Below are 72,089 nucleotides of genomic sequence, written 5' to 3' on the forward strand. Positions count from 1 at the left end.
AAGCATTTTGGGTAAATTCATGTTTGGTTTGAACTTGTACAGGAAGGGGTAGATTACTGCATTGAAGAAGTTGCATGCACACATTTTCTTTAAATTTTGTAACTGACATTTTGCTTTGGTTGATGTTATTAAAAATAATTAGAGCATTCACCAGTGAAGTACCAGTAATCATCTCAAATGCCACTTTTCTGTACCATTTGATAGACTTTCGTAAGCAGTTTAAGTAAACTGTCTTTTGATCTGACATGTCCACAAACGCTTTTGCGTTAGTTTACTCGACAACACTAATTAACGCCCTTAAACAGCTTTATGAAGGATCAACGTCGGGAATAAAAATTGGAAATAGACTTTCAAAAAAATTTCCTGTAAACAAGGGACTCCGGCAGGGGTGTTGCATATCCCCCACATTGTTTAAAATCTACGTGGCGAAAGCACTGTATTAGTGGAAGAGAAAATGCAGAGGAATGGGCATTGACCTGGGAGAAACTTGCCTATATACCCTACAGTTTGCAGACGATCAAGTCCTTATAGCCAACGATAAAGAAGACCTGACATATATGGCCAGAAAACTACAGGAAGAATACAAAAAGTGGGGTTTAGAACCCAATACACAAAAAACAAAATATCTCCCAATAGGCGCAGAACTATCCAACATTCAGATGGACACAACCGATGAAATTGCATTCTGCACAGAATATACCTACCTAGGAATTAATTTCGACACCACAGGCACAGACAATAGGGAAATTAGAAAACGAATAACCCAGGCCCGTAGAACAATTGGATGCCTTAACGGAGTTCTTTGGAGTTCAGAAATTGGTAAAAGACGAAAATACAATATATATGAATCTCTCATAAAAATCAGCTTAACCTACGGTACAGAGACATGGAGACTAACAGAAAGCAATAAAAGAAAACTCGAAGCAACAGAAATGGATATATTTAGACGATCACTTTGAATATCTAGGGCAGACAGAATTAGAAACGATGAAATAAGGAATAGGATGGGGGTAGATGGATCACTGGCAACAGACATAGAAAGGAAACAACTTACATGGTATGGCCATGTTCAAAGAATGCCAGAAACAAGACTACCAAAAATCGCCATAAAATGGATACCACCAAATCGTAAGAAACGAGGAAGACCAAAAAGAACATGGAAGGAGCTAATAACAAAGGCAATGAGCTCCCGAGCCTTGACCGAAGAACAATGGAATGATAGAAATTCGTGGAAATTAGGCATCGGACAACGACGCAAGACGTTTTGAAACCGATATATATATATATATATATATATATATATATATATATTATATATATATATATATATATATATTTATATATATATATATATATACATATATATATATATATATACATATATATATATATATATATACATATATATATATATATATATATATATATATATATATATATATATATATATATATATATATTGTTATGATGTGTTTTTTGTTTGAATGATGAGCAATGAGTATTTTTAATAATATGATATATAGGGTTTTTATCGCGGTTCTCAAAGAATTAGCTTGTAAGTACTTTTTTAAATTATCTTTATTATAACTATTATGAAACACACATATATATCTAACCTAGCCAATGTAAATTTAAAATAAACTATCTTTAAATTGATGTTCTTATAAAACTAATTAAATTCTATAGACAATGTTAAATTTAAACAAACTATCTTCAAAATTTAAATTGTTATAACACTAACTAAATTATATTAACAAAATTTTGTATCTTTCTTTCACTGAATGCCTAAATGAACTGTTTTCCACTATATAAATTCTAATCACCACTGAATGTCTTCGTACTTCAGTTATCCTTGTTTTTTGTGAAATTACTTTTTCCAATTATCAGCTTCTACCAATTTAAGATATAGTTTTCTTCACCAGCATTTATACACCACCAGCAAACACCATTTATATTTATTCTTCTTTTCAATATACCAATATCCAATTATTATAAGTTGATTTATACTAATCTCCAACCATAATATAATTTAATTTCTTCCAATATACTTTTTTTAATCTTCAATAATTATTTGTGTATAATTATAAATGTGCATTAAATTATATGCATAATTTTTAATCTTCATTTAACTCACTATCTTAAACAATTGGACTATCTCCAACTAACTTTCATATTTCTTATTAAACTGCTTGACTGACTTACTAAAACTGTGAACAATTGATTTCACTAACTAATTGTGTATATCTTCTACTAACTTTCATAATAAAACTTGACTTCTGACTAAAAACTGCCAAAACTGCCATCTTGAATCCAAATCACGGGTATTTATATCTTTTTGGACATTCGAGAATCATCTAGTAAGAGATCATGTTCCAATTTGTTCCATTAACTACTTGTCTGAATTTTCTGGAACAAACCATTTCGCAAACATGGCCAACTCCGGAGATCCAGAGAATTCCATTCTTTTCTATTAATAATTTTGTTGACATTTAGGCTTTTCAGATCAGAATAAACATTCAAATTAGTAACTAACACTCTAATTTAATAAAATACACATTTCAAACAATATAACCCCACTTATATTCGTAATTATGATTCTTAATTTGACACTTGGAGTATGTATAGTTGGTTGCCTAGGCACATGGCTCACTTAAATCTATTTACAACATTAAAATTACTAAAATACAACTTTTTACAATTATTATATGCTAATTTATTAAAAATGCCCTCACATAAATATATTTTTATTAAATTCTCTAGTATATAACTTATTTAAAACAACCAAATATCTAATATTATGTAGTATATAACTTATAAATTATTTTCTATAAACCCTAATTGTCACAATACCCCAAAAATAATATTTAAAATAAATAATTTACTTATTATTTTTTTAAATATTAATTTTCCCATACCTTATTAAATTTAATAAATCAATTTTTTTTTTTTTTATTTAAAATGTGTTAAATACATCCCTGTTCGCTGTCTATGTCAAAACAGAGGACAACGGAGTACAGTTCGGCTATTCTATGGTCAAACTGTCATGTCAAATGGAGCAATGGATGCGATATCAGAGAATAAAATATAACCTTAACCAAAAATATAATAGATATGGTGTTCTGTTTATTTATAGACTAAATCTAGGAATTATTTCCATTTAAAATAACTTCATCAATATAAATTGGTAAGTTTTTCCACTTTATTACATTAGAAAGACATTTTTATAGCAATTATAGTATCTAACCCCAAATTATGATTTTTAGGGTACCAAACAATTTCCATATGTACAAAATTCAACAAGTATGATGTCAAATTTATTCACAACAAAGAAATCTACCATCTATCTATGAAATGGATCTATCAGTAAGTTATTAGTGTTATTATATTTGTGTTAAAGGTATAGAAATCATTATTCAATCTCTTCATGATATTGAAAAATGTCGTTGATATGAAATATGCCTCTTAGTCTGTTCTCTGCATCTATTAACACATAACTATTTAGTCCATTCTGATTTTCAATTGTATATGGACCTTCAAACATTGGTTGTAATTTCTTACAACGGTTTTCTTTAACATTACTTTTTCTAAGTGAACGAATTAACACTAGGTGTCCTTTTTGAAATGTGATTGGTTTTTTTATATTTCGATTTTGTCTTCTGATATATTTTTCAGCTTTCCTCCTAATTCGGTTATTCACTTTCTGCATTACTTGTTCTAACATATCCTGATTATATTCACTAATCCACTTTCTGTTTCCTATATGGCCAAACATTAAATATTCTGGTACTTCCTCTGTATTCAAATTATCTGTATTATTTAAAAAATACTCTACTTGTGGTTTATGTTGCTGCCAAGTTTCGTGTTGATTTTGGCACAGTATCCTTAAATATTTTATAACTTCTTTAATATACCTTTCTGCAGGATTTGCCTGAGGATGTCTGATACTTGTAAAATGAATGTTGATTCCCTTTTTCTCACAAAATGTCCGAAATTTTTGGTTGTTAAAATATGTAGCATTATCTATTATGCAATTTCTAAATGGTCCTATTTCTTCGAAAAATTGATTAATATATAATTTTAATGTTTTAACATTTGTTCTAGAGCAGTGATATAGTTTAATAAATTTTGTATATAAATCAACTATCACTAGTATATGCTTTTTTTCTGTTGGACTGAGAACTAAATTTGAAATAAAATCCATGGAAACTGTATTTAGTTTTTCATATACAACATTAGATTTATATGTGTTCTGGTTTTTGAAATTCTTTTCTTTGTTTAGTTGACATATTGGGCATTGGGTAGTAATTTCTTTTGCTATACTTATGTCATTCTTTGCAAAATAATTGTCCCTAAATAGCATCCATAGCTTTCTTGAACCAATATGCATATAATTATTATGTAAATTTTTCAATATTTTCTTTGCTAAAGTTCTAGTTATTACATATACTTCTATGCCATTTATTATTTTATAATATACTCCATCTTTCCTAAGGACTTTTTGTTTTTCACTCAAATTGATCTGATCTCTTATAATTTCTTCTTTAGAATATAATCCAGTACTTTCTACTAATTGATTTAATCCAATTTTTATTGTTCGCTGCCCTTTTTGTGATGTATTTTCTAACCTTGATAAAGCATCTGCCACTATATTGGATTTTCCAGAAATGTATTTGATTTCAAAGCAGTATTCACTAAGTATTAGACTCCACCGATGTATTCTACTGTTTCCATATTTGTTATTTAATATAGACGTTAAAGCTTGGTGATCTGTTTCTATTGTAAATTCATTACCCAACAAATAAAATCTTAATTTTGTGACACAGTGTATTATACTTGCTAGTTCTAATTCTGAAACTGAGTAACCCTTTTCATGTGGCTTTGTAATTCTTGAAATGAATTGTATTGGGTATTCGACCCCATCATGTATTTGTAATAATACCCCTGATAATCTCTCTATTGATGCATCTGTTCTTAATATGAATGGCTGTGTGTAGTCAGGATAGTATATTTTCAAATTTGACAGAAAAATGTTTTTAATTTCTTGGAATGCTAGTTCTCTTCTCTGATCCCATCTCCATTTTACACCTTTTCTCAGTAGTTCAAGTAATGGAATTTCTTTTATACTTAGATCTGGTATCATCCTTTTATAATAATTAATTATTCCAATAAATCCTCTTAAAGTTCTTAAATTGTGTGGTGTTTTATATTCCTGAATGACTTGTGTCCGTTCTGGATCCATTTCGATTCCCTTAGTGTTAAGTTTATAACCTAGATATATGACTTCTTTTTGAAAAAATGTACATTTTTCTTGATTTATTTTTAGTCCAACTTTGTCTAATCTATTTATTATAATTTTTAGGTGTTTCTCATGATCTTCAGCCGTTTTAGAAAAAATTAATATATCATCAATGTAGTGAATTACAAAATGTTCATATTGATCCAAAATATCATGAAGACATCTACATAGAGCACTGCAAGATGATTGAAGTCCAAATGGTACTACTTTGAATTGACTCCATCTATCTGAAATCCTGTATACTGTCTACTTTTTCTTTCTAGAGGTATTAACCAGAAACTATGCTGTAAATCGATTTTAGTGAAAAATGACATTCCTGTAACTCTTCCTAATATTCCATCTATACTCATTGGTGCTTCAAATTGCTTTTCAGTAATCTTGTTAATATTCCTTGCATCCAAACATAACCTGATTTCACCTGATCTTTTTCGTACTACTACTATGGGGTTAATAAAACGTGTGTCTGCCTTCTCAATGATCCCATCTTCTAACATATTATTAATTGTTTTGTTTACTTCTTCTCTGTATTTATATGGTATTGGGTATGATTTTGTTTTAAAATCTTTTTCTTCTTTAACTTTTATACTATGGATATAATTTTGTGCAATTCTATTTTCTTTATTGACAAGTCCCTTGTGTTGCTGCAATATGGAAACGACTATTGATTCATATTCTTCAGGGCAATTAACTTTTATCACATCTTCTTCTTTACAAATAAAATTATTCTTCATTATGTACTCATTATTCCTTTCTTCCAATTTTACGCACTCCGCCTCGTAGGCATCCATCTGCTTAAAATTTCCATTCCTTAAATATTCACTACAATAATTATTCTTTACATTCTTTTGGGACATTTCCCTATCATCAAAATACATTTCTTCTTCATAAACATCATTATTTTCTTTTAATAATATCCTATCAACTCTTATTCCTTCTTCCACCTCATCTTTCTGCATAAATTTAATTATTTGCCCTTCCAAAGTTACCATTTTTTCTTCAAAATCTATCTTTACTTTCTTCTTTTCCAATTCATCATTTCCCATTAATATATCAACACATAAATCCTTGACAATAAATCCTTGCATATTAATTTCTTTATTAAGAATATTAATTTTAAAATTGGCTAGTTTATCAATTTCACCCAACTTCTTATTATTTGCACCAATAATTTTAATTTTTGGAATCTTTATTATATCTGATAGTTTTAATGTATTAAAAATAAAATTCTCCGAGACTAAAGTACTTTCTGAACCAGTATCTATCATAATTTTAATCATTTTATTTTTGGCCAAAGCATTTATATAAATTAAATTAATAGAGTCATTAATTTTATCCTCATCTAAAGAAATAAATTCAGAAGGTTTTTCATAATAGCAATGGCCTAACTTGTAATTCAGAAAGTTTACTGCACAAAATTTTGATTATTAGAATTGTCAGATTGTATCTGACCACTTGGATCTGATGTACTATGTCTTTCCCTACTATGACTTCTACTCACATTTTCTTGCCTTGTACGATTTCGTTCCCTGTCTTCGCAGCTCCTATTCCTTCGAACACAATTTATCTGTCTGTTATAATTAGGTCGTTCTGTATTTTTTCTATTATTAAAATCTTGTCTATTATTATTAGTACTGTTATTAAAATGTTGTCTATTATAATTAGTATTATTATTAAAATTTTGTCTATTATAACTAGTATTATTATTAAAGTTCTGTCTATTTGGATTAGTGTTAGTATTATTAAAATTTTGTAAATTATCACCATACCTAGTATTATTGTTATATGATTGTTTATATTGTTGATTATCATTTTTATTATATTGAAAGTTATTGTTGTTTTTTCTGTTGTTATTATTACTTGTCATATTGCCTCTTTGTATTCTTTGAATAAAATTAATAAAACTATCTATTGTCTGAATATTTTGTACAGTTACGGTTTGCACAACATCAGCATCAAAATGTCTAGATACATTTAAGACTGTTTCATCCTCTCTAAGTGGTGGTTCTAAATATTTTGCAACTGTTATCAATTTCAATGCATAATCTACCATATTTGATTTTAAATTTTGATTATACTTTCCAAAATATAGAATTTCTCTAAACTTTGCTTGCTCTAATTCACCCCAATAATAATTTAAAAATTTATTTTCAAATGTTTGAAAGTTATCTAAATCATTTTCAATACTAGCAAACCAAGTTGCTGCATTGTCATTTAATGTCATTCTAATATAATCTTTAATATCATTAATATTATTCACAAATCTTAATTTATGTTTTAAACTATTTATGTATACTCTAGGATGCAAATTTTTTATATTACCAGAGAATTTAATCCCAGTCCCATTTGTTAAATTTAAGTAAGGTCTCCCTATGTCTCTCATTTGTGAAATATCATCTATTCTCTGTTCCACATTTCTTATTTGATTACAATTTATTTGGATATTTTGTTGTATATCGTCTAATTTTTCTTCTGTGTTTCTCCTGTCTTCGTTAATTTTTACTTCTAAGTTACATTTCTGTAACTCTATTTTCTGTTCTATATCTATCTTATTATCTTGAATAATCCTCTTTACTTCTGTTCTCTCATTGTCTATCCGTTTCTTGTAGTCATTCCGTATACTTTTTATTTCATTTGCTACTTTTTTCTCTGCTGCTTCAAGTTTTTTATCCATTTGTTTTTCTATTTGCTTTACAATTTTATTATTATTATCTTCTATTTTCTTTTCTAATTTTCTATAATTCTCTTCCAATTTCTGTTCCATTTTTTTCATGTCCTCTTTGACTTCTTTTGAATTCTCTTCCATTTTTTTCGTATTCTCTTCCATTTTCTGTTCTATTTTTTTTATGTCTTCTTTGACTTCTTTTGAATTCTCTTCCATTTTTTTCGTATTCTCTTCCATTTTTTTCGTATTCTCTTCCATTGTCTTGTTCATCTGCATCATTAATGACATCAAAGCTGCCATATTGACATTTTCCTCTCTTTCTGGATTCATTTCTGCAGTATCTTGTGGAACTTGAACTAAACTCTCCTCTTGTATAGGTTGTGTTTCTACTTCCACATCTTCTTCATTCTTTTTGCTTCTTGTACCTTTCTTTCCTTGAGACATTTTGAGACTTGACTTGTTCAAATATAATTAAAAATAAAATCTATAATTTTTTCTTTCTAATGAAAATTAATTTAATTATATGAGAGCACTTATCTTCCCAAACTAATTCTTTTAAATAGAGAGCCCCACGTTGGGCGCCAATTTGTTATGATGTGTTTTTTGTTTGAATGATGAGCAATGAGTATTTTTAATAATATAATATATAGGGTTTTTATCGCGGTTCTCAAAGAATTAGCTTGTAAGTACTTTTTTAAATTATCTTTATTATAACTATTATGAAACACACATATATATCTAACCTAGCCAATGTAAATTTAAAATAAACTATCTTTAAATTGATCTTCTTATAAAACTAATTAAATTCTATAGACAATGTTAAATTTAAACAAACTATCTTCAAAATTTAAATTGTTATAACACTAACTAAATTATATTAACAAAATTTTGTACCTTTCTTTCACTGAATGCCTAAATGAACTGTTTTCCACTATATAAATTCTAATCACCACTGAATGTCTTCGTACTTCAGTTATCCTTGTTTTTTGTGAAATTACTTTTTCCAATTATCAGCTTCTACCAATTTAAGATATAGTTTTCTTCACCAGCATTTATACACCACCAGCAAACACCATTTATATTTATTCTTCTTTTCAATATACCAATATCCAATTATTATAAGTTGATTTATACTAATCTCCAACCATAATATAATTTAATTTCTTCCAATATACTTTTTTTAATCTTCAATAATTATTTGTGTATAATTATAAATGTGCATTAAATTATATGCATAATTTTTAATCTTCATTTAACTCACTATCTTAAACAATTGGACTATCTCCAACTAACTTTCATATTTCTTATTAAACTGCTTGACTGACTTACTAAAACTGTGAACAATTGATTTCACTAACTAATTGTGTATATCTTCTACTAACTTTCATAATAAAACTTGACTTCTGACTAAAAACTGCCAAAACTGCCATCTTGAATCCAAATCACGGGTATTTATATCTTTTTGGACATTCGAGAATCATCTAGTAAGAGATCATGTTCCAATTTGTTCCATTAACTACTTGTCTGAATTTTCTGGAACAAACCATTTCGCAAACATGGCCATCTCCGGAGATCCAGAGAATTCCATTCTTTTCTATTAATAATTTTGTTGACATTTAGGCTTTTCAGATCAGAATAAACATTCAAATTAGTAACTAACACTCTAATTTAATAAAATACACATTTCAAACAATATAACCCCACTTATATTCGTAATTATGATTCTTAATTTGACACTTGGAGTATGTATAGTTGGTTGCCTAGGCACATGGCTCACTTAAATCTATTTACAACATTAAAATTACTAAAATACAACTTTTTACAATTATTATATGCTAATTTATTAAAAATGCCCTCACATAAATATATTTTTATTAAATTCTCTAGTATATAACTTATTTAAAACAACCAAATATCTAATATTATGTAGTATATAACTTATAAATTATTTTCTATAAACCCTAATTGTCACAATACCCCAAAAATAATATTTAAAATAAATAATTTACTTATTATTTTTTTAAATATTAATTTTCCCATACCTTATTAAATTTAATAAATCAATTTTTTTTTTTTTTATTTAAAATGTGTTAAATACATCCCTGTTCGCTGTCTATGTCAAAACAGAGGACAACGGAGTACAGTTCGGCTATTCTATGGTCAAACTGTCATGTCAAATGGAGCAATGGATGCGATATCAGAGAATAAAATATAACCTTAACCAAAAATATAATAGATATGGTGTTCTGTTTATTTATAGACTAAATCTAGGAATTATTTCCATTCAAAATAACTTCATCAATATAAATTGGTAAGTTTTTCCACTTTATTACATTAGAAAGACATTTTTATAGCAATTATAGTATCTAACCCCAAATTATGATTTTTAGGGTACCAAACAATTTCCATATGTACAAAATTCAACAAGTATGATGTCAAATTTATTCACAACAAAGAAATCTACCATCTATCTATGAAATGGATCTATCAGTAAGTTATTAGTGTTATTATATTTGTGTTAAAGGTATAGAAATCATTATTCAATCTCTTCATGATATTGAAAAATGTCGTTGATATGAAATATGCCTCTTAGTCTGTTCTCTGCATCTATTAACACATAACTATTTAGTCCATTCTGATTTTCAATTGTATATGGACCTTCAAACATTGGTTGTAATTTCTTACAACGGTTTTCTTTAACATTACTTTTTCTAAGTGAACGAATTAACACTAGGTGTCCTTTTTGAAATGTGATTGGTTTTTTTATATTTCGATTTTGTCTTCTGATATATTTTTCAGCTTTCCTCCTAATTCGGTTATTCACTTTCTGCATTACTTGTTCTAACATATCCTGATTATATTCACTAATCCACTTTCTGTTTCCTATATGGCCAAACATTAAATATTCTGGTACTTCCTCTGTATTCAAATTATCTGTATTATTTAAAAAATACTCTACTTGTGGTTTATGTTGCTGCCAAGTTTCGTGTTGATTTTGGCACAGTATCCTTAAATATTTTATAACTTCTTTAATATACCTTTCTGCAGGATTTGCCTGAGGATGTCTGATACTTGTAAAATGAATGTTGATTCCCTTTTTCTCACAAAATGTCCGAAATTTTTGGTTGTTAAAATATGTAGCATTATCTATTATGCAATTTCTAAATGGTCCTATTTCTTCGAAAAATTGATTAATATATAATTTTAATGTTTTAACATTTGTTCTAGAGCAGGGATATAGTTTAATAAATTTTGTATATAAATCAACTATCACTAGTATATGCTTTTTTTCTGTTGGACTGAGAACTAAATTTGAAATAAAATCCATGGAAACTGTATTTAGTTTTTCATATACAACATTAGATTTATATGTGTTCTGGTTTTTGAAATTCTTTTCTTTGTTTAGTTGACATATTGGGCATTGGGTAGTAATTTCTTTTGCTATACTTATGTCATTCTTTGCAAAATAATTGTCCCTAAATAGCATCCATAGCTTTCTTGAACCAATATGCATATAATTATTATGTAAATTTTTCAATATTTTCTTTGCTAAAGTTCTAGTTATTACATATACTTCTATGCCATTTATTATTTTATAATATACTCCATCTTTCCTAAGGACTTTTTGTTTTTCACTCAAATTGATCTGATCTCTTATAATTTCTTCTTTAGAATATAATCCAGTACTTTCTACTAATTGATTTAATCCAATTTTTATTGTTCGCTGCCCTTTTTGTGATGTATTTTCTAACCTTGATAAAGCATCTGCCACTATATTGGATTTTCCAGAAATGTATTTGATTTCAAAGCAGTATTCACTAAGTATTAGACTCCACCGATGTATTCTACTGTTTCCATATTTGTTATTTAATATAGACGTTAAAGCTTGGTGATCTGTTTCTATTGTAAATTCATTACCCAACAAATAAAATCTTAATTTTGTGACACAGTGTATTATACTTGCTAGTTCTAATTCTGAAACTGAGTAACCCTTTTCATGTGGCTTTGTAATTCTTGAAATGAATTGTATTGGGTATTCGACCCCATCATGTATTTGTAATAATACCCCTGATAATCTCTCTATTGATGCATCTGTTCTTAATATGAATGGCTGTGTGTAGTCAGGATAGTATATTTTCAAATTTGACAGAAAAATGTTTTTAATTTCTTGGAATGCTAGTTCTCTTCTCTGATCCCATCTCCATTTTACACCTTTTCTCAGTAGTTCAAGTAATGGAATTTCTTTTATACTTAGATCTGGTATCATCCTTTTATAATAATTAATTATTCCAATAAATCCTCTTAAAGTTCTTAAATTGTGTGGTGTTTTATATTCCTGAATGACTTGTGTCCGTTCTGGATCCATTTCGATTCCCTTAGTGTTAAGTTTATAACCTAGATATATGACTTCTTTTTGAAAAAATGTACATTTTTCTTGATTTATTTTTAGTCCAACTTTGTCTAATCTATTTATTATAATTTTTAGGTGTTTCTCATGATCTTCAGCCGTTTTAGAAAAAATTAATATATCATCAATGTAGTGAATTACAAAATGTTCATATTGATCCAAAATATCATGAAGACATCTACATAGAGCACTGCAAGATGATTGAAGTCCAAATGGTACTACTTTGAATTGACTCCATCTATCTGAAATCCTGTATACTGTCTACTTTTTCTTTCTAGAGGTATTAACCAGAAACTATGCTGTAAATCGATTTTAGTGAAAAATGACATTCCTGTAATTCTTCCTAATATTCCATCTATACTCATTGGTGCTTCAAATTGCTTTTCAGTAATCTTGTTAATATTCCTTGCATCCAAACATAACCTGATTTCACCTGATCTTTTTCGTACTACTACTATGGGGTTAATAAAACGTGTGTCTGCCTTCTCAATGATCCCATCTTCTAACATATTATTAATTGTTTTGTTTACTTCTTCTCTGTATTTATATGGTATTGGGTATGATTTTGTTTTAAAATCTTTTTCTTCTTTAACTTTTATACTATGGATATAATTTTGTGCAATTCTATTTTCTTTATTGACAAGTCCCTTGTGTTGCTGCAATATGGAAACGACTATTGATTCATATTCTTCAGGGCAATTAACTTTTATCACATCTTCTTCTTTACAAATAAAATTATTCTTCATTATGTACTCATTATTCCTTTCTTCCAATTTTACGCACTCCGCCTCGTAGGCATCCATCTGCTTAAAATTTCCATTCCTTAAATATTCACTACAATAATTATTCTTTACATTCTTTTGGGACATTTCCCTATCATCAAAATACATTTCTTCTTCATAAACATCATTATTTTCTTTTAATAATATCCTATCAACTCTTATTCCTTCTTCCACCTCATCTTTCTGCATAAATTTAATTATTTGCCCTTCCAAAGTTACCATTTTTTCTTCAAAATCTATCTTTACTTTCTTCTTTTCCAATTCATCATTTCCCATTAATATATCAACACATAAATCCTTGACAATAAATCCTTGCATATTAATTTCTTTATTAAGAATATTAATTTTAAAATTGGCTAGTTTATCAATTTCACCCAACTTCTTATTATTTGCACCAATAATTTTAATTTTTGGAATCTTTATTATATCTGATAGTTTTAATGTATTAAAAATAAAATTCTCCGAGACTAAAGTACTTTCTGAACCAGTATCTATCATAATTTTAATCATTTTATTTTTGGCCAAAGCATTTATATAAATTAAATTAATAGAGTCATTAATTTTATCCTCATCTAAAGAAATAAATTCAGAAGGTTTTTCATAATAGCAATGGCCTAACTTGTAATTCAGAAAGTTTACTGCACAAAATTTTGATTATTAGAATTGTCAGATTGTATCTGACCACTTGGATCTGATGTACTATGTCTTTCCCTACTATGACTTCTACTCACATTTTCTTGCCTTGTACGATTTCGTTCCCTGTCTTCGCAGCTCCTATTCCTTCGAACACAATTTATCTGTCTGTTATAATTAGGTCGTTCTGTATTTTTTCTATTATTAAAATCTTGTCTATTATTATTAGTACTGTTATTAAAATGTTGTCTATTATAATTAGTATTATTATTAAAATTTTGTCTATTATAACTAGTATTATTATTAAAGTTCTGTCTATTTGGATTAGTGTTAGTATTATTAAAATTTTGTAAATTATCACCATACCTAGTATTATTGTTATATGATTGTTTATATTGTTGATTATCATTTTTATTATATTGAAAGTTATTGTTGTTTTTTCTGTTGTTATTATTACTTGTCATATTGCCTCTTTGTATTCTTTGAATAAAATTAATAAAACTATCTATTGTCTGAATATTTTGTACAGTTACGGTTTGCACAACATCAGCATCAAAATGTCTAGATACATTTAAGACTGTTTCATCCTCTCTAAGTGGTGGTTCTAAATATTTTGCAACTGTTATCAATTTCAATGCATAATCTACCATATTTGATTTTAAATTTTGATTATACTTTCCAAAATATAGAATTTCTCCAAACTTTGCTTGCTCTAATTCACCCCAATAATAATTTAAAAATTTATTTTCAAATGTTTGAAAGTTATCTAAATCATTTTCAATACTAGCAAACCAAGTTGCTGCATTGTCATTTAATGTCATTCTAATATAATCTTTAATATCATTAATATTATTCACAAATCTTAATTTATGTTTTAAACTATTTATGTATACTCTAGGATGCAAATTTTTTATATTACCAGAGAATTTAATCCCAGTCTCATTTGTTAAATTTAAGTAAGGTCTCCCTATGTCTCTCATTTGTGAAATATCATCTATTCTCTGTTCCACATTTCTTATTTGATTACAATTTATTTGGATATTTTGTTGTATATCGTCTAATTTTTCTTCTGTGTTTCTCCTGTCTTCGTTAATTTTTACTTCTAAGTTACATTTCTGTAACTCTATTTTCTGTTCTATATCTATCTTATTATCTTGAATAATCCTCTTTACTTCTGTTCTCTCATTGTCTATCCGTTTCTTGTAGTCATTCCGTATACTTTTTATTTCATTTGCTACTTTTTTCTCTGCTGCTTCAAGTTTTTTATCCATTTGTTTTTCTATTTGCTTTACAATTTTATTATTATTATCTTCTATTTTCTTTTCTAATTTTCTATAATTCTCTTCCAATTTCTGTTCCATTTTTTTCATGTCCTCTTTGACTTCTTTTGAATTCTCTTCCATTTTTTTCGTATTCTCTTCCATTTTCTGTTCTATTTTTTTTATGTCTTCTTTGACTTCTTTTGAATTCTCTTCCATTTTTTTCGTATTCTCTTCCATTTTTTTCGTATTCTCTTCCATTGTCTTGTTCATCTGCATCATTAATGACATCAAAGCTGCCATATTGACATTTTCCTCTCTTTCTGGATTCATTTCTGCAGTATCTTGTGGAACTTGAACTAAACTCTCCTCTTGTATAGGTTGTGTTTCTACTTCCACATCTTCTTCATTCTTTTTGCTTCTTGTACCTTTCTTTCCTTGAGACATTTTGAGACTTGACTTGTTCAAATATAATTAAAAATAAAATCTATAATTTTTTCTTTCTAATGAAAATTAATTTAATTATATGAGAGCACTTATCTTCCCAAACTAATTCTTTTAAATAGAGAGCCCCACGTTGGGCGCCAATTTGTTATGATGTGTTTTTTGTTTGAATGATGAGCAATGAGTATTTTTAATAATATAATATATAGGGTTTTTATCGCGGTTCTCAAAGAATTAGCTTGTAAGTACTTTTTTAAATTATCTTTATTATAACTATTATGAAACACACATATATATCTAACCTAGCCAATGTAAATTTAAAATAAACTATCTTTAAATTGATGTTCTTATAAAACTAATTAAATTCTATAGACAATGTTAAATTTAAACAAACTATCTTCAAAATTTAAATTGTTATAACACTAACTAAATTATATTAACAAAATTTTGTACCTTTCTTTCACTGAATGCCTAAATGAACTGTTTTCCACTATATAAATTCTAATCACCACTGAATGTCTTCGTACTTCAGTTATCCTTGTTTTTTGTGAAATTACTTTTTCCAATTATCAGCTTCTACCAATTTAAGATATAGTTTTCTTCACCAGCATTTATACACCACCAGCAAACACCATTTATATTTATTCTTCTTTTCAATATACCAATATCCAATTATTATAAGTTGATTTATACTAATCTCCAACCATAATATAATTTAATTTCTTCCAATATACTTTTTTTAATCTTCAATAATTTTGTGTATAATTATAAATGTGCATTAAATTATATGCATAATTTTTAATCTTCATTTAACTCACTATCTTAAACAATTGGACTATCTCCAACTAACTTTCATATTTCTTATTAAACTGCTTGACTGACTTACTAAAACTGTGAACAATTGATTTCACTAACTAATTGTGTATATCTTCTACTAACTTTCATAATAAAACTTGACTTCTGACTAAAAACTGCCAAAACTGCCATCTTGAATCCAAATCACGGGTATTTATATCTTTTTGGACATTCGAGAATCATCTAGTAAGAGATCATGTTCCAATTTGTTCCATTAACTACTTGTCTGAATTTTCTGGAACAAACCATTTCGCAAACATGGCCATCTCCGGAGATCCAGAGAATTCCATTCTTTTCTATTAATAATTTTGTTGACATTTAGGCTTTTCAGATCAGAATAAACATTCAAATTAGTAACTAACACTCTAATTTAATAAAATACACATTTCAAACAATATAACCCCACTTATATTCGTAATTATGATTCTTAATTTGACACTTGGAGTATGTATAGTTGGTTGCCTAGGCACATGGCTCACTTAAATCTATTTACAACATTAAAATTACTAAAATACAACTTTTTACAATTATTATATGCTAATTTATTAAAAATGCCCTCACATAAATATATTTTTATTAAATTCTCTAGTATATAACTTATTTAAAACAACCAAATATCTAATATTATGTAGTATATAACTTATAAATTATTTTCTATAAACCCTAATTGTCACAATATATATATATATATATATATATATATATATATATATATATATATATATATATATATATATATATATATATATATATATATATATATATATATATATATATATATATATATATATATATATATATATATATATATATATATATATATATATATATATATATATATTGTTATGATGTGTTTTTTGTTTGAATGATGAGCAATGAGTATTTTTAATAATATAATATATAGGGTTTTTATCGCGGTTCTCAAAGAATTAGCTTGTAAGTACTTTTTTAAATTATCTTTATTATAATTATTATGAAACACACATATATATCTAACCTAGCCAATGTAAATTTAACATAAACTATCTTTAAATTGATATTCTTATAAAACTAATTAAATTCTATAGACAATGTAAAATTTAAACAAACTATCTTCAAAATTGAAATTGTTATGACACTAACTAAATTATATTAACAAAATTTTGTACCTTTCTTTCACTGAATGCCTAAATGAACTGTTTTCCACTATATAGATTCTAATCATCACTGAATGTCTTCGTACTTCGGTTATCCTTGTTTTTGTGAAATTACTTTTTCCAATTATCAGCTTCTACCAATTTAAGATATAGTTTTCTTCACCAGCATTTATACACCACCAAGCAAACCAGCAAACACCATTTATATTTATTCTTCTTTTCAATATACCAATATGCAATTATTATAAGTTGATTTATACTAATCTCCAATAATAATATAATTTTAATTCCTTCCAATGTCCATCCAATATTCTTCTAATATACTTTTATAATCTTCAATAATTATTTGTGTATAATTATAAATGTGCATTAAATATATGCATAATTTTTAATCTTCATTTAACTCACTATATTAAACAATTGGACTATTTGTAACTGATTCACTGACTCCAACTAACTTTCATATTTCTTACTAAATTTTTCTGACTGACTTCTTGAAAATTCTGAACAATTTACTTCACTAACTAAATGTGTCTACTAACTTTCATAATAAAACTGGCCTGACTTCTGACTAAAAACTGCCATCTTGAATCCAAATCACGGGTATTTATATCTTTTTGGATATTCTAGAATCATCTGGTAAGAGATCATGTTCCAATTTGTTCTATTACTTCTATATAGATGTTCTCGAAAAAAATATCTGTTCGATCCACCGCCATAATCATTATTTCGAGAATGTTCGACCGTAAACAATGGTCAAATTCTGCATTCTGGAGAATTCGTTCATTTTTTATTGATAATTTTGTTTACATTTAGGCTTTTCAGATCAGAATATATAATTAAATTAGTAACTTAACATTCTAATTTAATAAACTACACATTTTAAACAACTATAACCCCACTTATATTCGTAAAATTCTTAAAATGACACTTGGAATGGAGGGTATAGTGTGTTGCCTAGTCACATGGCTCACTTAAATATATCTACAAAATCATAACTACTTAATTGCAACTTTTTACAATTATTATATGCTAATTTCTTAAAATGCCCTCACATAAATATATTTTTATTAAATTCTCTAGTATTTAACTTCTTAAAATAACCAAATACTTGTTATATCTAAAATTATCTAGTATATAACTTAATTAGTATATAACTAAATTAATTTTTTTAAACAATATCATTTCAATATATATATATATATATTACTCGACAATAGGAACAGGTTTTCTTTTAGGACCTTCCCTATGCGTTACCTATATCATACGTCTCTATGTTTTGTAGACAGAAAACGTACGTCTTTCTTGTCATGCCATTTTATAACTGCAATATCATTTTTGTATTGTGTGATAATTATCTCCCCTTTCTTGAGTTTGGTTTCTACAACATCTTTGGGAACATTTTTTCGGTTTTTTCTTAACGTTCTAATCATATGACGTAATAAGAGTCCTACCCTGATCCAATAAAGATTTAATCATGTGCATAACTACCCTTCCAGCAACCGGTTGTCCACTAATTTTTTCTTTACCGCAATATATTTTAATTGTATGGGTATAGCCTTCTAACAAACAAATTTTAAACAGCTTTATTCCAAACTTATGATGTTTTGCTTTCACGTACTGTCAAAAAGATAACTTGCCTCTAAATAGGATCCTAATTTCATATATGCAAACAGTTAAGCCTGGAATCATACATCGACGAAAATTAGTGTTCATTTCATTGACCAAATATTGAATTTTACGAAGTTTGTAATTTTCAGATCACTCGTCGTTGTTTGCTAGATAAAACATGCGCAAGAGCAATTCAAACCGATTTCGTGGCATGTATTTAGCAATATCACATAGTCTCTTATTTAGCATATCAATAGTCTCTTTCCAATAATTAAAACGTGACTCTTTTAAGGACAATCATATTTATACCATCTTCAGAGACAAACAGTTCAAAGAATAACAGTTTATTATTACCAGCCATTACGTCTTTCAAATGTTTAGGAACGCCAAAGTTCAAAGGATCTAAAATTCGAAAATTTCTGGAAACAGGTCTTTAGTTTGATACTTGTAAAAAACTTTCTTCTGGCTTAACAATATCTGCCAAAAAATCATCATCTTGAGTCAAAGAACTGTCTGATTTTTCCTCCATTACTCGAGATGACTGAAGACGGGATGGTCCTGCAGAAGTATGGGGTTTTACGTCTTCTACAAAAAAATATTAATATATTAGTCCATTTTCAGATAATGCGTACTCCATCTATGCTCATATCAAGGTTTTGTGTCAATTCAAATGATATATTTATAATACGTAAAACAAACGTAAATTCATTTGTGTGAAGCCAATCTAATAGTAAAAAAATCTGATTGTACAAACTAAAATTTTTTTTAAGATTTTAGTGAACAAACCTTTCTCAAAATTTTCTTTTTTTTTGCTACAGGCTTATTGTCGGATTCACTCGTCAAGGCTGCATCTATATGTAGGATTCTAATAGAATCCGAATAATCAAAAAAATCATCACTCATGTTCATTTTTCTAAACTCCTCTTACTCACCGGCAGCCTTTTCTGCTTCTAATTCAAATTCTAAATAATGGAGTTGTTTGTTATTGTGCATCATATTAACTTATTTCAATAGTGAAGTCAACGATACGGTTCCAAGTAAATAACAAACTGAAACCCCTTACACGTGTTACTTTCTTATTGGAAAGATAACTGACTATTTGACTTTTAGTGTCCATCTGTGGTAAACATGGCCTGCAACTAGACATTAGTACCAGTTTCACAATCGCACGCCGCGTACCTTATATGAGGACATAGCAATTTTTACAAAAATAACCAAAAACAAATTTGATTTTATGATTTTTCCTAAAAACAAACACAAATAGAGTAATTAAAAGGAAAAAAAATATTTTGGCCCAGAAGACCCGGTACAAAACTTACTTTGGATAGTGCAATAAGTAAGCCACAGATTGACAAAAAACACTTTACAAACTCTCATTTTAAAGGACTTTCTATGCTTTTTACCAAAATTATATTACATTTCTATATAATTTACCGGTCTTTACCTTTGGTATTTAAAATTAAATACCGATCTTATATTGTTGATATATTGTTTATAAGTAAAAAATGACGTTTAATCTTGTGCATATTTTGTTCACTACATATTGTTTTCGCCAAAATTTTCAAAAGCAGTTGTACAGTAGCTGTATCAAAAAGTGTCACGAAAAAGCTTTTTATTTGATAATTTGTCTGGTTTATTAGTATCGATAAAAGATTTATTATGCATATTCCTTTATTAGCTAAAGCTTTAAATTTGGGCGTTAACTTTACATTAACTTATAGCAATATAAATTTATTTTAAAAAGGTGGACATTTTAGAAAAATTAGTTTACCAGTTGTTGAACTGTAAAAAATTTATTTTAAAAAGGTGGACGTTTTAGAAAAATGAGCTTACCAGTTGTTGAATTATTTTATATAAAGGAAGAACATAATCTCATTCCAGATACATACCTGAAACAAAAAAATTTGAATGTCAACTAAACAATAAACAATAAAGATCTTGTAGAGACAGAACGAAAATAAAGGGATTATGGCAATAATCTCTTTATTTTCCCTAATAACAGGTTCAGATATAAATTAAATATTATTAAAAGTTTTTTATTTTAGTTGATGTTTTGATAGGTATTCCTTGTCTTTATCAAAACTTTATGTAGAATGTATCGATTAGATTTATTATAGTGTTACAGAAAATTAATAAAAACTTACCATAAAACGTAATTTAGTTAATAATAATAAAATCGTTGTTCATAAAATTAAAAAAAAATCTATTGTCAAATTTATCGTCTACTTCACATTCTTGATGTAAATAAATGGTTTATTGGAAAGTAATGCTTTTTTTATATTTGGTGAAGGGTCGGTTACAAAATGTTAAAATAAATTTGATTTAACAAGTTCATGACTTTTTGTCATTTATAGTGTGTGTTATACTAGTGCCATGGGCACAATAATAAACTTAGTTAATTGTAGTTTCCCGTTTATGATTAAAAGTAATCCAATATGCGTCTAGCCGTTAATCAGGGTATGTGTAGAGAATTTGGATAGTTTTAACGAAATACTTGTTATTCAATAGAAACCCAACAATACATCATTATAACTTAAAACAAGATCTTCTTCAATTAGATTGGCAAATTGGCAACTAGTAGGTATCCAAATTTTAAGGACATTATAAGTTTTAAAATCAAATCTTCATAATCTTAACCCCAATCCCAATCACGGTTAATTCCGAAAACACACTTTACTGCATTTTTTTCTCACGGCATAATGGTCATCCATGCTCAAATTGCAACACAAATATACAGTTCTAGTCAAAAGTCCGTTCCCCCCCTTGTATCTTTTTAACGGTTATCGTAATAATAGTCAAATTTGGAGGGAGATAATAAACAGCCGTAGGCTTCTCAACTAGTCATAACAAGTGACGTAATAGTGACAGATGACATTACAGCGCCACTGTGATAGAAAATTTTAAATGGGACCTTATAGCAAGTGATACCTCGTTTAAAAGGTATTGAAAATACCTATTTAGTCATAATAATCTTATTTGAGTTTAAGCTCATTTTGATGAATAAATTAAAAAAACACTAAAATTGTAGCTTCTCATTTAATTAATAAATATTTAACAACCAGTTCTTATAGTTAGTGTTCAAAATGTGCTCCTTCTACTTCCTGACAGTAATGCATCTTATTTCTAAACTCTTGCCGTACTCGTTTAAATGTCTCAGGGAAAATGGCCCTACATTCTTCAACAATTCGTTGTTTCAAAATATCAATATTGTCGGATACTGTAGCCTTAACTTTAGATTTCAAGTATTCCCACAGAAAAAAATCTAATGGTGTGAGGTCCGGTGACCGAGCTGGCCATTCTATCGTACCTCATCGTCCAATCCATCTACCACGATATTCCTCATCTAGGTAACGTCTTAATGCACCATAATACTGTGCAGGAGCACCATCTTGTTGAAACGTTATTTCCAAGTTACCGAATTCATCTGGAATGTCCCCCAGAATTTCAAGTATTAACGGTTCTATTGCATTTTGTAACATCTCCAGATACACTTCACCGGTTAACTTAGTATTGAGAAAAACAGGCACAACTATGTGGTTTCCCAAAATACCTGCCCAAACATTTATTTTTTTTGGAAATTGAGTATGTGTTTCACAAAAGACGGTAGGATTTGTATCATTCCAATACCTTATATTGTGTGTGTTAACATTTTCATTGAGAGAAAAAGTACTTTCGTTACTAAAACAAATTATTTTTATGTAATCGGGCTGTTGTTTAATTTTATTGGACATATTTTCATAGAATTCTAGTCTTCGGTCGGGGTCATCATCTAAAAGTGCAGAATTTTTAATTTGTATGGTTGAAATTTGTTTTCCGCAACTTTTAATCTAATGACTCGGTCTTTTGACTGATTCCATAAATAGATGCAACTTTAGCTGTAGAAGAAGTAGGGTTCACTACCATTTCTGAAATTGTCAATTTTTTTGTCATAACTTATTGTTGGTCGACCAGATCGTTTAACAGCCTAAACACTACCTGTTTGTTTAAACTTCCGAAGAAGCCTCCTCAAATAACCTCTCGATATAGGGCGATCGGGGTACCTCTCATTAACAAAACGTTCCGCTGCATGGAAATTATTTTTACATTCACCAATTATTAACAGAGCTGCTACTTTGTCGCCTACAGTACGTACCATTATGTCTTTGTAAAAATTTACACGTCTTGTTAAACAATAATTAAACTTAATATTAACTAAGAACAACTAACTAAAAACAACTTGACTAAACTTGATTTGATCAAACTAAGCAGAAACAGAAACTCAATATTGAGCTATAAACGCTTTTGCAAATAACAAACAACTAGATAATTGACAAATGTCAACTTTTTTGACAAATAACTAAAGGCGAAAGTTATAATTTTCATTATTTAAATGCCAAACTAGAATTTTAGAATTTATTTAACGTATTCGTCAAAATCATCTTAAATCTAAACAAAATTAGTATGATTGATTAGGTATATTAAAATAATTGTAGTTTCGCATTTAATTAATAAATATTCTAACCTTCGCCTCTGGTTAATTGTTAAAAGAGTTTACGTTGACGTAAAAACAATTAGAGAATTGAAAAACGTCAACTTTTTGATAAATAACCAAAGGCGCAGGTTTTAATATTTATTATTTAAACGCGAAACTACAATTTCACTATTTATTTGTTTATCGAAATGAGCTTAAACTCAATTGTTTAAAGTTATTTGTCACAGTGGCGCTGTAACCTCATCTGTCACTATTATGTCACTTGTTATGACTAGTTAAGAAGCCTACGTCTGTTTATTATCTTCCTCCAAATTCCACTATTATTAGTATAACCGTTCAAAATATACGAGGGGGGAACGGACTTTTGACTAGCGCTGTACATAGCACTAATAATTGTCCGAATTTAACGGCCCATATTTTAAGTAAGTTATCGATTCGACCATATTTTGAGCAATCTTAAATCTTTATTAACACCAGAAAACAACACTAAATCAATAGATAACAACAGACAAACCGACATATATAATCAAATGAGCTATGTCAAAACTAATCCGCAGCAGCAACGTAGAATAGTTCAATAAAATTTCAATTAATAACAGGATCTTGCTCATTAAATCATGAAAATTATCAAAAAAAGTTTGTATTGTCCAAAACGAACTGAGTACCCAATAATGTTAAATAGCCATAAATCTAAAAAATGTATAGGCGACTATCTTTAGAAAATCCATCGGAAAGATCCATTGAATCAAAAACTGAAGCTAAATACTTATGCGTCACTATGAACCAAGACGTAATGTTCACACCATACATAAAAGTGACAGTTAAAAAAATGCGATGGCCAGAGCCGTAATAAGAGCAATAGCATCGTAATACTCAAAATAACATATATATCTTTTGCATGCAAAGCACATGTAACTACAACAAAAAAAGAGACAAGCAACAGACAAAAAATGCTTGAGAGAAGTTGCAAATGTGCCCAGATGTGTAGCCATATCTCCAAAATCCACACTAATGACAATACATAAGAAAGACAGCTTCCAAATATGCGACAACTATAAAACGATCTCCCTTATCCCACATCCCAGCAAAAGCAAAATATTGCTACATATAATCAATGAGAGACTAAAAACTTTGCTACAAACTTCGCAACTGGATTCTGCGAGACAGGAGAAAAATATGTCACGGAAGATAGAAAACATAAAAATGCTAAAAATTTCGTAGTTGGACCATGTTCGTGCAAAATGAAGTGTAATGTCAAAATTTCTAATAAAACAAAGCAAAATATATGTAAAAATTACTAGTCGCTTAACTAGTCAATAAAAAATGCTTTTACGCAAGGACAAATAAAAGTAAAAGAGAAGAAGAGAACTTATACCAAAAATAAAAATTCACGTAGGTCTAAGACTCGTGTATATGCTTTACCGGAATGAAAATGGTTGTGATCAAGTAATATATAAATCTTTTTTAAAGTCACATTTTCCATTACAGATGGACAAATTTCATTTGATTTAGTGCGAAAACAAGAATATGGAATACCTCTTCAAGGTAAAAGGGCAAATATCCACATCCTAATAAAACCAATATTGAAGACCAGCATTATTTATGTCGATCATAAATATCACCTGATACTTCAGAAGTGCGTTAACTGGATGGATGCAAAAGTTGATTTGGAATTATACCAATAAAAACCAGAAGCAGTTAAAGAAAACAAAAAGCAAAATATAATTAAAGCAGAAGAATCTCAGCAAAAATATCAGCTTTTATCTTTGATCTTCAGAAAATGCTTCCTACTTCTGAGTTAAGTACAGGTTTAGTTTATTATAAGAGACTGTGGACTGTGTAACTGTGGACGTTGATTGTATTTTTTATTTACAGTTAACATGATTGATAACATTGACATGATTTATCACAAAACTCTATTTTGTGGCTTTGCGTCTAAGCCGCCCATATGACAAGCGTTATAATTAAAATATAAGTTGTTATTATTGTTAAGGCTACCTAAATAAAAATCACTTCAAAAATAAAACAATCGTCCCGAAAATTGGTTGCTGGAAGTTGCTTTAGGTACAATTTGTGTAAAGTGGAACTTGTGATTTAATAAATCGTAAGCGAAAGTTTAGTGATCGGGACAACTGCAGAAAAAAATACTTATGATCAAAATTTTAAAATGGTTGATCTAAAAATTTTAAAAACATTAGTTAAATTCTTCTGTTTGCGTAAAACTCTTCGAAATTACTAAAACATTTGATAGATTATGATAAAGTTGTCACCAAGATAATAGAGCAAAGGAAAATGAGATAAATTTTTTGTTTTTTCCACAATCATTTTGAAATCCAGTGATTTTCTGTTAGGCTTTATTTTCTAATATCAAAGTCCATTTAATCGCTTTTATTTTCCGTAAGTCACATTCGGTCGGTTATATCCAGATTTTTTTGTTGCTGTAAATTAATGTTTTTGGAAAGGCTCTACCGATAGAAATATCCTCCTAATTTTTCAGACGTCACGTTTAGTATTGTCTGTACTTTCGTTTTGTTATTTATTTTCGTAGCTACGTGGTGAATCTATTTGAGCTACGGTAACTAATTTGTTTTGTTTTAATCTTACTTAGATGCGATTAATAATTCGATTGACTTTCGGAAGATAAGCACGTGCGTGTGACCCCGTTCGGTAGTGAAGCGAATAAACCAGTATAGAAGCGGTAAGCCGTTCATTTAATTGAATAGAATTTATTAGTATTTATAATTATTGTTAGTATAAAATAAAGAATCAGTCACAAAAAGAAACAATAACAACATGCTTTGAGAGCAGGTCTATCTTCGAAGAGTAGATCTGGACAGACCTGCTATCGCAATGTTTGTTTTTGTTTTTATCGCTTGTGCCATAAATAAAAATAAAATAGGCCAGGCCTTAAACAAAATGATTAGATTATTTAAATTTATTTATTTATATTAGTTATTCTAAATATGGCTTACAGCCAGCAACCTGTACTTAACACACAGAAACCATTGGCACAAGCCAGCCAAAATATGCTTATGCAAGCAAATCAGGCACCTTTTGAAGAAAATTACCAAAGGTCGCAAAACCAACAGACTTTATTTAATGCTTGGAAAGCTTCCGAGAGTCACAAAACTAAATTTTGTGATACAGTAAGCATACTTGAAAGAGAACTAGCACAGATAAAATCTCAATATACAGAGTTGGCAACAAACGTCAATTTAACTGAACTTACTTTACTTTTTCGTGTCTGGATCCGACTACAGTTTTTCTGCCCAATATCGGGCTACGTCTACACCCTTTGTATTTGCGAGCCATAAATCATCGGGGGTGCACTGTGATGGGCAAAGTCTGCATACTCTCAGGTGCTCCACGTTCTGTATTTCCCCACATTCACAAAGTGCGTCGTTGTCTGTCTTGATGCCCCATTTAATGAGGTTCTGTTTTACAGGGGCAACACCTGTGCGTATGCGATTCAGTGTCCGCCAGGTTCTCCAGTCCAGGTTCATTCCATTAGGTAGTTCTGAATGTAGGGGGAACAGTTCGGGTGGTTCGATGCTGACATTTCTCATAAACCTTTTCCTTGATTTAAGTCGGCTGATTCCTGGCGGTTCGTCAAACCCGTATAATTGGTGCCTTTCATCGAAAGTTTGCCTGAACTTCTCCACATATTGTGAGGCGCATCTACGGTCGTCTGGTGATGCGAATCCAGCTACCCGGTACAGTAGGGGTAGAGGGTAGGCTTCATACAACCGGTAATTATTCTACATGTTTCATTTAACGCCGTGGTGACTTGTTGGGCGTGTCTAGATCTAGCCCAGACGGGACAAGCATATTCCCCTGTTGAGAAACATAGGGCCTCAGCTGTTGTCTTCAAGACCTGGGGGTTTGCACCCCACTTGCTCCCTACAAGTTTCCGGAGAAGGCTGTTTCTTGTAGAAACCTTTTGTCTTATGCTCTGACAGTGGAATTTATACATTAGTGACCAGTCTAGCAGTACTCCAAGATATTTGGGCCTATTAGTATGTTTCAAGCGTTGTCCCTCCCAAGAAACATTCAGTTTTACATTCAGTTTAACTGAAAAAGAAAATGAAATAGAATATTTAACAGATGAAGATGAGCTCGCTAAGGATACGGAGTAAATTAGGGATAAATCAAGAACCAGCAAAAAACGTAAGATGGATACCTCCCCATCTATCTCACCACAAAAACCCAGCTCCAAAGAAACTTCAGTTAAGAAAGCCAAGGTGCCTCCACCTGTGGTAGTGGAAGGCTTCAAAGAATATGATAGCCTATATAACTTCTCTAAATTCAAGTTAAATAATTTTACTACTAAACTCGTAAATAGTGATGTGATAAAAGTTGATGTACCAGACGGTAAAGAGTACAGAAATTTAATAAAAGTTTAAAAAGAGAAAAATTTCCAATATCACTCATACGAAAACAAACAGGAAAGACCGTTAAAAGTTATAATAAAGAGGTTACATCACTCTTGCTCGTCGCAAAAAATTATTGAAGATCTGCAAAGAAGACGCTATAAAGCTATAGACACAGTTAACAAGCATTAGACATGTTTATGTTAACCTTCAAACCATACGAAGATATTAACAAAATATATGGGATAACGGATATCCTAGGAAGAAGAGTTAAAATTCAGCCTTTTGAAAATTCCAAATTAATACCGCAATGCAAACGATGTCAAGCATATGATCACACATGAAAGTTCTGTGCTAGAGGACCAAGGTGTGTTAAATGCACAAAAAACATCTTACTTAAGATTGCGACAAACCTAAAAATGTTAAACCAAAATGCGAAAACCATTCTGCCAACTACCGAAGATGTATCGTCGCAAAGGAAATGCACAAGGTAAAAAACAGAAATCTGAAAAAAAAATGAATTTGCTACACCCACCAGACAGAAGGACAACTGAAACCAAGTCAAATATTGGTAAAAGAGAATAAGCACAGATAGGTACTAGTAATAAGACATACAGTGCGGTAACAAAAGGTCGGAATAAAAATTATAATGATAAAAATCAAAAAACAACAGATATTGAAAAAGAAACAGAACAGACTCTACAAATGACATTATAGGAATTAAAAAAATTAAATGAAAGGGTCGCTTCCCTTGAATATAAAAGAGCTCAAGGTGCTATTCCGAAGGTAAGAAATGAATAATGACCTTAGAATTGTCGCATGGAACGGCAACGGGTTGTTTAAACATCAGCAAGAACTGCAAGCAATCCTTGACGTAGAAAAAATTGATTTGTGTCTTGTCTCTGAAACGCTATTCATAAATCAGTCCTACATTAGATTTAAAGGGTACAAGGTATACCACACAGTACATCCTGACAATGCGGCCAAAGGAGGCAGCGAAATCATCATCAAAGATAGTATTTACCATCATGAAGAGTTAGAATATAAAACCGAATATACTCAAAACTAAAACTTTTGAAAGAAATGTAAGTTCAATATACTACCCACCTAAATATTCCATTAAAAAAATGCAGAATACTGAATCCCTAAAAAGCTTAGGGCAAAGATTTATTATTGGAGGTGACTTTAATGCAAAAAACACACACTGGGGCTTTAGAAAAACCACTCCTAAGGAAAGGGAGCTTTTGTTAGATAGTAAAGAACATACGTGTGAAGCACTTTCAAGTGATAGACCAACCTACTGGCCTACAGATAGAAACAAGATCCCTGATTTAATAGACTTCTTTATTATTAAGAATATTTCAGCTATTTTCCGTGACATTGACGATTGTTGGAAATTCTAATCATTCGCCTATAGTACTAACCATGAGTGACAAGATTATTAAAAACAAAGTAACCCTACACTGACAAACAAATTGACGGATTGGGCAAGTTTTAAACTGAGCCTTAAAGACAAAATAAATCTAATTGTACCACTACAAACCACAGAGCAATTAGATAAAAAAGCAGAATTGTTGGTGAACAATATCCAGCAAGCACCATGGGTAAAAACTCCTACACTAAAACTTAAGTTAAAAGAAAACAATTTTCCAGAGGAAGTAAGAAACAAGATAATTGAAAAACGAAAGCTGAGAAGAATTTGGCAAAAGACAAGGTCCAAGATAAGACTAAACTAAATCGTGTAAGTCAACAACTTAAAAGAACTATCCTACAATTAAAGAATGACTTAATTAATTCTTACTTACAGGAGTTAACAGATGATGGTAGTACATATTATTCCTTTTAAAAAACTACTAAAAGACTGAAAAGACATATTATTCACTCTCCGCCTATTACACTAGAAAATGAAAATTGTGCCAGAATTAGTGCACAAATAGTAGAGCTATTTGCTGCATATCTTGAAAACAAATTCAAACCAAATCAATTTTAAGAGGATGAAGAAAGATGGGAGCAACCTGTTCAATTAGAGAAATAATTTCGGCTAACTACACCAAAAGAAGTGATGGAAGAAATAAGGGAAAATATTAACCCGAAGAAAGCTCCGGGCTATGATTTAATTACGGGTGAGCTGTTGAAAAATCTTCCCCGAAGAGCTATCGTAAAATTAACTAACCTTATTAATGCTGCATTCAGATTAAAATATGTACTAATGATATGGAAGATGGCGGAAGTCATTATGATTCCTAAACCAGGAAAACCAACACATGAGGTTTCGTCATACAGACCGATATCTCTGCTTCTTTTAATATCGAAGCTGTTTAAGAAACTGCTCCTCAAGAGAATAAAACCAATTATTGAAGCAAAAAATTTGATTTCGACACATCAATTCGGATTTAGAGATAAGCACTCAACAATCGACCAGATGCACAGAATCACGAATATTATCGAAATATCTTTAGAAACAAAGAAAGTATGTTCAATTGTCTTCCTTGATGCTGCACAGTCTTTTGATACCGTCTAGCATGAAGGTTTAATACATAAACTAAAATATTTTTTACCTAAACAGTACTCAAAACTTTTACAATCATACATAAAAGAACGACATTTTAAAATTAAGCAAGAAGACTGTTTTTCAGACTTAAAAGAAATTAGAGCAGGTCTTCCACAAGGCAGTGAGTTGGGTCCGGTCTTATACCTACTATACATATAGTGATATACCTGTACTGGAAGACAACACAGTTGCCACCTTTGCTGATGATACAGCTATCCAAGCAGTAGGAACGACTAGTGAAGAAGCGACCAATAAGGTCCAAATAGCAGTTAACCAAATCCATAATTGGACACAAAAATGGAGAATCAGGCTAAATAAAGCTTAATTTGTGCATGTTAATTTCACAAAAAAAAATACAATATATACCAGTTATAATCAATAATATCCAAGTACCATAGCAGACACTGCTAAGTATTTGGGTATAACATTAGATGCAAGGCTACGCTAGAATGCTCACGTAAAGAAAAAAAGGGAAGAACTAAATATAAGGTACAAAAAAATGTATTGGCCAGTTGGAAAAAACTCTACTGTCGCTGCATAAAAAGTTTTTACTTTACAAACAAATATTGAGACACGTATGGACTTATGTATGCCCACTATGGGGGTGTACTAGACCAAGTAATATAACAATAATACAAAGATTCCAGAATAAAATACTGAGAAATATTGTAGATGCTCCTCGGTATGTGACAAACAGTGACCTCCATAAGAACCTGGGAATGGAAACTATGGCTATATTCATCAAGAAGATGGCAGGAAGTCACGAGTAACGACTCCATAGGCACGATTGATATATTGAGACAATCCAGCTCCTCGATACTACTGGGCAAACTATAAGATTGAAGAGGACAAAGCTTTTTGAACTAGTTTTAGTGATAGGTGATAGTAAAAAGCAGAGCATAGTACTTGTGCGCATGTGCATGTTAGAGTAATGCGCTATCTTGTTAGTTAAGAGACTTTAAGGAACAACTTTAAGAGTTTAAGGAACAATAGTAATTTAGGTTAAATTAAAATTCCTCATTGGTCACTTATAACCAGATTGTAGTAATAATCATCATCGTAGTGATGATTATGGAATAAAAAAACTTAGATGCGATTGAAATTATATAAGTATATTTTATTACAAAATATTTTATTTAATATTTATATTTTTCTATTTGGAGTACAGCATTCCATAGATGTACAATTTTTTTTTGTTACGTACATTAACATTATTATTTATTGCCCTAGTTCGAATTTTCCTGAGTCTGAGCTTCAGTCTACCAGCGGAATCACAGGTAGTGAAAAGCGACCAGTCATACATAAAGATTGGCTAGGAATATAATGAACAAAAAATTTACAATCACGCAGAGACAATACTGTAGTGTGTAGTATGTATGCCTTAAGAAAGATTTGTTTAAGAAACGCTACAAAAATATATGGAAATTCCGTAATCTGGAGAGTACTCTTCTTTTTCTCCTTATAATTGCACTACTTTGTGGGTCTTAGGACGCTTAACTACATTCTTCCCTTCTGCCCTGTCGGATACTTTTCGTCACAACTGCCTGATAGTGCTACCGCTATTAAATAAGCAGAACCTTTTGTCTCTATATTTACAATGTACAGTTGCACACATGCACAACCATTAGATCTGTTTAAGGTTTCACCAGCAGAAGTATTCATTTTGATGTGTGTTGATCGCTGTAGTTCTCGGTTAAGATTATATTTGAGGCAATTAATTTTGGGTCTTGTCTTGTTTTGTCGCTTGGAGAAAAACCATGTAATGACAATAAACTACAGGTAATAAACCTATAGTATGATAAATATATTTCTGATTCTTTGTTATCTATTTTTTTTTAATTTCTGGTGAATTATTTACGTATAAACATTGATCTGGAATCTAGTTTGGAGCTAAAACCTTAAGTTAAGCATATTATATTACGCTTTGATGTTTGTAAAGAGGACGAATGGTGATATTTGTAAGCAGAATATTGCAGTACAAAGAAGTAAGACCTTTAAATACAGCTATTGTTTGTATGAATTTTGATTTATGTGTGGTGAAAGGCAGCAGTTTTATTAAAATTAGGATAAAGTGCAAAATAAGTGACACTAAAACAGTATAGTACCGAACACAAAAGGTGTAGCAGAGACGGCAAAAAGGCGATTCTACCAGTGCGGTATAGAAGACGAACGAAACCATCATTGTAATACACTCTTCCCAAAAACCTATATGGTAGATGACAACAAGAAAATCGCACTCAGTCCAATGTAGCCTTTAAATGAGGACAGGATGCGAAGAATACCCCCCTTGCCTAACATTAAAAATCAAATGCAGATATGTAATAAGGAGGTATACATTGAAATATGCAACGTTCGCAGCAATGTAGGAAAATAAGCAAACAATGAAGATGAATACAGTTAGAAGCTTTTAAATAATGTTAAATGTAGAAGTAATAAACAAAATACATTGAGCAGATGATAACTAAACGAAAATGATAAATAAGAGTAATCTAAAACACTTGGGGCATTGAGAGGCAGCAGATACTGCATACTACAATTCATACTTAATGGAAAGATTGAGGGAAAGAAGGAATTCAGTGGTATAAAGAAATATTTATTGCTTCAAAACCTTCAAGAATCAGCAGATCAATTTATTGTTACGTCGGTATAAAATCTAGACAAAACTCAGTAAATTGGCATAGAGTCTAACAACGCCTAAATCTGGCTACGGTACTCAAACCAGAAGATAAAACTAAATAAAGTGAGGATAGATATACTGGGGCTAAATAAGATAAAATAGCACGGTTCAGAAAATCAAAGCACAACAAAAGCTTTTTACTTTGAATAAATCGACCCATCACCTCAATATGGAAGAGCCATACTCGTTTTGAACAGAATAGCACAGTCGTTTATAGACTTCATCCACCTATATGGTTGAGTAAAACTATTAAAACTACAAACACCCTTTTTAAAATAACTACGGGTTATAATAACAACTCCTTAATTATAAATATTCTTTTTTGATAATAATTTTAAGAGTTGTTACATTTAAAAAGAAATAAGACTTTAAAAATATTCGATTACATTAAAATTGTCTGTAATGTACTATAATGTCTCTACATTTACAATGTATAACGAGTTGCACAACTATTAGATCTATTTAAGGTTTCGCTAGCAGAAGTATTCATTTTGATGTGTCAGGATCGCTGTAGTTCTCGGCCAAGATTTTATTTGAGGCAATTATTTTTGGGTCTTGTCTTGTTTTGTCGCTTGGAGTAAAACCATGTAATGACAACAAACCACAGGTAATGGACCTATAGTATGATAAATATATTTCTGATTCTTTGTTATCTATTTTTTTTTAATTTCTGGTGAATTAATTACGTATAAACATTGATCTGGAATCTAGTTTGGACCTGAAACCGTTAAGTTAAGTATAGTATATTACGCTTTGATGTTTGCTAAGATGGGGAATGGTCATATTTGTAAGCAGAATATTGAAGTACGGAGAAGTAAATCCTTTAAATTCAGCTATTAAGTTTGTTTGTATGAATTTTTTTTCCTTATATGATGCATCAACCACGCAGGGTTATTAGCGTGTCTGGATTGTGATACAGAGTTAGAACTTAACAATAGAATATTAACCATAGCAATACAAAAATAGAAATAAACCTAGATCTATACACAGTAAAATATTAGATTTTTGATATCAGCTTGCAGTCTTTGAGAAAGGCGAAAATATTTTTAGTATTACTGTCTTTTTCAAGAGCACTGTTTAATGTTGATGGTATGTTATACATTTTGCGTTGCACATCGAACTTACGGCACTGCAATAAACAATGTTTACCGTTAAGATACTTTTACACATGTCACACACAGGTTTATCAGTACGTTTTAGTAGGTAGTCGTGTTTTAACCGAGTATGGCCAATCCGGAGGCAAGTGAAGGTTACTTGTTGTCTTCTATTGTTAAAGTTTGGGAATTTTTTATGATTCTTATCAACTTCGCACAGCTTGGTTAGGGAGTTCTTCCATGTATCCTGCCATATTGAATTAATCCTTTCTTTAAAGAATGCTTTCAGATCGGTGTGAAAAACTTTCGTATTCTCTTCTGCGTTTGGGTTAGTAGGTTCATCTTTTGCTATTTTATCTACAACCTCGTTTCCTTCGATTCCAGTATGTGACGGTACCCATATAAAATTAACTTTAATGTTTGTATTTTCTGCATGTTTTAGTTCCTTTTTAATGAGAAGGAGTTTAATGCCATTATTGAGCTGAGAGAATCTGTAATAATGATATTTCTCTTTTTATTTTTGTTAACTATCAGAACTAGTGCTTTTAGTATCGCATATAGTTCAGCTGAGAACGTTGTTGTATATGAAGGTAATTTGTAAGCTTCTGTATAATCTGATGAGTAGATTCCTACCCCAGTTTCGTCTTCGTTTTTGGAGGCATAGGTGTAAACTTTGAACTTAATATTTTTAGAAATTCTTGATTAATTTGACTTGCTGGCGTTTCTGATTCGTTTAGGCGCAATAAGCTGGTGTCAGTAGAGGGAAGTCGAATTGTCCAAGGAGGAGGGGTTTGAATTGAGGAGATATCGTAGGTGTCTAGAAAATTGATACCCATTGTTAACAAGTAGGTATGTAGGCAGTAATAGAAAGGGTGATCAGTTCGATTTGAAGTTTGAAAACAACTTTTGAAGCGGTCAGCGAATACGTTGTGTATAACAGGATTATCTGGATTAGACGATACTGCTGCGGCATAAGAAAGACTTAGATATTGTCTTCTAAATGCGAGTGGAATCTCTCCAGTTTCCCAGTATAGAGTTTGTATTGGACTTGTGTAGTGTGCTCCTAAGGAAATTCGGAAGCCTGTATTTTGAATAACATCTATTGTTTTTAAGTACGATTTTTTGGATGAGTAAAGAGTAAGGAGTTTTGTAAACAATTGAGCCGTAGTCCAATTTGGAGCGTATTAAAGCCTTGTAGATATGTAGTAATGTAGAAGAGTCGGCGCCCCATTTTTTGTTTGCGAGTGATCGTAACAAATGTATTCCAGGCTGACATGTCTTTTTTAAATATTTGTATGAATTTTGATTTATATGGAGATGATTAATTTTGAAACTACATGTTAGTGACATGATTTATATGAGGACTATGAATCAGTATTCCGATATTGAGTTTCAGGTGGAATAGATTAAGCATGTTTCCTCTTTTTTGTGGTTTTCTTCTAGAATAGAAGAGATCTGTTCTAGAAGAGATAATAAAATAACATTCCTGCTGTATGTTCTTGTAAAGTACTTGCTGTCTAGTTAGTTTCCTTATATAATATTAAAATTTAGGTGAAAACAAAAAATTAAAAGATTTACAATTAATTTATAGAACTGTGGACGACCGGTTTACACTTATCTTTAAGAAATACTTTTCGCTTTGTTAATGTCAAGGATATAAAAAAAAATAACTCAGGCATTTTTGAAATTTTGGATTTTTTAAACATAATTTCCATTTTTGATGGTACCAAGAGTATAAATCAGTTTTCATTAGTAATAGTGCTACTGTTTTGAGAAACCCAACCTTCCAGTCTTTGAAGAAAATATTATAACAATAAAGTATTTTTCTGCTGTGTTAAAATTGTTTATACTGTATATTTTTCTTAAAATCTTAACGGTTCTAAATTTTATACTATTTACTGTTTTTTCTCGTCATTACAGTCTTATAAAAAATAAGTTCAAGCAAAAATAAAAGCTCGGCGTTGGTTGGATATCATTCATTTTGCAATATTTATCCTTTATCTCGCCAAGCTTTCCGGGAAACATAATCAAGCTCAGAAAAAAAAATGAAAACGCTAGAGACAAGTGACGACAAAATAAAATGTTTCCCAAGATGAGTTATCTCCTCAAAATGACACAAAAAGGAAATGTAGTTTCATTTCTTTCGCTTGGGACCTTGTAAAGATTTTTTTGTTTGGATTTGACCTCGGCTTCAAAAATAATTGCAAGTTAATGATACCCAAGCTCGGTCAGTATTGTCGGGTTAACTGATAATAAAGTAAATGTGTTCAACAGATGTATTGGATTATTTCGACAACAAAAAATACGTTTTATTAAGATCTTTAACGCCCTTTTCGTATTCCTAATTAAATGTACGGTAAACGGGTATAGAGTTAATATAAATTTAGTATTAAATGGATAACTTAAATGGATGGTCGCAATTATACAAAATACAGGGATAAACGTATATTCTAATATAAATATTTAAAATTTGATGTTTGTAATGTTGCCAGATTTACCATTTTGGTAACACCCTAAATATTGTTCCTTTATTGTAATCTACTTAATGCCAGTTTAACCTTATAAAATACTTTTGATTTTATATAGTCAAGAACATCTTTTAAAGATCAAGCAAAATATGAGAAACGTCTTGTAACGAGTCCGTTACTTAAATAATCGTTTACCTTTTTTTTTGTGACTGGAATCTTTTAATTTAATTCTAAATTAAATTCATATTGAAATATTCTTAAACTAAATATTTAAATAACTCCCAGTAAATCTTATTTTCTAAGGTTGGCATTAAACCGCGCCACCAGTGGTTAGATTCTGAAAGTACATCCATTCGACGACTTGTAGAACCTTAACAGACTCACTTGTCAACTGGATGTGATCGAAGAAAGATCGTTTCGATCAGAATAGTAGCGGCTGGGAAGTGCCATTTTTCCCGAATTGAGTTTAAGTTTATTTTATTGTCAAGAGCTGTTCGTTTTAGAAGAAATCATTTGAGTTATTTTGTTGTTTGTACGAGGATACTTTCAGTTGGGTCACCCTAGCCGGTAAGATGAAATTACAAATAAATTATAAGGAAAAATCCTTCATATCATCCGCCATTGTTAGTAAAATTCAGATCTATTTTAATTTCTTCTTTGATAGGTATTTCATATATTTTATACATGTCATTCTTCTTCTTCTTAATGTGCCATGCATTTCTGCGTAGGCGTTCACCGTACATCGTCTTGTCAGGTGAGATGTTAAATATTCTGGATTAAATAATTCTGTTTTTAGCAGCATTGCGAAGCATTTCATAGCTGTGGGTTCCTGTCCATTGTCAAATATTGCGCAGCCATGACATTTTTTTACGTCCGAGACCTCTCCTACCCTCTATTTTCCCTTCGAGTATCAGTTGCTGAAAAGTGTATCGTTCTCCTCGTATAATGTGCCCCAAGTATGCAGTCTTCTTACTTTTTACATAATTAAAAAGTTCCCTATCCTGTAAGCCCACTCTTCTGAGTACTTCCTCATTTCTGACCCTGTCCGTCCATGATATTTTGAGCATTCGACGCAGGCACCACATTTCGAACACTTCAAGTTTGTTAATGGAACTGGCCTTTAACGTCCATGCTTCCATTCCGTACAGGAGAACAGGCCACACGTAACACTTAAGCATCTTGTATCGGAGGTTGAAGTCCAATTTGCGATCAGTCAGAAACTTACGAAGCCTCAAAAAAGCATTTCTGGCTTGTTCAACTCTGCTCTTTATTTCATTCTCGGGGTCCCAACCCTCATTCAGCAAACATCCCAAGTATTTGAATTGCCTGACTTGTTCGATTTCTTCTCCAGAGACATATATCTTTGCGTTGGGGTAATCATTTCTACTTATAATCATTGATTTTGTCTTCTTGATATTTATTTTCAAACCCCGAGCTTCACTTGCAAGAGTTAGATCATTCAAAAGGCATTGAAGATCTTCGATGTTATCTGCCACTATGGCTGTATCATCGGCATACCTGATGTTATTAATAAATATGCCGTTAACTTTAATACCCTTATTAGAGTCTTCCACTGCTTCTGCGAAGGCTTTTTCTACGTATAAATTGAACAGCATTGGAGACAGTATACAACCTTGCCTTACTCCTTTTTTAATGGAGAAATCTTCTGTTTCGTTGGAATTTTGAAGACGTACTGTTGCTGTCTGATTCCAATACAGATTGGCAATGATTCTTATATCCTTTGCATCCAATCCCAACTCTTGTAGGTATTTTATCATCAATTCATGTTTTACATTATCGAATGCTTTCTCGTAATCGATGAAACAGATAAAAACATCCTTTCTTTGATCTAAAATACATGTCATATTTTACCTTATTTCATTAAGGAAAATGTTTTATACCTAAATAAATTATAAGTATTAGATTCTATATCTATCTCAAATTTTTATTTCCTTTCAAGAGTGAAAGCAAACAATTATTTATTTCAATTTCATACCGTTTAAACCGGCTAATATTTCTTTTTTTTTTTTCCTATTCTATAATATATAAAGATCATGCTTTCCGTTAAAACTATCTATTTAATATATCCATACATTATAAAAATATTGTCACACCATTCGAAGGTCACTATTTACCGAAAACCATTAAGGTTTTTATTTCAATTTAAGGTCACTTGTTGACATTTCTGGTATCGCCTTTCAAGGTTGATAAACCTTGTGTTTTTCCTTACCTTTTGTACGTACAAAGAACATGAAGTAACACAATTGTTCCTCTTTAGCCTACTCCCAGAATCCAGTTGCAAGTCAGGGGAAGAAATCTTTTTAGTTTTTTTTGGGTTGTATTTACTAAGGACAAGGGGAAGAAGTTTTAAGTTCACTGGTTTTTATTGGAAATTTAAGAAGAATTTTAAGTTGACTTATTTGTCTAAGAGTACCTGATACAGGGAATCCAGGTTTGGTGTACCTTTTACCACCTGAGTCTAGTTCTCCACCGGATCATCTTCAAGGGCAACCTACGGAAACCGGCAGGAAGAACTTACTTTTATTTTTGTTTCTCATTCAATTATTTTAAATAACTTTTGCTACGTCATTTTCAAGGTTTTAACTTTTGGTTCCACTTTTAATTTAAATATATATCCTTAATAATAAATACCTTCAATTTTCTTAAAACATTAATCATTGTAACTTAATTTAATTATTTATGGTCTACCAAGGGATGAGGTTTATAACTCTCCCTTGAATTTCTCTTTGTTAGGTTATCGTGTGCACACATATCCAGAGAGTTTTCACTTGAAAACCTAAACAATTCTTGAACGAAAACTAAACTATTAGTGAGTAGTATATAATTATATTTATTATTTATACATTATTATTGGGTATAACTTTTGTCACGATTTGAAATTAAGGGGCACATCAGGAGTAAATTGTTTTATAATTATATTCAGGGATTTTACTGTAAATATAGCTAAGTTAACTGTACATAAGAGGTGGTGGGTAGTATATAAGCATTTAAAATAGTCTGTACCTAAGTTTGGTAATTATTAAAGTTGTGGTTAAAATTTAATATTTCAATTAGTACCTATCTTTCATATTTCAGCAATACAAGATATCTCGGAAGAAAACATTTAACTTCCTGGCGCCCAAGCATTCATTAGAGCAACTTTTATCTTTCATCTGTTTATTTCTTGGTGGTTTTCTTGTCATTAGTTCTTATATCTTACGGTCTCTGTAGGGCATGCAAATTGGCTGAATCCTTCTTTGAGTGTTAAGTGGTCATTCTCCTGCATAGTCGCTAGCCAACACTTAATTCTGCTATATTCTAAAATTCATCTTTACCCTTTATTTATTTCTTTTACATAATTTATTTCTATCTAATCCCTTCCATCTTCCGTTATTCCACATATTAGTTAGTTGGTGTATCAAGGTACATTTTAGAGTTTACCCTTTTGCTACACTGGATAGAGTCACCCAGACTCCTTAGCACATTTTTGTTACAGTCTTATCGTCTAAATAAATTTTTTAATCCAAACTATGTAGAGCTAAATTGATCCGTAGTAGGATCTTAGTTTACTACATTACTAAATTAATGTCTAATCAAGTGTTCAAAATGTCCTCCGTTTTTTATTTGACAGTATCCTAATAGATGGTACTATACGTCTATTAAATTTATCCATGTTTCTCTAAAATTTTAAAGTCAATATTTGGGCAGGAATTTTGAATAATAACCTAATAGGTCCAGTATTTCTTCCAGAAAATTTAAACGTTAAAAATTATTTAGACTTTTTACAAAAAGTGCTACCAGAGTACTTAGACGAGGTCAATCTTGCAGTCAGGAAAAATATCTCAAAAAAAAATAAATAAAAAGAATATCTTTTCGATGTGTATCCTGGACGTTGGACTTTAAAGGGCCCTGATGTGCTGATTTCTTGGCTACCCGGAGGTGCAGTTTTTAACCGAATTGACGTGGACATGGATTTTTGGGATTTTATGAAAGGGAACGTAGATTTTGTACAATTATGAACGAACAACAACAAAGGAATATAATCACGAAAGCTGCAAATCAATTTCGTCAGAAATCAATGATTTTCCAAAACATTCGAGTTTACTTTTTAAAACGGTGTCGAATGTGTATTTAAAAAAATGGAGGTCATGTTGAATATTTGTAAAATCCACCACATATTTGTAAATAGTTATGTAAGCATATACAGACCTGGTAATAATATGAAAATGTATTTATATTTACATTTTGTTAGGTAGATAGAAATTTTAAAACATATTAAAAAAGAAGCCGAATCTCGATAAAAACTGGCTTATCAAAAAAGTACTAACAGGTAAAAAACTTTTAAAAACATTTTGTTTAACCAATGGTGTCACAATAATAATTTAATTGGAACGTTAATAAACATTCGAAGGGGTTTAAGGGAACAAAACCACTGTGCAAATTTCACTGTTTTTTGTGCCATAAGGAAGCCACATGTCTATTTTCAATATAAAATTTTTTAACAGATTTTAATAGGTATATTGAAAAAAATCGATTTTACAAAATGGTTTACCTTAAAATGGATTAAAATAAAAATCGTTTAGTTTGTAGTTCGAAAAAAAAAAACAGAAATATGTTTTGTAAAAGATATAAAATATTAAAAAAACATTATTGTAAAATACTTTGTTGTAAGTAACAGAACAAAAAACTATCGAACCTCAACAAACAGGGGTCCAAAATTGCACAAATATTATCTAATAAAAGACATTGCTATGATTTATATTTAACTTTAGGTAATATTATTTAATAAGCTTGTTAAAATGCAGTTATTGACAAACTATAATCTGATAACAACGAAGCACAATGCGAACACTTCAAAGGTTAGGCTAAAGAAATAAAGATCTGGTCCGACACATGTCTTTCAATTGCAAACACTCCCGAGAATGTGTTAAAAATAACAGCTTTTATTTTATTTGGGTTTGTGTCCTTTTCAGAAGCAATCAAGTAATTTTCCATGTTTTGCTTAAGTTTTGATTAATGTTTGGCTATATTACCTTCCAATTTCATAGGGTTGGGTAGTCTTATATCCATCTTTTATTTTTAATTATAGGTCCCACAAGGTTAATTAAACTCATCTTATAGGGAAACTTTGTATCACAACAAATGCAATTTTCTTTTCCGTTTGACTGCACTATGCTGTATTATTATTAAATGTATTTCATTTTATATTCTTTTCAACTCTAATTTAACAACAGTGACATGATACAATCATGATACGAAGCGTCATCCTTAATATGATATATGAAATAAAACACAAAACTAATATGACATCTAACATAAAACTAACAGAATAATACTTAAAACTAAATATATGACATATTGAAAATAACTGTATGCGAAATAAATAATAATGTTACCGTTTAGTTATTAATAACGAAATTTTTCTGTTATGAAAATTTTTATAAAAATAATATATTTATACAATTATTGTTCTTCTTCAGTGCCCTCTCTTTATTGGACGTTGGCAACTCCACTAAAATTGGAATCGAATTATTGATTGTCACTAATATTTTTTATTCTACGTCTTTCTGAATTTCTCTTTAACATGATTATATCATCAATACAGCAATTACTTTAGTTTTTTAAGATCTATTTTTCTTAGTAAATTTCTGAAATTATATAAAGTTCGTTCGGTAATTTTAAACCACTTCATAATCAGTTCTTTAAATGAAAAGTTTTTGAAACTTAATTTTAAGGTTTTTTGTTAACTAACTTATTAAACTGCATCTATTCGAGGTAAACATTTTTTGAATTCGGAATTCTTCCGTAAAAAACTTTTATATTTTTGTTCGTATAACTTAAACTAATTGTTTTTGTACTTGATACTAGCTTAAAAGTAAAGTTAATTTATGTGTTTAAAGCTACACGATCAAAAATAACATTGACAAAAATAAATAACTATAAAGAAAAAGTTCCAATAATTCAGCTTGAGAATCAAAGCAAACTGTTACCTGTTCTATGAACTATGTTCATTAGCCACAGCTCATATGAATCACATATTACTCGCTTAAAATTTAATGTACTGTAATATACTTAGGTATCTGTGTTTAAAGGGTACGTACTGGTACAACAATAACATTTTAACCCGTTTTCTGCTAGCATAGCAGTATGGTCACACTAAATGACCCATCTTAAATATTCAATATTAAAAACATATAACTATATATGCAACCAGTAATACGACCACACAGACTTATATTATTAGACTCAAAAATTTTTTGCTGTTCCCATATCATTTTGCAAAATTTGTTAAATATTTCTTTTCACGTATCTTCTAAAATGATGGAACAAGCAGCGGTATTTACTTTTCATTAACTGATTTGAATCACAACGTGGTACCCCACTACGAGAGTAATGCATCCTCTGCACTACTCAAATAATTGTTTTGTTTTGTTGTATACACATTTGTTTACATACACTATTTGTTATTTAGCCTTAGTTTTTTGAGGGCCTGAAAATGCTGTAAAAGTTTTTAAACAACGAAAACGGTAGCCCAATCATTTTTCAATTTTAATAAAAACCTATTAAGGATTGTGAGTAGAAAACGTAGAGATTCGCTGTGAAAGAGGTGAATTTCCCCTTTTGCTTCGCAGGCAACAACTTCTTCTTACATGCTTTGCTAGAGTGTCTTCGAATCAAAACACTGCTATATATAAGCTAATTTACAAACCTTATGATTATGAGCCTAACAATAAATACAAGACATTAATAACAGATACTCATATACTATTATCAACTCCTCCTTGGATTAATAACATACCAAAAATTAACCTTTAGCTTAATAATTATCACAAAAATGAAACCAACAGCCAAATTCTGAGGCAATCTTTCCTAGAGCTGGTCAACACAAACTCATATGACGTGATTCTCTAAACAGATGCTTTTAAAACTCAGACAGGTGTCGAATATTCTGTAACATCTTCAAATAGTATTATTTAGAAGTTCTGCCTTCCACAATCCACCTCTATCCATACAGCAGAGTTGTACGCCCTCCTTCTTCTTCTTAGAGTGCCGTCTCCCCACTGAGGTTGGCAATCATAATGGCTATTTTTATTTTTGAATTTGCTGCTCTAAACAAATCAATCGATCTGCATTGATATCAATCACGTAGATTGTTCAACCATGAGTTCTACGTTCGGCCAACAGATCTTCTTTCTTGAATCTTTCCCTGTATGATGAGTCTCAAAATTTCATATTTTGGCCCCCTCATCACGTAATGATTCACAGGTTCTCAAGTGCAAGAATTTTGTTTATAAATAGTTTTAGTGTTTTAATGTTGAGACGAGAAAACTTCCAAACTAATGTAATGTTTAGTTCCTTTTACAATATTTTTAAACATTTTTTAGTTTTATATTTTTTATACTGACTTACCTTCTAACGTCAAATTAAACAATAAAAGCATTTTGTTTATATTTTAAGCAAGTGAAAGTATTATTTTGAATTTTTTTGTATTAATAAAGTTGTACTTCCGTCTACTCTTTTTGTCATTTATGTCAGCACACGGCCTATCAATGTATTTAACATATTTTCTTTCATAATAATAATGTATTATTATGAAATATGACTTCAAAGTTAGACTACCAGGTAATCATACATCGACCGAATTTGATATAGACTAATATCTATCCGAAACATTTAGTAATATAACGGCTTATTTGGACAAGGGTAAGTTAAATTATTTTTTTGTGTAAAATATAATATTATATTTATTACTTTAAAAACATCTAACATTTTTGGTACATGATCTACTCACTGTGTTAGTTTAAACATTTTTAGAATTATATAATACACAGGCGTTATGATATGACTTTTTCTTAAAAATCCTAGTCACACAAAACTTTAAATGCTATTTCCCAACATTTTACTTTTTTATGTTGTGCCTATATTTTACTAAGGGTGCGATATGTTCTCAAAAATTCATTATTTTTAACACATAAATTTCTAAAGTTATATTAAAAGTGACTTAGTTGTATTATTAAGTCAGTTAAACAATTTATGTATTTCTGTGTCTTAGTAAATACTAAATTTCTATAAAACCATAATTTTAACTTTTTTACAATACTTATACGTATTTAATACGTTTTCTACTTTATCTTTGTTATGGGCGCAATAATATATACCCCTGTGGAAATCTTTGAACATCCTTACATCCTTTGTGTGACATGAAAAGAAACAATTCCCTTGGTTAAGAACTCCAGAAGTTTTACTTTAACATACTTTGAGACTGATCTTTCTTGTTTCGACAATGATTAAAAATGAATACTACTCAAGAAAACTTTCCTGCTTTCTGCAGATTTTACACAATTTTCAGGGGCTGACAATGGTAAAAATGACACTAGCTAAAGTATAAAAATAAGTAAATATTCAATAATAATACCCTTTCAAACTTAAAAATTATAGCTTTTGTTTAGTAGTTCAACCAGATGTTTATGTTTTGTGGTATGTAGTTCCTTCCATATGGAGAAGAAGTATAAAAACTAATATAATGTGCGTTGTTTTAGTATAAAATTTTTATGTGCTCGAAAATGACGTAAAGAGTTTAGTCATATCGACAAAATATTATACCCAAAGCTACCTTTGTCACCATAGGGAGGTTGGAGTCTTCACAGGAAATAACTCCATGTCAGCTCCCTAGGAGCTCTACAGAGGGCTTTGGTTAGTCAATCCAAAGTTAAGTCGAAAAAGGTCCTAGCAAAAGAGTCTCAGGACAAGCAGGGAGCAGAGCCCCGTCAAGGAGGCCATCAGGCGTAGGGCACCCTACGTGGGGACCCTTGTAAAGCTAGGATTGACTAACTATGGCTTGGAAAATGCACCCATTTTATACACTTTATTTTGTATCGATATGTGCATTTCCCAGTTCACGGTCAATCATAAATTTCATATGGGGTATGCGTATAGAATAATTTGTCAATTTGGTCTTTTACACCATGTATTTTTTAATATTTGACTCAATCAATGAGTGGTGCGTAAATTTGTCACCTGTGAGTAGAACATACGAAAGACAAATCTTAATAACGTAATTTCTAAAACTTTTACACCTTTTAATATAATTTATTTCGAGGATGCTGTACTAACAGACACACTTTATTTCAGTTCTTTTCCTGCCGATGAAAATAAACATTTTCGAAAGCTTGAAACTTAGTTAAAAGAGTACACTTATTTCACCGCTGCTTATCCCAATAAACCTCAAAGCTTCGTTTTCTAACGTTGTCAGCAAATACTTTTTTTCCTATATATATGTATATATATATATATATATATATATATATATATATATATATATATATATATATATATATACTGGAACAGTCCAAGGGAGAACAGTGTTAATATCTGGTATACAATAGATATCTGTAAATTTGAATTCAAGTTCATTAAGGTATCTATTTACCCTTTCATAAAAATGAAGGTCAAGCCTAGCATGTGTTTTAAAGATAATCCTAAAACGGTCTGAATTTACATAATGATTAACAGGATTCATAGGATTTGCCTGTATCGATGCCGCATATGTTAGTGAAAGTTGTTTTCTTCAGAATTCTAGGGGGACTTTTCCAGCTTCACAGTGTAAACTTTCAGTAGGGGTGGTAGTATAAAAGGCACCTAGTATGGTTCGCAAAACACTATTTTGTATTCCATCGAGTTGTTTTATGATATATGATTATTGCTGAATTATAAATAATACAAGCGTAATCGAGTTTGGACCTGATCAATGACTTGTACATAAGAGTCAGTGTTTTACTAACTGCTCCTCATGTGTTGTGTACAACAGTTTATATAATGTTAAGTGCAGATTGACACGTACTTTTTAGATCATAAATGTGGTGGTTCCAGGATAATTTGTTGTCAAATGTCATGCCTAGACATTTAATTTGTTTAACATATTTTATTTCTTTATTAAATAGTTTTAATTCTGGAGTGATAACTTCTTTTTTTTTGAAAATAATATAGCCATTGATTTTGATGTTGATAATTGATGTGGAATTTGTCGATAATTCGAAATTCCATAGTACTTTCTGTATATGGGTCTGAAGGGTTTTATCATTTATCCCCTTAACAAAAATGAATGTCATCTGCAAAGAGTCTAGTTTTTACTGGTAAGTCACAAGTGGGGATAAAATTATTTATTGTAATAAGAAATAGGGATACGCTTAAATTAGATCCTTGGGGAATTCCATTTTTTTGAATTTTTGTATTAGATAAAGTACTGTTAACTCGTACATTAAAAGTGCGATGAGATTGGAAATTGTTTATGAAATGTGCTATATTATCTTTTATTCTCCATCGACTAAGTGTTTGAATAATAGTCAAACTGTATCGTATGCTCTAGTTATGTCAAAAAATACTGCGATACATTTTTGTCCACATGCCATCATTGCTTCATGAATCTCAAACTCTAAAGTAAAGATTATCCAGTGTTGAATGATTTTTCCGGAATTCGCTTTGTTCCGGGGCAAGTAATTTATTGTTTTCTAAAAACCACGTTAATCTGTTGGATGTAATTTTCTCGAGAACTTTACATATTACACAAGTTACAGAAATAGGTCTATATGAATATGACAAAGATCTTGGTAGATTTTGTCTATAAATAGGGATGACGATAGCTGAACTCCAGATTTTTGGAAACTTGCTATGTCTCCATATATTATTATAGATATTCACCAAGAATTTCTTTGCAGATAAAGGAAGTTTTTGAAGAAAGAAGAAAACTGGGAGAAGAGTTTTTCGTATTATTGAGTGAGTATTCTAATTCATCCATGGTTATGGGATAATTTAAAGGATAAAGGTCAACAGGCGGTATATAAGTACCTTTGAATTCCTCTCTTTCTCTTTTGGTCAAAAACTCTGGAGGAAGAACATTATCGCTTGAGAATCTTTCAAAACTATTAGCTAGAAATTGGCTATGCCTAGAGGGGAAGTGTATCTTTTTTGTTTTTCTTCTAAGAAGTTAATGTGGTTTGGGGTAATTTTTTCGGATATCATTTGTGCCACTTGCCACACTTTATTAATTGGTGTAGATGAATTTAATTCTGAAACAAACTTTTTCCATGATTCACGTTTACTTCTTTTAATGATGAATCTAGCTCGTGCTTTTAGTAGTTTGAATTCTAATTTATTTTCAAGTGTATTATATTTCCTAAATCGATTTAATGCTGTTTTTAAAAGTTTAATAGCTTCTTGGCATTTAGAATTCTATCAAGGGACTGACGAATTTAATTGTTTGGAATTCATTTTACCAACGGCTTTTTCGGCGGCATTTAATAATACATTGGAAAATTCTTAAATTTGACTATCAATATTATTATTTGATTGTAAAATTCTATGTAATGCATTTATTTCATTTGAAACTAGATTATAATAATCATGCCAATTTGCATTTTTGATATTTCATTTTTCAACATTACAAGAGTATTGTATACTGTCAGGATTTGTTATTAGAATCGAAAAGTGGTCACTATCATTTAAATCAGAAAGTACATCCCAAGATAAGGTAGCTAATAAAGCTGGATCACACATTGAAAGGTCTATGGCAGAGGATTTACCAGTAGAAATATCAAAATAAGTATTTCTTCCATCGTTTAGTAGGTTTAACTAAAAATTGTCCTACGTTATTTCGATTCTACGACCTAATGTTGTTCATAATACATATGTTCATTTTTAAAGGCCCTTTGATAGTAATTGCGACCGCTTCAAGTTGTGTATTGATTTGAAGAATTTCTACATCGATGGATGAATAAGTGTAAATGGCTACGCCACCACTAGCTTGGTCTACATTTTCTCTATTTTTGTATGTGCATGTAAATTGTTAAATTATTTTATTTTAGTATTTTTAAAATGAGTTTCTTGTAAACAAAGTATGGATGAAGTTTTTTAATCATTTGTTGTAATACCTCAAGGCGAGTGTTTACCCTCTTAGGTTTCACTGGATAATTGAGAAAGCCATTATAATATATCTTTTACAATTTCATTTTTAGATTCGGTGTTATTTTCTGATTGTATGGATTTAAGTATTTTGTTTCGAAGTCTAGTGCATCTATTTTTTGATTTCCTGTTTGATAAATTTTGATGTAGTTGATTTAAAAGTTTCAATAGATTTTCTAGGTCATTTGTATAAGTTTTTATTAAGCTTACTGGGTCAGTGGTACCATGAGCATTTTCCAGTATATCTACTAATGTTTGATAAGATATTGAATGGTTTACTGAAGTATCTTCATATATTTGTCTAGCTGAATTTTTTACATCGTCAGTTACTTTAATGGTTCCTATGTTTGTGATTGAAGACTTTGGCTTTTTTAATTTTAGGCCTCGAAAGTTTTTATTTACTGGAGTATTATTTGGTGGAGGGGTTATAATTTCAGAGCGATTTCGTTTGTTTAAGGGAGGATCGTGGGACATTTGTTCACAATCAGAACTTTTTGTAACATGAGTAGATGTTAAAATATGGATATCCGGTTTAGTCGATGGTGCAGGAGCCGATGAAGATATGTTTTGCATTAGGGGAATGTATTAATTGTCTATTGGATCAGTTGAAGTAGTTGGAGCAGCATTTTGTGTTTGAGATGTTTGAGAGAGTTAATCCCAAATTAGAAAGTCCATTTTTGATAATTGAATGTGGGATTTAATATCAATAATTTTTCATTTGGTGACATTAATTTACGAGCCTGAATTTTTTGGTGGTTAACAGTTATTATCCCTTTGTTAATTTGTAGAAAATTTTTAACTAAAGTTTCGCTTGTTAGATAAATGCAAATTCGACCCTTTAACATTCTAGAGGAGAATAGAATATTTTTTGGATGCATTAAATTACCAATTGCAAATAGATAGTCCTCCAACTTTGTATTTTCCAGCGCAGGAAAAACTATTAATTGTGTTTTAGATGAAAATTTAGGTATATTTTGATTTGTGATAGTTGCAAAAGATTGTTTCATATTTTTATTTGATGAACGTTGCTCCAATTCTGGGGAGGGGACTCAAGAGGTAGAGAATTATCCATTTTTAATTGTTATCACCGATAACCCGTAAAAACTTAGTCAGGTCCTGTTCCCTCGATATCAGAACTGATAAACGGTAGCAGTAAAAAGTTGTTGCCTTACAACCAAAAATTGATTATTGTTTACGTGGATTTAACTTAAATGTTGATTATTTAGATTAAATAAATATTTGTACCCACAGATTTATACTTGTGGTGAGAAAAATCACTTAGATTTACTTTGTAAGTAAAACTATAATTATTTTGTTGCTTTTTAACACCTAAAAACTGGTTTTATGTGGAGCTTGTTTTAAACCTCGATCTACTTTAGAGGTCGATATCTTATTCGACCATGGATTTTGATATGACACCAGTAGAAATTTATAATGGTGAGAAACCAAGGAAAATTATTCATACACGTGGCAAATGAAGAGGTTCAACAACGAAAAAGAAAAGGTACTAATATAATTTTACTGTCACTAACTTAGGTTCTAAGTTAGCATGTGAAAATATTTTATTAATATACTTTACTTTATGTGATGTGTCACAAATTAGGGTTAATAATATAAGTCAGCGGTTTAAAGTCGTAATGAATTACCGAACGAAAACGTCATTAAATTTATGTGTATTTACTGACTGATCTTAGTATCAAATAATTGTAGTGAACATACTATTCCTATTCTGCCCAAAATGAACTGAAAGTTAAGGAACAATAATTTAAATAGATTTTTGACCGGTTCTTTAATCTGAAATTCGTCAGTTTTACAGTGGACATCTATTCTGTTCATTTACAGTTAGCAGAGCAAATAAAATCATGCACAGATGATCAAACTAAAGCCATGCTGAGAACAGAGAAACGAGTGGATCGATTAAAATATAAAGCATTCTACAAACTTATTAAAGGAGATAAGAACTAATTACCACCCTTTTGATTGCAAAAAATCTAACCTCTGACTAAATTACCTGGCCAAACAATGTACTGTACTATAGTCGTCAGTTTAATCTAAGTAACTTTTTTTGTTAAAAGGCACTCCCAATTTGAGCTTACAATGTATCTTGTCATGATTGGCCTAAAAATGAATTCGACAAATGGTCTAATGAGATTTTCTCTTGCCTCGATGATTGTTTAAACAGCCTTATCCTCCAACTCTATATCAATATTCACTTTCTAAGAGATGAATGTGGTGGTGAGAATAAAAACTTTAATATTTGAATTACTATGTTGGGTTACAAGTTCCATCACTATGCGCCACTCAACCTTGTAGAGATTCAACTCGTATTTCCCATGACTAGGCACTGCTTTCACTACTCGATACAGTTTTCGGAAACTTCGAAAAAGAATTCCAAAGTCATGAGGTTATCGTCAGTCCAGAAAAATACATTAACATGATTAAAAAGATTCTACAGTAAAAGGGTTAGGAAAATATATTATCAATAGAAACTGGAAGGAGGCCGCAAATCAAAACATTACAAAACCTTGTTCATGTTTCATTAATTTAATTGTGTAAACGACTGTTATTCACTAAGAAGAAGGCTCGGAAGCAGAGAGGAGTAAAGTGAACTAGATTGTGAAGGACCAAAAAATGAATGTGGAATGTCTTTTAGAAAAAAATACAGAGAAAGCTAAAGATACCATCTTTTTTTTTTTTGGTAAATTTAAAATACGAGAAGAGGACGAGGGGGAATGTCATGTTGCATAAGAAGTCCCCGCTTTATTTATAAAATACCTTGTGAATGCGATAGTTTTAATTAGGTGAAACATCAAGGTTATGAAATGTTACAATAAGTGCAAATCAATCTTATATTAAAAATAGAGAATTTGATAGATCTCAACATCTCAACTATATTAACACGCATGGAAAAATGAACATAGGGTTTAATGGAATGATTCAAGTATAGTCCTAAAAGAAACACATGGTAAAAAGAGAAAAATCAAACAAGCGGCTCTAATTATGCTAAATGAGATCAACTGTGTCGCAAATTCCTCGGCAGCATGCAGTAGGATCTGGTAAAGCAAGTCTGGCAAGTCAGTAAAATATCGAGGATACATTATTTATGTTTTTTAAATAACAAACATATAAAATCAGAATTTGCTGTTCATTAGAGTAAACTAAATGTAAAACCAAATACTCTAGATATTCTCAAGCTAAAGTTGATTCTATGTAATCGAATGTAGTATCTTACAATAAAGTCGTCCCAGGAACGCAAATCAGCAATATTAGCAATATCATTTAGAAGTCGTCCACTTTAAAATGTGTAATATATGCTTAAAAATGGAATTCATATTCTTCTTAATAATATTGTTTCTTTTACTTTACACAAGATAACAAAATTTAATCATAATTAAACGCTTATTTTCTTTGTGTTTACGCAATAAAGATTAAAAACACTGTAAAATGTTTTTTTACAGTTTTGTAAAACGTCAACTGATCTATTTCGAGCTGCTATGAATAAAATAAGATGGGTTAATGTGATCGCCAACATCTCTAGAAAATAGGCACATTTAGAAGAGTATCATTATTTACAATTAATCTAATAACCTAGTTTCAACAACAAATATTTTACAACTTCCGTTAAATCGACATCAAAACTAAGCATTACAAACTGTATTTAATTTTAAATTATACAGAAAAACAAAAAAGTTATTTTTAATAAAAATAACACTCACCATCCAATTAATTAAACAAGATATACCTAAAAAGCAGTTAATGGAAGTAACTTTTTTAGGCCTATTAGTAGTTCACAAGTTTTAGCGATAGAATCACCTCTATATATAAGACGCCAACAACTATCCCTAAACTATATAGGAAAAATATTAGCACAGAAACAAAATCCAGTATTTTCCCAAATCTGCAGTCCAGGTACTGGTTCTAAGAAACAAACTCAAAAAGGCAATCCCGTTGTAGAACGAATTATACCTTCTAACTGTGATATGAATCAGCTAAGTCGATCTCTACAAGTAAATGTAAATTTTCCTCTATGGACAACGGAATCCAATCAATTAACAATGACCTAACCCTAAAAAAATACCGAAAATCAATTACAAATACGATTATCATCAAACACTTGTATTACGAAGTTATATCTCAATCATAATTATCTCCAAATCTTCAGCCTCTAAAATTCGTAAAGGAAATGTCACTGCATACTACTGTTTATACACTTCTCACATTATATTCTTACCTAGAAACTGTTGCATCTTCACAGGTGAGACTATAACCATTTTGGAAACTCAAGACAACTGGAAAGATGCAGGAGATGCAAATGAAATCTCCCTTTTTGTGAAGACCATCTTAAAATCCATTAAATAGAAGGAACGAAGTAATAATTAACAAAAATTTTTATTTCAAATCCTTCATAAAACTTATATAATAAAATACCCAAAAGGGCTATATCACAAATACATTACAAAACGTTTTCGGAATGTAAATTCTATTATCAGTATAAAGAAGTATACATGCTATGAGCCACTAAAATATATGGGTAAAAACCCTTTAAATCTTATAAATTGATAGATATGTTACATTATATATTATTATAAATTAGGATGTTTAAGTTACCGTTGGAATTGGTAACATGGCAACGTATGGCTCTACATAGGTTACATGGTCCACATACAAAGTGTCTTCGAGGACCTGTTGATAACAAATCACTTGTTAATAACCCATAAATTCTTAATCAAAAAAGAATCATCGCCAAACTGCAGAAACTATTCTTTCCCATCGATGGTGAAGCATATTGTGATTGATTGTGAATACTACGAAGAAAAAAGAGGAAAATATGGAATCTCAGATGACGTCAAAAACACTTTAACTGTAAATAACCAACATGTACTAAATTATTTAAAAGATTTATGTTTATATACATCTATTTAATGTAAATAAATCGAACTTTTATGTAATTTATTTCACTAAAAACCTACGTTGTTAATGTGGATTGAATGTTTCTAAATAAAAAAGTATTGACTTTTCAGAATCGTATCCTAAAGTAATATCAAAGAGACCTCTATAAGTATTTTCCATCCAAGGATTGAAATACTTTTTTAAATCAATATTTTTTTTTACTTTTAATAAACATTTTATTTGCATAACATAAACTAAAGAGTAAAATGCCGAAAGCAAGTACCATATTTTTAATCCCGCCTCTTAATATTTTCAGGATAGAACGTGACTTTACTCGTAACTAAAAAGAAAAGGCAAGCAAGCAGAAAGCTAAAATAAATTCCAGTTAATTTGCAGTAAAGTGCTTCTTTGGGATAAAAGCCGGCTATAACTAAAAGGCTAAACTATTGAATTCTAAAGTTAAGTGCAATAAACGTACAAATTTGCTATTAGATCCAATTTATTTGTAAATATCCTACTATCAAAGTCACAAAATTTAAAATAGAAAAATGACACAATTTTTTCAGCAAAAACAGTAAAACTAAATGCATCTGGAAACTTATATAGAAAAGAATTCTTGATTTGTAAAAAAGCATATCGTAAATTAAACCACATATATATGTGATGGTGAAAAATAGATCATAACTTTATTTAGTTTGTAACCTCGTAAACCTTTTTTTTTAATGGTGCTAGAAAGGTCACCAATGGAGACACTGCGGACGGCAGCCAGATGGTTGGTGGAGAGCGAGTCGTGGGTTCGAAACTAGCTTTTGGAACCAGGAATGGGTCCAACGGACGAAATAAGTAAAGATACGATAAGAGATATTGGAAAAGATACAGAAATAAACAAAAAGATAGATGGGTAAAATTACCAAAGATAAGATAGGGAACAGGGCGCCACTTAATTTTTTGGGGTTAAAGGAGAAAATTAAGAAACCTTAGAAAAGAAAAAAGATAAGGAAAGATATTTAGGTTCAGAGATCAAACCCAAGAAAAGATATCACAGTAAATTATTGAATAAATTTGGTCAACACTCTACATAAACAAAAAATAAATATACAAGGTATTACACTTACTTACCTACAAAACTTAATAAGCCTGATCTTTCTACTGGTCAAAGGTATAGCTATACATATTTAAAGGTAAAAAGCAAATATATCAGGGAACTTTGTTAGGAGTCGCCAAATAAAATACATACATAAAACAATAACAATATATTAAACAACAACACAATTACGACGCTGCTGAATGCAACACAAGTAATAAAAATACACAAACAACTATAAAATGGTGGTATACATATAAAAATAGGCAGAAATATAATTAGAAAATATCTTTACAAAGATATAAGTATAACACAAGCATGCACAAATAAAGTTTGGGCGTATCTCGAGATATTATAGCAAATAAAATTGAATACAAATTATAACAAACACAAAAGATAACAAAAATTAATAAAATTTAAATTTACATAAATACAAAAAAGTTTACTGACGTGAAAACATAAAAATTTAACCAAACCGCACTTGGTTAAGTCGATTATTTGGTTCGTAACAAAAAAAAATATAGAATGTTCTTTAATTTACTGCAAAATTCAGTAGCTACTCTCAATTATATTTGAAGACATGTATGATCGTTCGATACGTCCAGATAATGGGAGATGATATGATGCTATACCATGTTACTTGCCCAGATAGGTGGAGATATTAAAATTATGTCACTTACAGTAATTAATCCTGAAGGCTGCTGCTTTAATTAACTGAAGTTAATACTGTACTGGTATTAAACACTGAATTTATTTACCCTTGAAGGTGCTTTACTACTATACTTAAACTAATATAGTGTAAGATAAAAAACTCTAATAAGCAAGTGTATACACACTTATAAAGAAAATGCACAGAGACGGTAAGGTAGCAGATACGATATTGTGAACTAAGCGTCTTAACTCGACGGATGCCCACCGATAAGTCGTTTTCTCTACGAGTGCCCACCGAGAAGTGACTTGGTTCCTCTAAAATTTTACCAAGCTACCCAAGAAAAGGTGAGGGTATCTTCCCCCTAAAAATGATAGGCCAGCTGTATGTATTTCTGAGAAGGTAAAAAGTTCTAATTAACATTGAACATAACGGTATACTTCTACCTACAAACGTGATGAAACATCAAATCTCCTAGATTAGGTTTTTCCCGAGATTGGGTCTTTACAGAAAAATTACTATATGAGTCTTCGGAATATTTACAAATATATCACAAAAGACCCGGATTAAGACGGAAAGGATTAAAAACCTTTCGGACGCAAGGAAATTCCGGGCATTCAATAAAATTTTGAAGACGGTAAACCGAACATAAGCGTATCATCACGGGGGTAAAAGGAATAAAAATAATTAATATTTTAATTATATAAAAAAATGTTAAAAGTTTAGTACTAATGTGGACACAAAAAAAAATAAAATCTTTTGAAATCACAAAATGAAATAGATTTTTCTAATCTCACACGAACTATTTCACATATATCTATATAAAAGGCTAGGATGACAAGTCACACTGTTTGTCTGGTAGGGTAACTACGACACCTACGAAAGAAATCTTAACTACCAACATCTGACATTTCAATCATATTTTGTACTTGAAACGATACGTTTAATTAATAATATAAATTACAGATTACTACTACTACTACTAAGGATTTCCACAGTTTTCACTGTCTTCCTTCACTCAACCGTTTTCTCCAATTTTCCCTGTCATTCCAGTCTCCATCTCGCAGGGTTCTTTTCTCCAAACCCTGTCGATTTCATCTCTGAATGACCTTCGGGGTCTTCCTCTCTTTCTTCTTCCAATCGGGCTCCATTCTGTGATTTTGTTTATCCAGCGTCCTCTGTCCGCTCTTCTGACGTGGCCGTACCAGGATAGTCTCTTCTCCTCTATATAGTCGATTATGTCTGATTGCACTCCCATTCTCCGCCTAATCTCTGCGTTTTCAATTCTGTCTCTTTTTGTAAGTCTACAGCTTCTCCTCAGGAACTCCATTTCTACTGCTCTTATTCTACCTCTATTTCTCTTGTTTATTGTCCAGTTTTCGGACCCATATGTCAGGATACTTCTTGTCAGGGTGTTATATATTCTGTTTTTTGTCTTTATCGTAATGTTCTTATCCCACAACACTGAGTTTAGTTGTCTTATACAGTTTCTTGTTTGTCTCAGTCTGTTGTTTATATCTTCTTCTGTTGTTCCCTGGTTCGATATTATGGTTCCTAAGTAAAGAAAAGAGTAACAAATGAAAAGAACGAACGATGGGAACAAGCATGCACAGAGATAGAACGACATATCGGAGGAACGAGAAATTCAGAATCATGGCGAATATTAAAAGCACTTCAACGAAATAAGTCAGAGAAAACCCAGATCGGCAAAATTAGTGAAAACGAGTGGCAAGAATACTACGTAGAACTACTTACAGAAAACCGTCCCCAATTTCAGGAAGAGAATATAGAACATGCAGGAAATGGGGCATACGACCAGATAGAAATAAGCCTGGCAGAAGTTAAGAGAGCAATCAAGACATTGAAGAACAAAAAAGCCAAAGGACCCGGAGGAATACCAAACGAACTAATTAAAAACGGAACGGAAAAGTTATTCCGCATGCTACATAGAATGTTCGAAAGAGGACTAAATGGAGAAGAAATACCTGCGGAATGGACACAAGCATACATCACATCCATACATAAGAAAGGAAACAGGAAAAAATGTGAAAACTATAGAGGAATTAGTATAATATCGTCGGTAGGTAGACTTTACGGGAAAATTATTAAAGAAAAACTAGAAACTGAAATAATAGGAAAAATTGGAGAAGACCAAGCAGGGTTCACAGTAGGAAAATCATGCCTAGATCATACGTACACATTAGAACAACTGATAGAGAAGAAAATGGCAAAAGGTAGACCGGTCCATCTGGCCTTTGTTGATCTAAAGAAAGCATATGACTCAATACCTAGAGTCAAATTATGGGAAGCAATTAATGATCTCGGAATCCGACAAACACTAATAAAAGCAGTTAAAGCACTATACAAAGAAAACAAAGTAGCTATTAAATGTGGAAATAAAGCCTACAATCCATTTAAGACGACAAAAGGACTTCTACAAGGCTGTGCTACGTCCCCTACTCTGTTTAAAATATTCTTGGAAAAGACACTCAAACCATGGAGGAGAAAGTGCGAAGGAATGGGCATACCAGTAAGAGACGAATACCTATACACCTTAAGTTTTGCCGACGATCAAGTAGTCATCGCACAAGATGAAGAAGATCTCAGCTTTATACTCAGAAACCTAGAAGAAGAATATAAAAACAACGGAATGGAAATAAACTTAGAGAAAACCGAATACCTAACAACAGAAAACAAGGATATGAGAAACCTAGAGATAGACGAGGGAAGACAAATAAATGGAACAAATTCAAATTACAGATTAATATAATTATTAATATTTGTTGCTTTAATTTTAAGGAAAGAAGCAAACTAATTTAAAACTTTATGTTAGTTTAGTTTTAAACTCATACCGCCACAAAGGAAAAAAATCCGAACTACAAACTGACATTTCAAACTATTGAGGAGAGATGGACCAGGAGGGTAGTCAGTCCGCTACGTATACCTGCCCAATAGGGATGGCAGAAACCTACCGGTTTTAACCGAAAACCGGTTTTTTACTTCGCAATAATCGGTTTTTTTGTCCCGGTTATAACTGGTTTTTATTTTTAAAGTAAAAACCGGTTATTAGATATTTACGGTGATTAGGATTAGGTTAGGTATTATTTTGGATTCCAATCATAGTTATAATACTCAAGTAATTATTCCAAACAAAACCATAATTCAAATTTTGTTTTATTTTATAAATACAGAAGCAAACTTTCGTTGGAAAGGTATTTCTAATCATAATATTTTCATAAGTCATTAATTTTTCATACTTGACGACATTGAAAGTGGGTGACTGGCTTTTGCTGATTACCAAAAATAATGTTCTGACTATGAATATCGAATAACCGATTACGAATACGAATTTTCAAGGTTTCCCTACGTTTTCAAAATGATACACCCATACAGGAAGTATTAAATGAGTTAAAATGTTACAAATAATACAAACGTGTTAAAAGTAATATATGATAATATTTTTTTGATGGCAGTAAAAATTAAAAATGAATTGCATTATCCAATTTATTTTTAAGTAAAATATTTATGTTGATATTATTTTTTAAACCCCATTTGAATGAGTCTGGGAAATTTTTTATAAGTTGAAATGGTTGGGGTGGGAAATTTGAAATAGTTGAAATTATTGGGGATGCAAACTTAAGTGCATTGTAAATGTAACTTTGTAACCTATTGGAATAAAAAAAAACCATAAACCGGTTTTTGGAAAAATCGGTTTTTTTTTGGCCGGTTATAACCGCCCGGTTAAACCGTAAGCAAAAAAACCGGTATAACCAAAAACCGGTGTTTTGTCAAAAACCGCCATCCCTACTGACCAAGCTTAGCAACAGGGTAAGTCTATCCTACTCTGTTAATGTTGTATCGTTTAACGTTAGTTGCTTAAGAGACGCCAGTTGTAACACATCGGTGCGTACTTGTAGGAGTGTTATTTACGATAATTGAAACTGCCACGTGTGATAATTTTATTTGAGTTTTTTATAATTTCATTTTTTTGTAAAAACAGGTGAGTTTGACCCATTTTAGTTGTTAGTTTATTATTGAACTATATTTAAAATGTTTATTATAACGTAATAACTACTACTGTAGTCTGCTTATTTTAAACAATACGGGCTGGTCCATCTGTCCTCCTTTTTGAGGATAGATGGACCACCAGTATGTTTTGTTTTAGGATTATGCCCAATAAATATATTCGCAAACAAAATATAGCTAACAGAGATAACTGGACCTCTAGGGAGCTAAGTGATGCCGTAGATGCTGTAAAGAATGGTAATATGGGTATTAATGACGCCGACAAAGCATTTGGAATACCCAAAACTACTTTTAAACGCCAATAAGAACAAACAATATGGATAAGATGAACCGATTGGGTCCAGATTGTTCTTTAGGAACTGCTGTGTAAGCTAAAATCGTTAGACATACAAAAAAACTACAAAAAGCCGGTTTTGCACTAACCAGAACTGAAGTAAGTATCATGGCCTTTAATTTAGCTCAGCGATTAGGAATCCCAAATAAATTTAATGTAGAGGAAGGTCAATTTTTAAATTCATAAATCTGATACAAGAGTTACTTATTGTCTACTTTTAGGTAAAGCTGACAAAAAATGGTTAGAACTCTTTTTGAAACGAAGACCTGAAATTTTAATTAGAAAAGCTGAGAACACCTCAATTGCACGAGCTTTAGGAATGTCCAAAGAAACAGTCGATAACTACTTTTCTGATCTCGAGAGAATTATGACTTATAATATAACCAATATTATTTTTATGATAAACCCGGACACATATTTAATACTGACGAAACAGGATTACAACTGAATACTAGAAACGGTCAAGTTTTAGCAGAAAAAGGTTCAAAATGTGTTCCTAGCGTAAGCCCTGGGGAAAAAGTGAAACAATCAGTGTAATAGCTTGCTGTAGTGCAGAAGGGATTTTCTTGCCCCCATATTACATTTTTAAAGGCAAAAATAAAAAAGACGAGTGTCCTTATTTTATGCCACCGTGTTCCAAGATTAGGGTGTCGGAAAAATCAGCATATGTTAACAGTGACATTTTCTTTTAGAATGGTTACAAACACATTTTTTTCCGAGAAAGCCTCCAGGTAAAACCTTATTAATATTAGATGGCCACACATCCCATACGACTAACCTGTATCTACTAGAATTTGCGAACGAAAATATTATATATATATATATATATATATATATATATATATATATATATATATATATATATATATATATATATATATATATATATATATATATATTCGCATAACGAAAATAAAACACTTATGTGATCTTTGAATAGATTTTGTTCTAGAGCTATTTTCTTGTGGCATTTTAAGTAACTACTATTTTAATGGGAATAAGCCCCAATTAAAATTTAAAATAAGTTTATTTATGTTTCAATTTCCACTTCAGAAATCGTTATCAAAATACAAACAATAATTTTGTATAGATTGTAGTTCCATGCAATGCGGAAAAATCTTTGTAGCAGACCTGTACATCCAACAGTGTTTGATTGTCAGTTGCATTAGTATAATATACACCTTACTCTGAATGAATATGAGACGTCATTGGGTTTTTTTTATGCCAGACTTTAGATTTTTTGCTCGGCGTATCTTTTACGGGTACAACAGTAATCAAGTAAGCCAGGTACGTATTTTGTTTGTTATATGTAGAATAGGTAATTATTGTTAAAATTTGTTAATATTCACAACTTATTTTCATCAGAGACGTTTACGAAAGAATTTAAACGCTTATATTTGCAATAAGAGCCCAGTTCATGGCTACATAACCTCATTTTCTTAGCAACGGCATTTATTCTTCCGTAAGATTGTTTTTTTTGGTTTTATTTTCCATTTTATTGTCTAAACGAAACTCAACAGTTATTAATTACAAAATTTGGATACAAACAACCTTAATGTTCTAGTTTAGATTTTTGTCACAATCATGTGTACCTTTCCGATAAGTAATTCTATAAATCGAATAATAAACTCTAGTAACCTCTCCGTTATTTACCCACAGATGGTTTATTTTTCAGTAAAAATCTCGAGGATCTAAGCGTTGTCCCCACTGCAAAGTATACGAATAAGTCCGGCGTATAAAAACCTATATTTCTGTTGCTGAACTCATTTTCGCCCATAAATGGAGTTTAATTGTATGGAGTCCATCGCATCGTGTCCTTGCCGCCTATAGTCGGACAATTTTCAATTAAAGGTGACTAATCTACGAATTGAACTAAACGGTAAAGGCAACCATGTAAAATGTCAGCAGTAAATTCTTACCGGGGTCATTGTTATTGTGTATGCTTCGCCCATGTAAATAAGTGAAAAAGTAACATAGTCCCATAAAATTTGCCCCCGTAACAATATAAATTGGTGCGATTCACTAGTGTATAGTGAGACAAGTTCATTAAATAGTTTGAAAGATCGGTAAACTTATCAATATTTTGCTGGTCTATATATACATTCTTAGAAAGAATGGCAATGAGAGAAATATGATATTTTAGGTTATTCGTTCCGCATTTTATATGTCCATAGGCGTTCTATTCACATAGTGTGTTCTATTTCTTGGAAATATATTTATTAAATAGACTTTTTTATTAACTTTAAAATAGTTTTGAGGTAAGTAAACTAAATTTGAGGCAAGTTTATTCTTTATACAGGGTGAGTCATGAGGAACTTTACATACTTCTACCATATGTAGAGTCCCTCAGGGAGCATATCATGTGGCCACTAAAAAATGTCAACTCCTCTTCTTTATTAATTAACAGGGTGATTTGTGTAATTAACCATTTATTTCATTTTACTGTAGTGTTTATACGGCTCATTTGATTTTTTTAATTTTTGCATGATACAGTACACTACTATCAAGCATTCGACTGGTATTAGCTAAACTAAAAAATTCCAGGACTGGCTTTGGAAAAATTAATTTAGGGATTCGTATTAAATATTACACCCTGTATAAATTTTTTTTAAAATGCAATAAGTGATTTTCAAACTACATAAATAGCTAATGAAAACGACATATGCGACAATGTCGCACTTTTATTAAATTTTTAGTGAACGATCAAATCTTACCAAAAATAGAACAACCATAATGAAGTATCAAATTATAAGGTATTAATTTAAACAAATGTTATAAATTTCAAACATTTTAATTAAAATGAGTTCCTACAACATAATCTAATACGTAGAAAATTAACATCTTTACTGTCACTTTGTATTATCTCTACGATAGAATCAATTGTTTTTCAATTTTAAATTTTTACTCATAGATCGTATTGGGGCATTATTTTCGATAAATAATAAATTAAATTGATTAAAAAGTCAAACCTCTCGTATGTGTTAGTTTTTGTTGATTGTAAATGATTAAAATTTTATGTCAAATAATAATACATTGCATCAACTGTACTAAATAAAAATAAATCTAAAAAAGTTTAAAATAAAGGTTGGCGTTGACCGTTTGACGTTTCTTGACATTTTATACCCATTGTCATTATTGTCATTATCAATTGTTATTTATGTGTACAAGAATACATATTTCTTCTGTCATATCTACGTTAAGTACATTGTGTTAGTTTTGGTAGAGCTTTTGTTACTTTCGTTCAAAATGCCACATCAGTTTTCGACCACAGAATATGTAGACATAATATTTGTTTACGGATTTTGTAATGGGAATGGTAGGGCTGCTAGTAGAGAATATCGCAAAAGATTTCCTAATCGTCGAACTCCCAGTCATCCAACATTTGGGTCAGTTTTTAATTATTTGCGAGAAAATGGCACTTTTCCTAGTGGAACAACAGAGCGACATGTAGATGAAGCGCAGGAAGATGACATTATGGACGCCGTTACTATGAACCCTACAATAAGCACTAGACAAGTAAGTCGAGAACTCAATGTTACTCAATCAAAAGTAAGTAGAGTCTTACAAAAAAATAATCTATACCCATATCACATTCAAATGGTTCAGCGACTACATGCTAGAGATGAGATCGATAGGTTGGAATTTTGTAGATGGATTAACAATAATCGACCAACGCTATACAGGACACTATTTACAGGTGAAGCCCAATTTACCAGAGACGGGACAAATAATTCACGAAATTCACATGTGTGGGCAGAAGAAAATCCCCATGCTATTCGAGAACGTCGTTCTCAGTTAAGGTTTTCGGTTAACGTGTGGATTGGTGTCATAAATAACCAATTAGTAGGTCCTCACTTTTTTGATGGTCCTTTAACAGGGCAGGTCTATTTGAACTTTCTACAAAATATTTTGCCGAATTTGCTTGCCAACGCGAACGTTGCTATCCGAGGGATGTATTTTCAGCATGATGGGGCACCCCCACACTTTTTACTGGCAGTGAGATAACATCTCAATAATGTTTATGGCAACAGGTGGATAGGACGTGCAGGTCCTATTTCGTTGCCTTCAAGATCCCCTGATTTCAATCCCGTTGATTACCATATTTGGGGACGATTGAAGCAACTAGTTTACGCAGTGAATATTAATAACCGACAACAATTAATTGATAGAATTATACATTGTTGTAATACTATTAGAAACGATCCCCAGAGTATCCGTAATTCAATACGTCAATTAACAATTCGGCAACAAAAATATGTACAGGCTGCAGGGTTCCATTTCGAAAATCTATTTTGAATTATTTTTATTTTGTTACCATTATTGTATCTTTTCCAGTTCTAATTTATGGGTTTATCATAACCGGTGTCCTCGAAGTGAGGACCGCGACCTGAACAGCCAAAATAAGTGCACCGAATTACGGACCGAACGAGATTTTAATGAGTAAGGAAATATTTAATATTAAAATATTATTTTAGATAAGAATTTAGATAATTACTTTGACAAGAAAAGACATTGCCTACGTAAGAAATAATATGTATTTCAACCTGTATTTCCGATGCGAAAGTATAAATATTAAATGTAAATATGTGTACCTCTTTTATTTTTATAAATATAAATGTAAAGATGTGTAACGCTTTTATGTTTAAAATATTGTTCCTTAAATAGGCAATAAATATCTACGATTTTTGGGATTCGTACTTTTAATAATATTTTATACCTTCTTGAAGTCTTGGTCCTCAATTCGTGCGATTCTTTCAGGTATAAAAGTAAACCCTTACTTAAAATTTCATTTTGGTCCTCAATTCGTGTCTGTCCATCATAACTATGTACATATTTTTAGTTTTTTTTTTTAACTTGTTCTTCGTTATTGTTAGTAGTTACTGTTTTTTGTTGTGCAGTGACTCAGTTTATCATTTCAATTAAAATGTTTGAAATTTATAACATTTGTTTAAATTAATTACCTTATAAATTGATAGTTTATTATGGTTGTTCTATTTTTGGTAAGATTTGATCGTTCACTAAAAATTTAATAAAAGTGCGACAACATTGTCGCATATGTCGTTTTCATTGGCTTTTTATGTAGTTTAAAAATCACTTGTTGGATTTTAAAAAAAATATATACAGGGTGTAATATTTAATACGAATCCCTAAATTAATTTTTCCAAAGCCAGTCCTGGAATTTTTTAGTTTAGCTAATACCAGTCGAATGCTTGATAGTAGTGTACTGTATCATGCAAAAATTAAAAAAATCAAATGAGCCGTATAAACACTACAGTAAAATGAAATAAATGGTCAATTACACAAATCACCCTGTTAATTAATAAAGAAGAGGAGTTGACATTTTTTAGTGGCCACATGATATGCTCCCTGAGGGACTCTACATATGGTAGAAGTATGTAAAGTTCCTCATGACTCACCCTGTATAGTATTAACCCATTAACGGCCGCTCAATATACAAAGAGAATATTGTATCTTAAATGTAAATTAAATGTTAAGGTAAAAATTTTGGAAACATTCAGGGTGTAAATACATTCTACACCTTTTACATACACTAACCGGCAAAAAAAGTGGCCACCCTATAAATTTCCGAAAGTAAAAATTCATTGATAGTTTTATGCACTGTTCCATATTATATACTCAACATCTTTCAGTTTTAAAACAAAAAATGGCCATTACTGCTTGATTCCTTAGCATAATTTATTTAATTAGGTTGCAGAAGAAAATAGTGTAATATCCAAACGAATTACAAACAATAAAAATTAGGGGTGAAATTGAACAAAATTGTCTAATATCGGGTATTTTGAGCTAAAACATTAGTAACAGTTTGCATACGGTTTGTAAGCAAAAGAAACAAATTTTGTATAAAAACTCGAGAAATAACGTTTATATTCTTTACAAAGCATGTTTTAAAGTTTTGCCAGACTTTCTGGCTGGCCTGGTTGATTTCTAACCCTAAGATGAAATTTATTCCAAAGATGTTCGATGATATTCAGATCAGGGCTGCAGTCTGGCCATTCCAGAGTATTAATTTCTACTTCCCCCAAGTAATTTGTCACGATTCTTGCAGTATGTATTATTATGCATAATGACGAATTTGTCCCCAATAAATGTACCAAATAGAACTACTGCTTTTGTGAAAATATCCTAAATATACTCACCGCATCCAGGGGGCCATTGATGAAAATAAGTTCAGTTCGAGCTTCATATGAGATTCCAGCACAAAACATGACACCACCACCGCCAAACTTTCTTCTCTAGGACATACAAGCTTGGGTATATTTTTTATTTTTATGTCTCCAAACACCCTCTCGGACATGGCCAGACTTCAAACAGAACCGCGATTTATCAGTAAAGAGAATTCAGCTCCAAACCAGTGTTGATGTTGTCGAGTAAAAATTATTCGATTCCTACAGTGTCTTGAGTTGTAATTTAGGAACAATAGCCAGCCTTACTTAATAATTCGAACAACATCTACTGTTAATAACACCATATCTTAATTATTCACTTAGTGGAAATCAACGGTTGAAAAAAAAACTGTTTAATTAAATGTTTTCAAATTAGAAGATAAACAGCGACTAGTGGAAATCCATTTTTCAAAAGCTAAATTTCTGTTTAATTAAATGTTTTTAATTTAGAAGAATCACAGCGACTACAGAAAACAACAACATAAATGTCAAAACTGTCAAAAACAAGCATACATAATAGCAATAAATTTTTATTTTCGGAAATTTTATAGGGTGGCCCCTTTTTTTGCCGCTCAGTGTAAATAAACAGTATTACTTTTGCACATCCTACATTCTTGCACTATCGTCTCTTTTTGTAATGTGGCCAATATTGTCGATTCTGGTTTCATTTGGTAAAGCAAATTTAGATTGGCGTCCATCTACTAAGTTTTACACTGATGTAGCGGTTTCTTCACTATTATAACATATAAATATAAATCTATGTCGGCTCATGCTTTCTCTTATAAGGTGTACATATTTATCCTTATCCTTTGACAAATGCATATCAACTTGAAGCAGAGTGTGAACCAGATAATATACATGCTAATAATTTTTTTTAATCTATGTTATTTATTTCAAAATCGTGACGATTATTCTGCGATGCATAAATATTTGTAAAATATAGAATGCTCTTAATTACTTTTTTATCAAAAAAGAGTGAAAACCTTCAATATATGACTTGCTTCCATATTGGGCTTTTATATTATCTAAATATCGATCAGACTGATGTTGAATTACTACTGAGCACGAAGGAGTATATGTTGTTACAAATTTGGGTTAACTATTTTTGCCTGGATTTTTTTTCGAACGTTTTATCTGTGGTTCAGAGGAATATCATAATCATAATCGTCAGAATTCCCAATCACTTGTATTTCATATGTACCTTCAATATCCGATTTTATTGATTTTTCACAAATAATATTATCATCAATGTCTTCTACATCAGAAACTTTCTAATCTAATCTCGGCGACAAATAAACCGCATTAAGTAAGTCAACATTTTCACAATCTGAGTCTTCTTCTAACAAAGCTATTAACTCTTTAGTAGTTAGTGCAATCTTCATTTCATATTTCGAGAATTTACTTAAATAAACAAATGCACTACTACACATACACGTACATACACGCATTCATATGATAATATTGCTTAATTAATTAATAATAACTAATAATAGCTTACTTAATTTTAATTTATATGAACTTCGTATTATATTTATATAAACAAGTAAGAATATATAAGTGGAAGTAGAAGGAAGAATAACGGTGGAAGAAAACAAGCTATATACCCTTTTCTTTGCAGATGACCAGGTAGTAATTGCCGAAGACAGCTACGATATTAGGTATATGGTAAGAAAACTGCAAGAAGAATATGAGGTGGCAGGTCTAAACATAAATATGACAAAATGTGAATATCTCTCAGTGGGAACAGATGAAATATGTGACCTAGTCTTGGAAGACGACAAAATCAAAGGCGTGCAATCCTGCAAATATTTGGGGGTCATTTTCAACAAGAAGGAAAATAACGCAGATGAAATCAGGGAAAGAATAAACAAGAGCAGAGCAGCGACCCGTGCCTTAAACTCTCTTCTCTGGCAAAAAACAATTCGACGAGAAATCAAAAAACACATTTACGGTAGTATAGTCCAAAGTATTACACTTTACGGTTCGGAAGTATGGGACGTCACCAAAGCTAATAGAAACAAACTTACGACGACAGAAATGGATTATCTGAGACGAAGCTACGGTAGATCGAAACTGGAGAGAGTTAGAAATAAACAAATAAGAAACGAAATGAAAATGGAGCGAAATATCAATGATGACATAGAAAGAAAACAATTAATCTGGTTCGGACATGTTAAAAGAATGCCAGAGTACAGATGGCCTAGAAGAGTACTGGAATGGATCTCTCCTGAAAGAAGAAAGAGAGGACGACCACGGACAAGTTGGCGCAACGATATTGATGAAGCAATGGCGGCAAGAGACTTTTTTTACAGCACACAGCAATTGTATAAAAAGAGAATGATGTGTAAGTTCAGATTGTTTATCCTAATGAACAAATTAGATTTTTTTTTTAAAGTTTTCTAGTTTTTGAAGTTCTGTATTAGGTACTCTCTAATAAGATTAAAATTTTACTTTAATTTGTTGGACAACTATAAGATACCTATCAAAAGAAACATGATAATTTAATAATTATATTGGTCTTGGATTTAATTGTTACGTAATTACTTATGTGTTTAAATAAATAGTTAAAATTTTTTTTGGTACGCTTCTGCAAAATTGATAAGTAGAATCTGATTTCGTTGAAAAGTTATCGTTAAAGGCTTCGTTAAGTGCCAAGTAATCATCACCTTCAATTAAACATTGTTTTAGTATATACTGCAACAAACTTAAGTTTAGGAATATGACTCATACCTCGAGGATGCGCAATGAATCGTGTTTACTATTGTTACCGTGGAAACTACCAGTGTACTGCTTCGTGTTGGATATTTTATTAATTTTTTTCAGATTAGTGCTTAGTATACTGCTAGTAGTAATTAGTGTTTTATTAAGTCATTAGTGTATCTATAGTGTGTTTATTTTAGTTATTAATAATAGTTATTTAACAATATGTCTCCTAAAAAGAAAGGAACAAAAAAACGATCATACTTTTGAACATATACTCTTCAAATCATCTCGAACAAATTGCACGGGGCGAAAATCCGAAGACAATAGGAGTATCTTAATAAAAAGTTATGATATTCGTTTAAAACAAATATTTAAAACAGCTAATTCAATTTTGAATTGAGGGTAGAACCATAATTTATACCGATGAAAGATATATATATATATATATATATATATATATAGGTACACAGCAGCCATACTGCACCATATCACTGGGCAGATCAAAGTGGAAAAACTTTGATCTAAAGAAACCGATTTTTAAGGGCAAAACGTTGATTATTGTTTATGCTGGAGAAGAGACTGGATTTGTACCTAACGCAGTGTGTGTTTATGTGCGTGTAAATTTTTAAATCAGTTGCATGTTTATAATTAAAAAGTCAATTGTTATAACAATAAAAGTAACGTAACCCATAATTACTTTTAAAGTTTCATAATAAATCAAATTCTATTTTTGATAAAAATTTCATAAAAACCTTATTAACGACTGTCTACGAAACTAATAACGAGATAAAGGTCGTTCAGCAAAAATATTTGACACAAATCAGCAATCATTATTTTAGTTCGCCGAAAAATCCTTTAAAATAATTTGTACGACAAGTTTATGACATTTTTTTCACCTGTTTATGTACTATATTTTGAGCTTAAACATCATGGACATCAAGTTCTTCGTTTGTCTCCCTATCATCCGGAGCTATACGGAACTATAAACTTCATAATGATTAAGAACTATGAAAAAATTATTAGTAGAAACAGTCCGCCCACCTGCGCTAAACACTACGTCACATTCCCAAACTTAAATTTGTTGCACTCTAGATCATAGCACTGACAGTGAACGCTCGCATTTAAAATAAAATGCATTTATTTTACCTGGCGATCGATACGATGGTCGAAGCGAGGGTCGGTGGTCGGCACCTCGTAGTGTTGACCATAGAGTAATATGGTCGAGGGTCGAAAAAATACTAAGCTCGAATACTATGGTCAAGTCTATAGTCCGATACCTGGCTCGAGGCTGGGCGCCACGCTTTGACACTCAACGCTGGCATTTTTAAAATAATGCATTTATTATAAATTGCGACGATAATATGATACCATCCTATGGTCCGAGCGAGGGTTGGGGCCTCGTTATGAGCGCACAGTGAGTGGAGATCTTGTTATTGTTTGTGGCTCGCTTGTGATTGTTGTTATGGCGGGTACACATATGCGAGCAGAACTGTTCGCGAACCGTTTGTGAACGCTATATTCGTTAATTTGTACGACGGGACGAACCGCTAGCGAGCTGTTCGTTCGTTGCTCGTCAGGAACCACAGCATGTCGGTTTTTGGGACGAACACAAAGAATGTTCGCAGAACTATAAATTGTGTCTATAAATTGTTTCTGCCAAGTGTGCGATGATATCATTATGTTAAACAAAATTGCTGAACGAGCGCGGCTTATCTAAGTAGCGAGAGAAATTAATAACAGATAATGTAAACAAAATACCGAAATGTTTAGAATAACGAAGTAAATTAATTCTTGGTTTGTTATTAGATAGTTAGGGTATTGGATAGCCTGAACATAAACATATTTTCGACGAACTCTTCGCGAACAGCTCACGAGCAGTTCGCAAACAGTTGGGCTCGCATATGTGTACCCACCTTTAGGCTGTAGCTGATTGTATGCTGTGGTATCGCCGTAGCTACCACCGACGTCCCGCATGCTGTTACGTTCACCGCTGGCTATAGTCTTATCAGGTCACTACTAGCTATCTCCAGGCAGCGACACTAAATATAAATTATTAAGTGTGCATTTTATAACTCCTTATGTCAGACCAGGGAAGAAAAACTAATATTGTGCCCAGTATTACTTTTTCTGTCACGGCAGGTATCCTCGCTACCCTTTGGGTATCTTAAATAAAAAAAAACTCTTCCTATATAAGAAAAATACAAAATGCTGCTAACTTTATAAGAAGATAAAATAATATTTTTATTGAGAATCAGAAAGTCTTTATCAAAAAAATTAGAAAAAGTAGAAATTGGATGAAACCATATTAAATAATTATTTTAGTTTACTTTTTCCTTTTCTGCTAAATGGTTTATAATTATCATCTATCGTCAAAGTTCTTACGATCTTGTTTATTATTTTAAGGAAAATATGGTATTTCGATTTGTTTTATTTAATTTTTCAAATAATATTAATTAATTAATACTTTTAAAAAATTACTTGATAATCATACCTAATCACTAAATGGTTTTGTGTTGTAGAGAAAAGAATCATCAACTTGGTTCCACTTGTAACCAAATGTAAAACATTACATTGTTACATTATAACTTTATACCTCTGTGCCGATTTTATTACCAATTTATAAATATACAGTAAAATTATTAGCAAAAATCAATAAAAAATTTAACTTTAACAAGTTTCTTTTTCCACGGCAATATTTTTGGACTTTATTTGGAGTTTATTTGGACTAATGGGCGTTCAAATAATCCTATTCTTCTGTATTTATCTACCAATAGGTATACATATATTATCGTGTATTGTATACTTTTTTTAAAAAATAGGTTTAACCAAATAATTCACTTTTTAACGACCAGTTTTTAATGACTATGGATGTAAAATAATTAGGCAAAAAAAGTTCAAAATTTTTGAATTTTACATTAAATTTCTCTCAACGATGCAGCACTCTGTATATCAAAACAATGCTTAAATTTATTAATGATAGTAGTCGTGATAATATCGTATGATCTGTGATAAATCAGTTGCAGAGAAAAGTTCTGAAAAGTATTTGCTGACCCAACACACCACTTGGCGCTGGAATGTCGAATAGCTGCCCATATACAGTGGTTTTTTAGTAGATTACACTAAATGACCGCTATCCGGGCGCTAGCGGTTGCGAAACGTAAATTACTGGGCATCAAGCCAGCCACCAGCGGTTTTCCTATACGCTTCCGTTAAATAATATACTTCCATTAAATTGTGCGTACAGACATTTACAGAAGATTTTGAGCTGACGCAGGGCTTTCGAAAATCCTTCTAATTCAATTTTGTCTGATTTATTTTCAGATGACTGGTTTCATCGATGTTAATTTAGAAATAATGAAAGGAAATCCATTTAAAGATAAAATTGACTCAAAGGTTTTGGAGTTTTCGAAGCCAAAAGGAATTTACTGAGCTTTTAACTTCGTCTAAACATAAATATAATTATAAAGGACAAAATTAAGGTTTATATTAAATTGTATTTGATATTCAATTACGCAATAAATATTATAGTGGGATAACATTGGA

This window comes from Diabrotica undecimpunctata, chromosome 5, assembly GCF_040954645.1.
Source record: "Diabrotica undecimpunctata isolate CICGRU chromosome 5, icDiaUnde3, whole genome shotgun sequence".
Classification (NCBI taxonomy): domain Eukaryota; kingdom Metazoa; phylum Arthropoda; class Insecta; order Coleoptera; family Chrysomelidae; genus Diabrotica; species Diabrotica undecimpunctata.